The 72,089-nt window shown below is 40.4% G+C and overlaps 2 protein-coding genes across 4 annotated transcripts; one reads left to right on the plus strand and one right to left on the minus strand.

Annotated features, from left to right (window-relative positions):
* Window positions 1–1,072: 1,072 nt before the first annotated feature.
* On the plus strand, window positions 1,073–15,403 carry LOC127452540 (uncharacterized). Of its 3 annotated transcripts, none has more exons than XM_051718063.1 (9): window positions 1,073–1,211; window positions 1,773–1,797; window positions 1,885–1,990; window positions 2,848–2,935; window positions 5,306–5,535; window positions 9,026–9,158; window positions 9,304–9,448; window positions 12,620–12,856; window positions 14,253–15,403. In XM_051718063.1, the coding sequence occupies exons 3-9, from the start codon at window positions 1,916–1,918 to the stop codon at window positions 14,308–14,310; spliced, it is 966 nt and encodes a 321-aa protein (XP_051574023.1). In that variant the 5' UTR covers window positions 1,073–1,211; window positions 1,773–1,797; window positions 1,885–1,915; the 3' UTR covers window positions 14,311–15,403. The 3 variants fall into 3 exon arrangements, with proteins under 3 accessions (XP_051574023.1, XP_051574025.1, XP_051574024.1); XM_051718065.1 differs by having other exon boundaries at window positions 5,351–5,535; XM_051718064.1 differs by having other exon boundaries at window positions 1,112–1,211; window positions 1,779–1,797.
* Window positions 15,404–20,838: 5,435 nt separating this feature from the next.
* Window positions 20,839–34,295, minus strand: LOC127452531 (ribonuclease ZC3H12A-like). Its single transcript, XM_051718045.1, has 7 exons — window positions 34,142–34,295; window positions 32,717–32,837; window positions 31,089–31,534; window positions 28,199–28,338; window positions 26,112–26,346; window positions 25,891–25,997; window positions 20,839–25,433 (listed from the first exon to the last, which is right to left on the minus strand). The coding sequence occupies exons 2-7, from the start codon at window positions 32,717–32,719 to the stop codon at window positions 24,529–24,531; spliced, it is 1,836 nt and encodes a 611-aa protein (XP_051574005.1). The 5' UTR covers window positions 32,720–32,837; window positions 34,142–34,295; the 3' UTR covers window positions 20,839–24,528.
* Window positions 34,296–72,089: the final 37,794 nt, after the last annotated feature.

Raw genomic sequence — 72,089 nt, forward strand, 5'->3', positions numbered from 1 at the left:
TATCCCAACCCTTATGCTAAAACCTGACCCCTAACCTTAACCCCTACTTCTAAATCTATCCATGCCTTAACCTCATTAGTAGCAAATGTGAATCTTGTGAGGATTATGCAGAACAACATGTAGTTGCACAATAAATACATTGTATTATATGTATTTTAATGTTAGTACATAGTAGTTAAAGACACCTAATATAAAATGGGACCAAACCTTTTAAAAAATAGAAGTTTATTATGTATTAAATGACAAAACAGTAGATGAACCTGAGGAGAAATTCCAGTTGGTAAATTCTGAGAAAAGCTCTTTTATTTGTAGATGCTACTTGCTTTGATATTTTGTCATCTAATGCAAATACATTCATACAAATTTTAAGTGTGGCTTCAGTGTTCTAATACATTTTTGGACCACTTTACAGTACATCAATGCGAACATATACATTTATAAATGATATGTAATTTTAATGACATAAGAACTATTTAAACTATTGTCCATAAATTATAAATGTGAATAATAGGCTAATAAAAAGACTATTTAAAATGTTTTATGCAATAATCTTCAAATAATCAACTATTCAATTACATTGTTTGCCACTTCCATATAAATTGTACATTTTGCCATAGACATTTTTTATTCTAGGGTGTATAGCTAAAAAATAATCAGTTTGGCAACTGAATGCAGAACATGTCTGCTGAAACACTGACTGCAGGGTCAGCCTCTCGCAGATAGACATCTGTCAGTTTCACGCTGTTGTCTGTACATGGATGTGGTCTTCATTCTGGTTGATCACATTTGACCTTTATGGGGTGGGGCTGGAATGCAAACACAACCTTTAACAGTGAAAGTGCACCAGAGAGACACTTCATATTCAACACATCAAACAGAAGCATCTTGTCAGAATGTTGCCTGTTCTAAAATTTACAGTAATCTAAATGCATTTACATCCTGAAAGTAATGTTGACCACTTCTCACTACTATTCACAGATATATGGACATGGAAAAATTTGGATCGTGTTGTGTTGGGACGCAAGAGAAGCATGCAGCTCAGTCACTAATCAGATTAGACAGGATTATGTCTCCTCGCTCCAGGTTTGGTAGCAACAGGTTGGACTGGGAACATGCCACAATCGGACAATCAGCTGAACAGAAAGATATTGATCTACTGAAGATTGAAACAACAGGATTCATTCATTCAGCCACTGAGACATTTTATCAAGGTATTTACCTGTTTCAATGTGTGAAAGTGAATATCTGTTAGTAGAAGCTAGACAAATTAGGTGTATGCCAACATGGACATGTTTCGCGACATGCCCTCATCCTCAAAAAACATGAACAATACACAAAGTAAAAGAAAAGACGACACTGAATTCATTAAATATACGTTATATAATTCTAATCTTTCTTAAATTCAAGAGACGTTTAAAATCCTCAATAAATTTGCATATTGTTGGGCCAATGAAGTCGTACATTTCAATGCTTGATTAGAGGGACATTCTTACTTTTGTACCATAAAAATGCAAAAACCTCTGCAAAATGAGAACAACTGATCTTGTGCATTCAGTTAAAATATTATTGTTGATGAGTGAGAGTTGTCATTATATACTTGCAATGATGTAGCACCTTTTTAACTTGTTAGAGTTACTTCACATTTAAGCCCTTGTTATTGAGATTAAATATACTACAGGAAATTAATGAGTACTGTGCCCTGAACTAAGTGTCTGTAGTGTATGAAGGTTTACTGTAAGTCTTCTAAGAATAGCTTCTTCTTTTCCTCAAAGTCACAGCGGTTGGCTGTCCTCTCTGGTGAGTCCTAAAACTCAATAATACTTAACACTATTATTATACACTTATACACGTATATAAATGCTTTTTTTAATATATACTTCACAGGCAATAGAGCACCATGTGAAATGTCCATAAAATGGCTGCATATGTCCTGTGGTCAGCAGTAGTCTGGACTTTCAAGGGCCTGTTGTGCACATGGAGGTTTTTCTGGGTGATTATGTCCTCCTCAATTATTGCCAACATTAATACACTCTATTAATAATCATCAAGCAATATCACACAAGCAAGAGGGCTGTTGTTCCGTATCGGCCGCGAGGCCACAGGTAATTACAGCTGTCCTGGGTGGTAGTTCTTCAAAATCGGTGCCTTTTACTATTTTAAAAAGGTGATTTTTAAAGATATATATATATAAGATTTTATACATTCTATCAGACAAAGAATGTCTTTATGTGTTAAAGGAATAGTTCACCCAAAAATGAAAATTCTCTCATTATTCACTTACCCTGATGCCATCTCAGATGTGTATGACTTTCTTTCTTCAGCAGAACACAAATTAAGATTTGTAGAAAAGTGTTGAAGCTCTGTAGGTCCTTATAATGTAAGTAAATGGATGCAATCAAGCTGCTGGCTTTTTGACAGTCCAAAAGTCATATTTAGGCAGCATAAAAGTAATCCACAAGACTCCAGTCAATCAATTAATGTCTTCTGAAGCAAATTGATAGGTTAGTGTAAAAAATAAATCAATAATTAATACTTTTACTTTTACACCAACATATCGCTTTGCTTCAGAAGACATTAATTGATTGATGGCATCAGGGTAAGTGAATAATGAGAGAATTTTCATTTTTGGGTGAACTATTCCTTTAATAAATGGCAGTGTGTCATATCAAGCTAAAGTATTTGTAATATATGTTGGAATAGAGCTATGCCTTTGAAAAAGTAACATAGTTGGGAGTTTCCTCTACACGAATGCACTATTTAATTGACTGAGTCTTTAAAATATGACTAGTGGTATTTTGTCTATTATGTTCTTGTTGCACTACCTAATGTTATCTGTTTGATCTGTAGGTGAGCCCATATTACACTATAAAATCTGCACCATGGACACATCAGGCAGCTGACAGTGATCAGAAACCCCAATCAAAACTCAACACAGGTAACTCTTAAAGGTGAACTGTGTAATTTTTGCAATGTTAAAACATTTTCTTCTATCCCGGCTTAATATGCAAAGACAACTATGAGTAATATATACACTCATGCCAATCGACAAACAAGACGAGAACAGACACTTGTGTGAGAGCTCGCCACACACACACCCGACACCTTAACGAAGTGACCAAACCTCAGCATAAACAAGAAGACAGCTCGCGTCCTGGGTGCATGGCGCAAAGCGAGCACAATGCGCGTCCGTGGACGCAAGAGACTGACATGTATTATTGACGCAAGTGCATACAGCCAAGAAGACACAAGCGTGATGCACCCACGTCATAACAAACAGAAGAGCGCGTGGCAGGGAATACAACAGAAGCCGCACGCTCACACAGATACAGACATGGGCGGATAATGCTGCAACCATGTCAGACCAAAACCCAGACTGACAGAGAGACAGTGACAAATTTCACCTAAAAACTGTAAAACTTTGACAGCATTTGTGGCATAATGCAATAAAATAGCTTACTTACTTACTTAATGAGCCCTATTTTAAGAGTGCTAAGTGCAGTGCAATGCTTTAAATCATAAGCGCAAAGTCAATGTGCATGGCTATGAAGTTTTGATATTTCGTGCAAGCATGCGCTAAGTCTAGACGCAAGTGGGTTTGGCGAAATTTCGCACGCAAAGCGCTAATGGGCTGGATCAAGTGCCATTTAATTCAGAGTTTCTTCTCCAGCACCCGCGGTGGCCTATTATTTAGTCTGTTCCCTCAAGCACCAGCGATTTCCCTGCCTCTGCTTTTGATATTCCCCCTTCTGGTCATTAATTTTTTATCATAAGTTTTATGCCTGTTTCTAGTCAATCACGACCATGAGGAGGTTACCCCATGTGACTCTACCCTCCCTAGCAGCCGGGCCAATTTGGTTGCTTTGGAGACCTGGCTGGAGTCACACAGCACACCCTGGATTCGAACTCACGACTCCAGGGGTGGTAGTTAGCGTCTTTACTCGCTGAGATACCCAGGCCCCAGTAGATGGTGCTATTAAGTAAAGCCCAATTACAATTTTGAATTACAAATATTGACAATCTGTTCCCATTATGTATTTTTTTATGCCCCTCCCGAAAATGTTTTGAAACGAGAAAGTGTAGTGTCTGAACAACACTTACAAACACAACTTCTCCCCTTCACTCTGTTCAAATAACAATATTACATGCTTATGTACTGATTTCCCTAATCAAATGAAAACATGCTGGTTTGTTTCTCTTTTACATGGGTAAATAAACACATAATTGCATTAAATGCTTGTGGAAGTCCATACGCCACAGCCAGCGTTATTTTAAATATTTTTTTCTGGTATCTTCTCACATGACCAACCTGTTCAGGCACCCGAAGAACTTGAGAAACAACGATAATTAACCTTAACCTGGGATTATTTCACTGTGTGTTTTATAGAAGGTTGAAAACGCTAAATATTTATACCGCCACGGCTGCGCGGGAACACACAAGTCCAGAAAAATAACTAACAGATGGCTGATGATCAAATTTATTATTTGTTAGCTAATGTTAGCCCTGCTGCTAAATATTTGACAGCTTATTTATGTTAATTGTTTAACTAAATGTACAGTTAATAAGAAGTTAACTGTCAATACAGATCATTATTTTGATTAAATTACAATCAGTTAAACTAATTATTTTCTGTGGTTTTAGTCTACAATTTAAGAATTTGAGACAATGATTTTGATATGAATTACACCATCGTCTGAATTTCTACATTTAATTATGACATTCACGTTGACGTCCCCCAAATCAACAAATCGCACCCAGGTGTAAAGTTATAACCAGTATTAAAACTGCTAAACCCCATCATCTGGTAGCCACCGTAACGCTAATAATGTGGCTATACCTTTAAAACTGTGTGTGTTTAAGCATTTGTGGACTGGCCACATTCACTTCCATTTTAAGTGCCTGACTGCAATCATGATTTTTGCTTTTTTTTTCTAAATAAACGAGGAACGAATCTAAATCATTTTTTTGAGGTAACATTAATAGTTTTGTAACAACATTTCACCACAAATGCTGTTGATTTAGCTTAACCTGTATACAATCTGGAACATTCCTTGAAATTCCTAATGTACTATTAAGTCATGTCATTACCTGTCCAGTAGATGGCAGTATTGCTTCTTTGAAGAAGAAGTCACCATATCACATGCTATACATATCACACACACACACACACACACACACACACACACACACACACACACACACACACACACACACATACAATATATATATATATGTTTATGTGAGATTGACTGTGTCCATTTTTCTATAAAATCTGTTTTTAGTAAAAATACTAAAATAAATCTGTAGTTGCCCATGATGTCAAACATCACGATGGAACAAATGTAAATGCAGACTCTGGGAAGAAGGCCAGATCAGAGAAACGTGTCCATCATGGGCGCACCAGCGCCCTGCACAAGAGACTGCTGATGGCTGAAGGAGAGATTCAGGATCTGAAGGCTGAAATCGCTAATCAGAGAGCGTCATGGGAGATGCGCTTCATTGAGCTGCAAAGGCGACAGCATGATCTGAGAGAGCAGGTGTGTGGGGTTAAATACATTTGCTTTGAAGGCAGATCTTAGGTAGATTTTCTGTCACAACTAGATTTAAAGGAATAGTTCTTCTAATAAAAAATGTGGTCTCTTATTTGCTCAGCCTCATGTCGTTCCAAACCTTTTTTTCTTTTTCTCTTCTGTGAAACACAAAAGGAGAAAGTTTGCATAACGTACTGGTCGCTCTGTTCCATGCTATTAGAATGAACGGGGACTGAAGCTTTCAAGTTTCAAAAAGGATGCAAAAACACTAACAATTGGTACACATGCTCTATATTTCAAGCCTTCTGAAGTCATACAACAGCTTAGTCCAAGAAACAGACTGAAATTTAAATTGTTATTCACTGATAATTTTCAACGAGCTGTTTACTCGAGAACCTCTGCAACCAGATCATTGAGTCAGTCATGTCAAATCATGTACAAATCATATCACCAACATGTAGAAGTATTCATTTGTATTTTAATTTTAAGTAGTGTTAAAGGAAATATTAAGAGTGGAAATAGGAAATCGGATGGGAAAAAGAGTGCGACAAAACACGCATTCAGGGTCGCTAGGAAAACAGTACACAGCCACACACCGTCTTTACACCCCACACCACTGCAGCAACATCTATTGGTTCATTTGTCATATATTTCAATGGTTTCACCAGGCTACTGGGGTGCAAATAGTTGCACTGTGTGGCAGATGCTATTTACAGGGTTATTATTTGCAGGGTGCAAATAGAATACTCTGTATATTTAATTAGCCAGATATTGGTGAGTTGTGCGTGGATGCCGCGGAGAATAGCGTGAAGCCTCCACACGCGCTAGGTCCCCGCAGTAATGCGCTCAACAAGCTACGTGAAAAGATGCGCGGTTTGACGGTCTCAGACGCGGAGGCAACTGAGATTCGTCCTCCGCCACCCTGATTGAGGCGAGTCACTACGCCACCACGAGGACTTAGAGTGCATTGGGAATTGGGCTTTCCAAATTGGGGAGAAAAGGGGAGAAAAATATAAGGAAAAAAATTGCCAGATATTGCTCTGTGTGGAGTAAAATTTGCTCGCAAGCCATAATGTTGTCTGATCTGAGCTCAAGTCGCTCTTTTGAGTCAGTTCTTTTTAATGATTCAGTCAAATCGGTTGAAATAATTCATAAGTTGATCAATCCGAATCAAAATGCTTTTTAGAAATTCTTATCCAGTAATAACAAACCACTGGAAAGTTCATAGAATAGTCATGAAAAATTATATTATATATTTTATAAACTGTATATATTAGTATAGATATATATTATTTTATTTTATTTTATTTTGGTCACGACGTGTTGCTGCTTCTGCTTTCTACTTAAGGAAATGAAATATCCACAGATGTTTGTTCATGCAATATAGAAGTCATCGGCAGTACATCTGTAGTTTTCAGCTAGTGATATTGGTTGATAGAATAAGGTCATACTGAATAAAAGATTAAGTTCTTTGTACATTGAATGAGTTAGTTTAAGTGTGAATTTGAAAACATTAAGTAAATTCTACATTTGTACTTAATTCAAACATTTACTTGGCTCTAGCTTATAAGTAAATATTATTTATGATTGTTTATTATCTGTGCAATGTGTCATCATGTAAATCCTTAAGTAGAAAACCATGTCATATTCATTTGCTAATTTGAATAAATTGCAAATGTAAATGCAATAAGTAAATTGTACTTAAATTACTTATCTTTACTGAATGATTTGAATCATTAATGAGCTTGCATGGTTACACAGTTTTTATTAATAATTTTGTTTTCCCGTTTGGTCCCGTTGTTCCATTTTGTGAAGTTTGAAGTTTATTTTCTGCTCAAAATTACACGTTCATGATAATATATATATAAAAATATCTGTTCTTTGCTTCTGTCATTGTGTTTTGTGCACCAAGTGTTCAGGTCAGGATCTTGTTTCTGTTGCCATTAAAGCAATGTGATGTAGTTTAACAGACTACATAGCATGCATTAAGCTTCCCTGTAGAAGGCTTCCTTGTGTCATGTGGTACATGACTAAGTACATTAAAAAGCATTGAAAGGTTAGTACACATGGCTTATTTCAGGGCTACATTGCTAATGTACAAACAAATTTAATTGAAACAGAGAATTGCAAAGTAAACTTTATTTAAGAATTTCTAATTAAAGCCAATAGGATTTGTGTGTAGCATTTACTTGAAAATATGGTCTGTTAAATTTACAAGCAATTTCTGTTTGAATTTAAAACAAATGTTTCCCAGGTTTTTTTTTAAGTAAACCCCACTCCAGATGTTTTCAGCGTAGGGAATAGGGCTACAGTGTACTGTGTGTTTTAGGTTGTAGATTCAGCAGAGAGGCAGCGCTGCTGAATTACACTGCAGGTGTAATTTTCTACATCAGTGGAAAAATGCACGTTCAAGAACCGTTAACTGAACTGAAAGTCATGAAAATCGAATGGTTCAGGTAGTTAAAAAAAAATGGAACTGGTTTTAAATAAGAACTGGTTCCCGGTTCCCAAAAAATTTTCAGCCTGGTCTCCTGAAATTACGTGAGCATGACAACATTTTTGCAATTAAAAAATGACATGCTGTATAACACGTTTGGCTGCAGGTTTCCAGTGAAATGTCCAGCTGGGGGCGCCAGTAAAATGGTGTTGTATTCAGATGAGGTTTTAAGGTGAATTTTAGATTAAAAAATAAAAAATTAATTTAAAACATACCTCCCTAACCTAAAACATTTACCTGAACCTAACCATTAGTGTTTTAAAATATAAATGAGATGTTAAAAAAGACAACGCCATCAAAACCTAAACCTAACCATTAGAATTTAAAAATGCAGAAGCAAAATGAAAAATCTAATTTTTTGAAGCAACCCCATCGTTTTGTGCCGCTGCTATGACTCTGTTGTGTCATGTGTCAGCTTGAGTTCATGGCTGGACTTGATCCTCGGTCCTCTGACTATAAATCCAATGTTCTATGAGGTGAGCAACCACACAAGCTAATCATGTTGGAATAAGTGTATATTTGTAGGTGGGTCTGTAATAAAAGCATTAAAAAGTAACGTTTTTCAAAAGATGCATTAGAGTAAAAGAGTGTTTATATCATAAAATAGCATGGTCTGAGTAATGGAGAGGAAAATAAGAATTTATAAAGTCATTATCAGCCATTAAAGTCATGATTTGAGTGAAAGTCAATGAAACACACAGTTGTTGTAGCGCCTCTAGTGTTCATTTCACCAGGAAACTGCTGGGAATTGTACCTGGAGACACTTATAACAAGTTTTGCAAAAATGTATATAGAGTCACATTTTTACTATGAGACCAGGTTGACATTTTTGTGTTTGATTTTAAGGACAAGTTTGTTCAATTTTGTATGCGAACTATTTTGGGTCACCTCTTGATGTCCAGTATAAAATCTGGGCCCAGAAGCAAAACCAGTTCTGTCACTGTTTACTTGCAATACTTTGATAAAACCTTTTTATCTTGTGCTATGTGATCTTTTTAGTTGAACTCGGAGATTCTGGTAAGGTCGGGATTGCTCTACAGAGACACTGATTCCGAGGAAGTAGACGAGGTCTTCACAGAGGCTGGGTTGGAGAATGGATTTGATTGTGAGGAGAAGGAACTCAAATGTTTCAGTAAGAGCATCAGATTCCACAATAGAGCAGAATCTTCTCACTGTATCTGGTGTCTGAATGTCAAAACTTCCCTGTTGAGAGAATAAATGAAAAAAATGTATTTTCTTAAACTGACATAGGACCAAACCTTCCGACTTTCCCACAGGTGGCCTCAGACAAATACACCAGCAAAAGGGATCTGATTTGGGATTGTTTAGATATGATGTTGACCAGAGTAGCCTGTGTGGCAGTCAAACATCATGCCCATTAGCTTTCGGCTCCAGAACCACCTCTGTCATGTCTAACACCAGGTATGAAGGTTCATCTTTCATGGTGCTTCAAGCTTGGTGTTCCTGTAGCTCAACTGGTAGAAAATGGCATAAGGTGGCCTTATGACACACATACAGATAAAATGTGTACCATGTAAGCACTTAAGTTGTTTCTATCAAATGCATAAATGTCAAACTGAACATGTTCGTTCAAGCTATGCTTTGTTAAATGCACTGACTCAGCAGTGCTGTTGTTCCAGGCATTGGCTCTATTGCTTAAAGGGTTTGTTCACCCAAAAATGAAAATTCTCTCATAATTTACTCATCCTCATGCCATCCCAGATATGTATGAATTTCTTTCTTCAGCAGAACACAAACGAAGATTTTTAGAAAAATATCTCAGTTCTGTAGGTCCATACAATGCAAGTGAATGGTGACCAGCACTTTAAAGCTCCAAAAAGCACAGACAGTCATAGTAAAAGTAATCCATTCAACTCCAGTGGTTAGATTAATGTCTACTAAAGCAAAACAATCACTTTGGGAGAGAAACCAATATTTAAGTCCTTTTCACTATAATGGTTTACTTTCGGTCGATCTCCTGTGCACTCTCACAGTGAACTGATTCTCCTCAAGGACACACAATGGAGAGGGACTGGAAGTAAACATTAAATAAATCAAAACTATGTTATATTTTAGCATCTTCAAAGTGGCCCCACTTTGCCTAGATTTTGCAGAAATATACTTTTGGCATTTTCTCAACCAACTTCTTGAGGTATCACCCTGGGATGCTTTTTAAACAGTATTGAAGGAGTTCCCATCTATGTTGGGCACTTAGTGGCTGCTTTTCTTAATTATTCGGTCCAAGTCATCCATTTAAAAAACTTTTTTTTTTTAAATAACATTTTAGTTTTGTAATTAAATAAATTAATATGTTGGCACAATTATATTTTTGTCTACAAAAATAATTTCAAACGTTTAAGCATACGCCTTCAGATCAAAAGATTTTTAAGATTATGAGAAACATTTTGAACGGTAGTGTATATATATATATATATATATATATATATATATATATATATATATATATATATATATATATATATATACAGTTGTGCTCAAAAGTTTGCATACCCTTGGAGAATTGGTAATATATGTACCATTTTTAAAGAAAACAAGAGTGAGCAGGCAAAACACATTTCTTTTATTTCTTATGGGATTCATATTCAACTGTAGGTTATAACAGAATGACACAATCATAAAACAAAACATGGATACAAAGAAAAAAAATGAAATGACCCCTGTTCAAAAGTCTGCATACCCTTAGTTCTTAATACTGTGTATTGCCCCCTTTAGCATCAATGACGGTGTGCAGTCTTTTGTAATAGCTGTCTATGAGGCCCCAAATTCTTGCAGGTGGTATAGCTGCCCATTCGTCTTGGCAAAATGCCTCCAGGTCATGCAAAGTCTTTGGTCGTCTTGCATGAACCGCACGTTTGAGATCTCCCCAGAGTGGCTCAATGATATTAAGGTCAGGAGACTGTGATGGCCACTCCAGAACCTTCAACTTTTTCTGCTGTAACTACTGGAGGGTCAACTTGGCCTTGTGCTTAGGGTCATTGTCGTGCTGGAAAGTCCAAGAGCGTCCCATGCGCAGATTTCGTGCAGAAGAATGCAAATTGTCTGCCAGTATTTTCTGATAACATGCTGCATTCATCTTGCCATCAATTTTCACAAGATTCCCTGTGCCTTTAGAGTTCACACACCCCCCAAAACATCAGCGAGCCACCACCATGCTTCACAGTGGGGATGGTATTCTTTTCACTATAGGCATTGTTGACCCCTCTCCAAACACAGCGCTTATGGTTGTGACCATAAAGCTCTATTTTGGTATTGTCATATAAAAACTACACATTAGTTGTCATTATACTCAAATATTTCTCTGCAGAATGCACACAATTGATCAATCAGAAATAAGTATTCAATGAGCCATGTAATAATGAATAAAACATTTAATGATTTTTATTTCTATACAATATTAGAATGAAAATTTTTTACTGTTTTAGGTTTACATTTTGTATTTTAAATTTCAATTGGCATTGGCATTTCTATCATGAAAAAAAAAGTGACTGTGGCAACTTTTTGTAAAATTATATTATATGGTTCATTACACATTTTGTAGCAGTTCCAAGGTGAAATTTCCACTGTGTGGCACTATAAGCAAGTTAAATGTTCTCCCAAAATGATTAGTTTTTTTTTTATTTTTACTTTCTCCCCTTTTCTCCCCAATTTGGAATGCCCAATTCCAAATTGGGCATTCCAATTGGAAATGCCCAATTATAGCGACCAATTATAGCGACCACGAGGAGGTTACCCCATGTGACTCTACTCTCCCTAGCAACCGGGGCAATTTGGTTGCTTAGCAGACCTGGCTGGAGTCACTCAGCACGCCCTGGATTCGAACTCGCGACTCCAGGGGTGGTAGTCAGCGTCAATACTCACTGAGCTACCCAGGCCCCAAAAGATTAGGTTTTTAAGGTTAAGGCTCTATATTTTAAATCAACAAAATCGACCTCTCTACACTAAACCTTAAACCTCAATGCAAATGCAAGATGAAAAACACAATTGCTGAAGCAACCACGTCATTTTGTGGTGCTTCAATGACACTTTTGGACCACGTGTCGACTTGCGTGCTCTTTAGGACTCGTAACCACCCAGTCCTTTGCATCGCGAGTACAATGCTCTACCAGTTGAGCTACCACGCAATTTAATCCCTCTCGAACAACCTTGTAAATGTAGCTGTTTATGTAACACAGAAGTTAAAATTATCACCTTAAAATTCATGCGCTATAGTAAAAGTGTTTAGATGTAATAAGAGAGCATTGTGTGAGGAACAGACTGAAAAGTGTTTATGAACTGAAAATCTGACGTTTTACACATGATTTGTTTGAAAGTCAATAAAAGTCTTTAGGAACTGCGATACGCTCAACGAGCCACGTAAAAATAATTTCATGAAAAAGTAGGTACAGTAACATGTTGTTATGAAACCAGGTCGGTGCATCTAATAGACCTTTTGCAATTCCATCAAGAAACCTCTTAGGGTTTGCAAACTCCCAGTTGTGAAATCCTTTGTCAGTCCATGATACACCTCTCATCAGTTACTGTGATGTCCAACTCTATATGCCACACTTATGCTCATAACACTTCTTCCTTAAGTATAAGGTCTTGGAGGAGTGGAGGACCTCATCGAGTTTTTGTACCCCACTCCCCCCTGGACCTGAAGATTGGGCACAGGGTCCGCATCATGCTACCCTCTGGACGGACCAGCACTGGTACTTTACGCTACCTGGGCTCCATGCAGAACTCCCCTGACTTTTATCTTGGCGTGGAACTGGAGTTGGCTGATAATGGGCAATATGACGGCACCTATGAAGGACAGCGCTACTTTGACTGGTATGACAATATTTATTGCATTCAAGTGCAGTGGATGGCACCCTGCAGAAAAGGCCTGTTTAGACCAGCATGAATGTCTAGACTTAATGTCAATGGTTAGTGCTGGTTTGGTGCTGGTCTACCTAGTGGAATAGCGTAACCAACCGTAATTTTCTATTTGAACTTGAAAAATTACTTTTGTTGGTTTAACCTTATGTAGTCAGGTCTATTCAGTCATTGTAAATCATATTTTTGACTGGAGTAAAACCTGTTAAATTTTACCACATGAAGCAAATTTTTTTTTGTATTACCTGACAAAACACTATACATTAATGTTGCGTTTGTTAATGGTTTATAAAGGGGTTTACAAATGCATTATATATCATTGATATGCGGTTATAATAACATAAATGAAAGGGTGACTTTCATGCAAAACTTGCCAAATAGGATTTTAACTTACATGTTATAAATGTTTAATAATTACTTATTCATACTTATAAACCATGAATTAGCATATTTTTTATTAATATGTCACAATGCAGCAAAAAACAGACTATTATAGTGAGATTAAAAGGAGGAATTATTTCATTTTGTGTTTCTGTTCATGACTGTAATGTCTTGACTCACTTTCCTTGTCAAGTTGATGTGAAAAGAATGGTGCTACTCCGAGTGCTGTCCCAACTTACCTAGTCCTAGTTACCTAAAGTCCTCTACAAAAACACTTTTCAGCTCTTCATGCTCATTCACAGCATATATCATATAATAAAGCCTGATGACCATTAAACCATACTGAACTTTATGTACATAGGTTACTAATGTTGGCAACTCCTTAATAAATAAATAAATGCTCTACATGTGTCCACTTTACATTAAGATAGATTTTCATAAGTAACTAATATTGAATAAGTGTTATTAAGCATTTTATAACATGTCAGGTAAAATGACTCACTATTTGGAAAGTATTGCATGAAAGTTTCCCTTTTTATTCATGTTGTAATAACCTCGTACCAATTAATAATAATGCATTTGTAAATGAGTTATTGGTTATTAATGAACCCATTTATAAACTGTTAACATAGGTCACATTATTGTAGTGTTACCAAATAAAGTAATACAGTGCATGCTGTTTAACAGCAAAACTTAGTTGATGTTAGTTGAGCAAGAAAGTCTTGCTGGTTAGCTATAGTTAGGAAGTTTTGTGGTAACAATCCAGCATGCCAGTAAACAAAACACAACATATGCTGTCTTTTCAGTGGGGTGTTGCTACTGGATATTTCAAAGTTCATTTTCCATAAGGATATTGATGTTATTTATCAATTGTACCATTTTGAAAGTTTATGGTGAATTTTTAAAGGTACAGCATCTACAACACTTGTTTATCTGATATTTATTTTCTCTTTTCCCGCTTTCTCCTCAGTCAACCTGGACATGGAGCATTTATAGCATTCAGTAAATTGCTAATGGCTTGGGAATAGACACTTTAACACAGTCCGGCGCACTAGTGAAGACTTTGTAGGGCACTTAAGGGCATTCTCACAACAATTTGCTGCATGGATTCACTTGTGGATCCTTTAACTCTACTAGTAGAACTATAACTACTTACTGGCAAATTGGTTACCTTGCATGTTATCTTACATGGTTGGCTACTTTGTATGCAGTGATAACAAACCAAAAATGGTTGGGAAAGAATGAGATTTTAGATGTTGAATCTCTATTCACATGCTTTGTATGTTATGGTGACCTACTGTTACCTGTTAGTAAGCCTATATGGAATCTGCTTTATCTCTTTTTTTTTTTTTTTTTTTTTTTTAACTGACAATAAAGAAAGTTTATTTGGAAGTTCTTTGGAAGTTTCGAAAAAATGTTAAATGGTGCTGAACATATTATCAAATTAGCTGAAATATTTACAAACGAGAAGCAGATAAGGACTGGTTTTGAAATTCTTTGGAAATCTGTGAAGCTTTCTGCATTAGTGTTCACAAATTCCACATATTCATCTGTCTGTTACCCAAACCTGCTAATGCATATGAAAGAAACTTCCTTTTAAATTGCTATTAAGTTGATAAAACTGACTGAAACAGCAATATATGTCAATTATCAGTCATGTTCACCACTGATGCTTTGACCATTTGAATGATTCCTGGATTAAACTCAAATACCACATATTTATCACATGAGACCGCTCAAGTGTGCTATATAATGAACTGTGCACTCCAGGACACAGTTTTCAAGAGACTGTATCTGTATATCGAAGAATGTGTTCTGATGTTCCAGGAAAGAGTCTGGACTGCTACATGACACCTTCTCTCGGAAATCATCAAGATCATGTTAAAACATGTTATCTAACAAACAGATTGCTCAAAGCTAAAATATGATGTTAACAAATGTTTGTTAACATGTTAACAAAGTTGAGTGACTTGTTTATATAAATTCACAAGAAAACCCTTGTGATCACATCACCCACAAGTTGTTTTTTTGGCCTGTTTAATTTATTTTTGTTGCCAACTTCCTTTTAGGGAAAAAGGAAATCACATTCCTATGGATTAAGTCAAGGAAATAAATAATGATCACCTGATTTACATTTGAGATGCTTTGCATTTTCATAAGTCGCTGTTTTGCCACATGCCAACTTCCTTCTTCTGTGTAGAGACAAATAGACAGAGAAGCAAGTTTTTTTATATATAAAAATAATTTATCAACAAATTATGACATTTTGCAATTACAGATTTTAACTATAAAAAATAAAAAGTTGAGTGAACTTAAAAAAAGTAAAGCACGTGATGCTCTGAGAGTGGTGAGACGTGTTCTGCGGAGCTCCTAGTTATTTAGCTCAAATTATTTTAAAACAGTAATCTAGCCCTTTTTAAAATTGTGCAGAGCTGTGAAGTGAGTGGTCAGGATGTCCCTTGACACATTTTGGACACAACTATTGGATCCATCAAGCAAATAAGCCCAAAGAGCGACACGGCAAAACAAGAACGCGATTAATGAGCAAGATGGCGGCAAGATGGCGATAGCTCGTCAGGCTCAACTGTTCCTAATGAAGCAACGCTGCCGGGGGACGTAGTTAACTGCATAGTTGAAAAATTTCAACCATGCTTGACAAGAAGTTGCAGGTGATTCATGACCCTATCTCAGAAATATCTGGCAAGTTGGACAATATGATTCAAAGAGTTGTAGAGGCTGAAAAGAGAAACTCTGACCTCGAGGAGAACCAAGCAAACAGCTCAACGCGCCTCACTGCTATCGAATCATCTCTGCAAAGACCCTAGATTGCATGGAGGACTTTAAAAATAGAAGTCGTGTCAGGACATCAGAATTGTTGGCCTCAGCGAGGGCACTGAGGGGAGCGATACTGTATCTTTCTTTGATACTTGGATACCGACTACTTTAAATATGAATGTTAAGGGCAGACGGATTAAGCTAGAACATGCACATCACACTGGACCTCGGAGGAGAAGTGAGGGGGAACATCCGAGACCTGTGCTTGTATGACTGCACACATACAGAGATAAAAGACAAATACTAGACGCATGATTGACATTTTTATTGAGGGGAAGAAAGTATCATTTTTTCAAGACTTCTCGGTTGGTGTACAGAAGAATAGAGCGGAGACGGTGGAAGCTCGGAGATGACTACGAGAGGCAGGAGTGAAATACGGCTTTGTTTACCCTGCTACCATAAAAGTGCTCAACGCAGCTGGGAAAGACACCTACCTGTCTATGTCTGAGGAGGTGTTCGCCTTTGTGGAGTCAATTCAGCAACACTAATAATTCCCCGCAGGTACTCTTGGATAGATGTGTACTGTGCAAGGTACTATTTAATATAATGTGCAACTAATGCTAAAGACGACTATAATACATTTCCATTTCTTTTTGATTGTTGAGGAGTAACGCTGGCACAGCATGTTTAATACATGACTTATAAGAAAATTGTTTTCGCACCACAAAGCTGTGAGTATGTGACTCCCACTGTTTTACCTCTCTACCCCTTGTTTCTCTGGCTGCTCTTCAGTTGGTGAATGTGAGAGGTTCACAGATTCAGTGTTTTTTGTGTTTTCTTTTTATTATATTTCTCATTTGTAATTGGGATTTTATCTGCAAGTCGGTTCCACTCCTGCACAGTTCATTTTATATGCAGGATGTTTTTTTTGTGTGTTTCACATGGAAAAGAATTGGTCTGGTATTTCTCATTTCAGAAGGAGTCAGCGTTTTGAGGTTTATTATTCAATATTTTATATTGTTTTTTGTTTAGTTTTTTCTTATAAGTGGTGTGTGCATTCATGTTCAAACAATACAACTAGCGCTTGTATATCTTATATACATACCTGATACCAATGAGTAGTATTTTTAATATCAGTATAAGGGTAAGTACATGGAATGTAAATGGGGTCAATAACATTGTCAAGCGGAAGATCCTAAATATTTTAAGAAGAGACAAAATTCATATTGCATTTCTACAAGAGACCCATTTGAATGATTTAGAACACCAGAAATTTGGCAGAGATTGGGTAGGCCAACTTTATTATTCATTCTTTTCTACTAAGAAATGTGCCGTAATAATCCTTTTACACAAAAATTTACCATTTCAGTTACAGACAAGTTACTCTGATGAAGAAGGCAGTGCGGTTATAATAAAGGGTTTGGTGTACGGTGAAGAGGTTGTGATAGCAAACATATATGCTCCAAATTAATATGATGGTGATTACTTTGCGCAAAGTAAAGTGTGTTACTTTGCATAACACACTTAGATTGTTATAATGTGATACTGGGAGGTGACTTTAATTGCTACTTTAATCCAGTTATGGATAAATTACCAGCAGTTGATATAGCTCCAAAAATTGCTAACATTATCAACGCCTCCTGTCAGGAACTTGGCCTGGTTGATACCTGGAGATTTTTAAACCCAACAGCTAAAACCTTCACATTTTATTCTCATGCTCATCAAACAGCCTCAAGAATTGATTACACATTTTTCTCAAATCACATGATTAGTCTGGCTGATAAATCTGAAATAGGCCCTATAACTTTATCAGATCATGCACCTGCCACTGTATCTATGTCGCCACCCCGGCCCAGTTACTGGTCTCTAATAAGGAAGCTTAATCCCATCCATTTCTTAGATGAGAAGTTTATTAATTACTTAAATGAACAGTCAAATAAATACTTCCAATGCAATGACATAAGCGGTACTGATCCTAGAATGGAATGGGAAGTTTATAAGGCCTATGTTGGAGGAGTGATAATAGCATACACTAGTAAAAAGAAAAAGGATTTATTATCTGAACAATTGAAATTAGAAAAGAAGCTAGAAAAACAATTTTAGTCTTTAAAATCAGACCAACTTCTTGTTGAAATTAAATCTCTAAGGGCTCAGTTAAACAATCTATTAACCAGAAAGGCAGACAATGATATATTATTCGCAAGGCAAAGATTTTTTGAGATGTGTAACATACCTAACCGCCTTCTCACAAGATTAGTTAAAAATGCACCTGCTAAAGGTTATATTTCAGCAATTAAGGACACTAATGGTTCCAGAATCTTAGAAAATCAAAGAATAAATGAGAGATTTAGACAGTTTTATGAAGAACTATATAGCTCAAATGTTGACGCACAAAGTATTCTGGAAAATACATTCTTTATCAAATCAATCAAATCAAATCACTTTATTGTCACACAGCCATATACACAAGTGCAATGGTGTGTGAAATTCTTGGGTGCAGTTCCGATCAACATAGCAGTCGTGACAGTGATGAGACATATACCAATTTACAATAACATCAAATTAACACAACACAATTTAAACATCTGATATACACATAATTACACTCAACAATATACAAATAATAACATACACTGTACAGTATACAATACACACTATATAGATAAACATTATTCAATAAAAATGAAAAATAAAAATATATAAAAAAGTATATATAGTAGTAAATATATAATGTACAGTATTGTACTGTATTGACATTCAGGCTGTCAGTTGATAGTCAGTTGTTAAGAGCGAATATAATATAATAATAATATAATTTATGACAGTCCGGTGTGAGATATAAGAGTAAGGGTAATAACTCTTTAGAGATCTCCCCATTCCTAGAATAAGTACTAAACAACAGAAAACTCTGGAGGCTCCCATTTCTCTGTTGGAGTTGAAAGGCTCTATAAGCTCTCTTCAGTCAGGAAAATCTCCTGGGCCTGACGGATACCCAGTAGAATTTTTTTTTTTTTAATTATGGAAGACAAAATAGAAACTTATCTTCTGAAAGCCCTTAACAAATCATTTCAAGTGTCTATACTTCCTAATCAAATGAATGTATCTAACATCACTGCAATACACAAGAAGGGAAAAGATCCGGAGGAATGCAGCTTGTACAGACCAATTAACGTGTTAAATGTTGATCTAAAGGTCCTGGCTAAAATCCTAGCTAGACGTCTTGAGAATGTGATCCCAGATATTATTTACCCGGACCAAACAGGATTTATAAAAGGGCGGCACTCCTATGGGAACACTAGATGAATGCTTAATATTATTTGCCACCTTGAACATAGTTCCACACCCAGTCTATTGCTGGTGATGGATACTGAAAAAGCATTCGATAGGGTGGAGTGGGGCTACATGTTTGATGTTATGACCAGGTTTAGGATTGGTGAAAACTTCATAAAATGGGTCAGATTACTTTATACTTCACCTACTGCCACCATATTAACTAATGGCATTGTTTCTGAGTCTTTTAGGCTGTGTCAGGGGTGTCCACTGTCGCCTTTACTATTCGCCATGGCTATAGAAACCTTAGCAATTTATATTAGACATAACCCAAAAATTTGCGGTGTTTGTATCGGTAGTAGACAGCAAAAAAATAATACTTTATGCTGACGATATTCTATTAACTATAACAGATCCGGAAGCTTCATTACCTGTGTTAACTGATTGAATAAACAATTTGGAGCTATGTCTGGATATAAAGTTAATTTCCATAAATCAGAAATGATGCCATTGGGAACACATAAAAGGTCTGAGCCTAATTTTATAAAACCATTTAAGTGGTTACCTAAAAGTGTAACATACCTGGGCATTCATATTACACCTAAACTGTCATAGCTTTATGACGCTAATATCGAACCATCAATCTCTCGCTTTAAAGAGGATCTTATAAGATGGTCCAAACTTCCAGTTTTTATTTCAGGTAGAATAAACCTTATAAAAATGATAATACTTCCAAAGATTTAATACCCGTTGTCTATGACCTTTCTAAACATGACAAATACTGATATTAAGGATCTTAACGGTGTCATGTCTAAATTTATCTGGGATAATAAGTGACCAAGAGTTATATTGCAGACCTTACAACTACCCACGGATGGAGGCGGGTGGGCACTTCCAAATATTAAATATTATCTATGGGCTCCTTTTAAACTGGATTGATAAACCAAAAGACACGCTATGGATAGGTATAGACCAACAAATTTGCAAACCGATTTCCCTGATAAATATACTACATCAGAAAACCCAAAACCCCAACAATGTGAAAGAAAACCCACTTATTTTTAGAGTTATTCAAATGTGGTCACAGATTAAAAGGTTTCTCGGATACAATCATAGTTTACATATCCTATCCACACTAACTGATAACTTAAATTTCCGTGACACCAGTATGGGCTCACAATTTAAAATTTGGTCTCATGCTGAAGTATACAGGATATATGATCTATTTCACAAAGATTTCTTGATATCATTCGAAGAGCTACAGGCAAAGTATCATATTCCTAGAAAAGACTTCTTTAAATACTTGCAGATAAGACACTATGTTCAGGCAAGGCATGGTAGTCTCAGTTTAAAGAGTTCTGACTTTTTTTAGACACATTTTTTCTTAAGAACCCTGAAATTAAAAATTTCATATCCACATTTTACTCCATGATATATCAACATAAAGCAAATGATCTGAATTTACTGTGCAAGGTATGGAGAACCTGAAATATGACATTGACGAAAATGTTTGAGAGAATATTGTTAGATTGCCATTAAACATTTCAGTCAGAAACAGACTTAAAGAAATGCAATTTAATGTTGTACACAGAGTTTACATATCTCCAAACAAATATGGAAAGATAAACAGCTCTGTATCCCCCCAGTGTCCCAAATGTCATAAAAGTATTGGCACATTCTTTCACTGCCTTTGGGAATGTTCACTTATTGCACAATTCTGGAATAATGTTTGTGAGAAATTATTTATAATATGCAAGCAGAAGGTCACAGCCTTTCCGTTAATGTGTCTACTGGGAATATTACCCCCTCTTACTCTTGCTTTTGGATACTTCAGATGTTATTTAAACCTTACTGATGTTGGGTAGAAAAGCAATTATGGTTAAATGGGTTGGTGCTGAACCCCCCTTTATAAAGGATTGGTTGATTCTGATTAAAGAAGTTATACCTCCGGGAAAATTGGGATATGTATTGAAGGGTGAATCTGATTTATTCTATAAAATGCGGGCAAATCCCTTAAAAACTCTTGGCATAGACTGCAAGCTTATTGGGTACCCCTGACTGATATTATATTCACTGTGTAACATTGTAACCCCGATTCTGACCACTGGATAAGTCTGGATATTAATACTGAACTTATCTCTAGATAGAGAACCTAGAAGACAAGGTAGAAACTAACATAACATTATCAAGTGTTTTTTATCCCAAATATTTATACAGGTGGGCCACTGAGTAAATAGACGTTTGTATAAAATTTGTTTTCAAACAATTATATAAAATCAATAGTAATAATAATACAACTAACACACTTTAAGTATAGTGTAAAACTTAATGTTGATATTAAGTGACAAAAAATATGGACTAAAACTGTACATACAGTTTTATAGAAACATTTATGTAAAACATCAGTTAGCGTTGTTTCCCAGCAACAGTCCGCTGAAAATATTTCATTTACAGTAGCCTAGGTGTAAAAATTGCAGCTTTATCTCATGGAAATTTTGTGACTGCGGCAACATTTGTGCCAAATAACATTACGTGGCTCATTATGTGTATCGCAGCAGTTCCAAAATGCAATGTCCACTGTGTGGAGTTAAAAGGGTGTTGTTTTTTTCCCAAACATATGAGGTTTTTAAGGTTAACGGTCTACTGAGTTTTAAATCAACAAAACCTACCTCCCTACCCTAAACCTAATCGATAGTGTCATAAAAAGCAAATGTAACATGAAAAACACAATTGCTGAAGCAACCATGTTATTTTGTGGCGCTTCTATGACAGTAAAAATATTTTTGAAAACATTTCTTTTTTATTTTTTACCCAGATGTTCTGAGGGTGGAACGGCAGTTGGTGTACTATTTAGAAGAAAAAAATGCACAATTATCATTTTATTTACTTGAATTACCGTTTAAATGGGTAGTGAAGTACATATTTCCATTGCATTTGCCATTGCATTGCTGAGAACGTATCTCCTGTTCACATTAATGATAAGAAACTGGCTGAAAACATTTCAAACATGCTGTACTGTTGCTACCTGGATACCTTGAACTACATACAACAAGCTTAATAATACAACAAAGCTGGCTGCAGTTGATTTTTTTAAGTTTAGTTTAGGACTAAACAAAAACAAACAAACAAAAAACAAATTCTTGTCAATGGAACGTCTTTGCAAACAGATGCTATAACAAAACAAAAATATTGTGTCTCCTCTGAAAAGAAAACTTGATAACTTGAGATGAAGCTTGATAAAATCATACTCACCATTTCTTTAAATTTGTTCACAATAATACAGATATTATCTAGTCAATGTATGTACAGTACATAAATACTCTGTCATCATAATATTGAATTGACACGGAAGCCGAGTGTCATGTTTTATAGTTACTATATACTGTATATTTTCTGTCTGTCTGTCTGTCTGTCTTATATTAATATTATATATTTTATATTTCAGGACTTTGTCATTTTTTACACTCATATATAGTAAACTGTAATTAGTTACTGTAAAGAAAGAGAGTGACATTTTAAATATCATGATGATGAAAGTGTAGTTTGCATAGCTGGGAACATTTGAGATGCCCTGTTCATTTAAATACATTCAAATTTAGCATGTGGATTCTTTTAGTGGGGTTTTGACACTGTTACATAACAGAGCCAGCATGATAAGAAACACAATTTCAAACCACGAATATTGAGTAATTTGGCAAGTACTTCAATAAAATAAAGATTCAGAAAATGTAATGTCTCACAGGGTCGATACTCTGCAAGTGCAATACTGGGTGTAATCTGATTACAAAGTATCTAATCACTTTTAAAAGTAATTCTAATTGCTTAAGACAGAAAGTAGCATTTCTAAATTCTTGTAATCAGATTACAGTTAATATATTTTAAGAACATTACTTGGGTTACACATAAAAAAAAAAATATGTAGAATGTATTCATAACATGTTCATCTGTTTGCACTTTTGAAGAGTCACCAATGAGTCATTGTAAGGGAGAAATGAGTGAATGACTTGTGTGCAACAATGAACGAGGAGGAAATATATTATTTTTAATTCATTGAACACAAACTTCTGTGAAAAATGTTTTAGAAAGTAAAGTAATTAGTAATGTGATTACTTTTTCAATTAAGTAATAAGCAAAGTAATCTGATTTCAATTTTTAGAGAAGTAATCTGAAGTGGATTACCTTTTTGAGTAATTTATCCAACACTGATGCTTTGTTTCTCAACACAAGATGACCCAAGTGATAAAAATGCATCAGGGAATTCCCACACCTCATAACTGATACAAGGAAGTAAGCTGAAAAGACTACACGTGAGAACACTTTTTACTATGTTAAGTGTTTCTTATTTTAATAAACAAGGATTAGTATCCAATTTACTAATTACAAAATGACTCTGAACATTGAAAACATGACTGGTCCCTAATCACTGTAATGAACATAAAACTATATCAGAAATGATTTAACAGAGATGGGCCACTTCTATTTAAATCAATGGGAGAAACTGGAACACTCAATCAAGGAGCTCTGAGCGCCCAACAGTCAACGGATGTAGAAAGGAAGCCCCGCCTTACAGTTAAAAGAGCCAATCACCTTTTAGATACAGACATTGTCTGTCAATCAACTAGAGAACGCGCATGCAAGCCGGGAAAATTACGTTTTTTAACGTAATATGAGGTAAAGAATCACAATTTATGATACCAGTATTGTCAGATTATATTGCTGATTTGAAATGTGTTCTTTGATCGTAATCTTGACCAACCGTTTCTGAGATTTTGGTCTTTCTCCATTCAAGTAGATAGGAGCAGCACTGGCATGACTGGAAATAGCCTCCCTAGAGCGTTCCAAAGATGGCCGACAGTGGACTGACTTGCTAGAAAGACTTTGGCTATATATAGAATGCCCAAATGAAATTACAGCTTCTGTCCAAACCAAATCTTTCGCCTTTAAGATAAGGTACTGTTTGCTACAAGTTAGGAGCAACAATTGATGCAATATGCACCTTTAGAAAGTCTAAACACACGTCTGACTTTCTAGTCATACATAATTACCACATGTACTATGTGATAAGTCATTTAGGTTTAAGATAATTCACTTTCAAAACCTCCAAACCACCAGAGTCAGAGACTCTATATATTTTTTTTTTTTTTTTTTGTTTTAAGTGTCTTGTCACGTATTGTCCAAAGAATTGGGGAAAATTTAAAGAATCAGAAGAACTCTCCCTTGGACTTCAGTTTGAGAACTTCTGCGGCCAGCTGCTGTGGATCTTTGAGCTGCGGGAACATTTCCATAACTTTGTCTACGTGATGCGGGTTGAAAATCGCATGAAGCTTTTTCCTGAGCTCCTGTCGTTCCTCCTGGAAAGCGCTGTACTGTGGCATGGCTGAGAGCTGTTGGCTTCCGTAACTGTCAGCAGACCTATGGAAGCTTGGACAGGGGATAGGTTCTGGTAAACTGGTTGTCTGCATTGGTTTTACATAGCAAGGGTAAGACCAGCTGCTCGGCTGGATGTAAGCGGGAAGACTGTAATTCTGCACAGGGTTGGACAGAGGTAGAGAGCTATAGGCACTAAAGTTTGGCCCATTGTTGGCGAAGGAACTCATGTTGTCACAGTAGTGCTGGCCACCTGCGGGTAAGGCTGGGTTTGAGGAACCTCCACATCTACTTGATATCGATGGATGACTGGGTCTTATCCTATGTAACTCTTCAAGGCTCTGAGATGGCTCTGAAAAGGAGCCAAGTCCAGAGTCGGAACTGAAAATGGATGAATGGTTTGTTGGGAATGGAGGTTGCAGACTGGTTGCTTGATGCAAAGGCTTTTTTGTGGAGAAAATCTCGTCCCAGTAATGGAGCATAACATCCCTGCTGTCGTTTCTCTCGGGATCCAGATTGAGCTTCTGCTCCAGTTCTTGATCCAAAGATGGAGAGCAGGACCCAAAACCAGTGTCACATCTTTGGTACATGCCTTTAAGTAAACCAGTTCCTCGGCAGTCCTCTTTAAATCCAGACAGTTTGGCATTTTCTCTGAGCTCATCGGCTAGAGAGCGCTGCAACTGGTTAGTGCGCTCTGGGTGGTAGAATTTACACTTGATACCATATGTGCACTTTTTCCCTGAAGAGCAAAAAGTAGAGAGAAAGAAGTTTGTCACAAGGTCTACTTCCTTCTATTCACAAACCACCTTCTTTTTTTTTTTTTTTTTTATATATCAGAGGGTTTATAGGAGTTAAATTTAAATTAGTGGTCAACTGATTTGGGATTCTCAATGTCAGATACTGATACTGATATCTGTCTGATCGGTGATGCATGGTTATATACTGTAGATACTGTACATTATAAGGGTGTTTCTTCAACTTTGGGCAATTTCATGTCCAACAAAGAAGTTGTTTGTGTTTGTAATGTAAATGTAACATTAAAACTGACTTAGAAACTTTATACCAGGCCTTTTTTTCTGCTTTCTGTGCAATCGAAAAACATCAAATGTGCCAAATATTGTCTGATTAAATCAGCTTGGCTAATATCACTTATTTAAATGTTCAATGGCTTGAACAACCTGTTCCCAACTACTTACCATATGGACAGAGTTGGCGTTTGTGGTCTTGTAACATAATTTTTTTCCGAAGGAAATTATCTAAGTTGGGTCCATGACGGCCGAGAGGGTCATCAGGTGGCATAAACCTGGGGAAGATGGGATGCCTATAGTTTAGACAAGTTTAAAGGAAGTTGAACAGAGCAATTCAAACCTAGCAATTCTTATGGAATAGCAAATATTGTCAGGTTGTAATGACATACTTGTCATTGACGAAGGAATACATGAGCAATCTTTCCTCGATGCAACGCTTCCACTCAGGCCGTTCACTCTGCAGGTCCCGATATGTGTCGTTGGACACGATAACACCGTCCAGGTCATGAGCTAGCTTGACAATGAACCGGTCGTCGTAGCACACCACACGCTTTCCGCCAACCCGTCGTGAAGGCGTGAACACAAGGATCTTCTTCCTCTCAAGCTCTCCTAAAACATGTTGATCTGGAAACGAAGACAAAAACGTATTTAATTCCAAGGGAAAACCCCTTCTGTTTTAAAGGGCATTAATTCATGGCATTTTAGCAATGATACAGGATTGGTAAACACAAAATCTCTTTTTTCATTGGCAGGAATGGAGTTATTTTGGTACCGATTCTACTAACACTTAACGATTCCAGTTCCTTAACAATTCTATTAATGATTCAATTAGAACTTTTGAGGAAGTGGTCAGTAATTCCATGCAATAATACATGTCCCATGAGCCTGGAGTACACATAAAACTACACTAGTCTTGCAGCATGTTTGTTGTTGCTTGAAAATCTTTTGGTTCCAGTATTTTGTTTTGAATGGAACTGGTTCTTGATTACCAACCTTTCATAAGACAATAACAACAAGTCATTAACAGAATACCTTAAAAAGTATTCAAGTAAGCAGAGAAGATTTAGCTTGTGTACTCCCATCCAGAGACAGCTAATTTCACTTCACATATGGGTATTTGTTTCATTCACATCAATAGCTCATCTTTGATTTGATACCTTGTTTGACCGGTCCTCTACATCACAGAGATACAAAACAACAACACTGGTTATTCCCTCACATGAACGTTCAATATCCTCCTAAAATAACCACATCAAATGCTATTTTGGGGAGCTGTGAAACCATAATATCCCCCAGAATCCAGTGTCAGTGTCAAATGCCAAAGTCGATAGAACTGTTCAGTCTGCAGTCCTAAAACCCAGAAAATAATTTGCATTTTTGAGCCATGTATTCCCTCTGGGATTTTTCAGTGGGTTTTTAGAATGGTGGTTTACGATTTGAGCAAAATAAGGTCTGTGGTTCATATTAGCTGCCTGAGTAGATTTGCACTAGCTGTGCGTAAGGTCTCACTTAAAGGAATAGGCCACCCAAAAATGAAAATTCTCTCATTATTCACTTACCCTGATGCCATCCCAAATGTGTATGACTGTCTTTCTTTAGCAGAACACAAATTAAGATTTTTTGAAAAATGTTGAAGCTCTGTAGGTCCTTATAATGTAAGTAAACAGGTGCCATCAGGCTGCTGGCTATTTGACAGTCCAAAAGTCATATTTAGGCAGCATAAAAGTAATCCACAAGTCTCCAGTCAATCAATTAATGACTTCTGAAGCAAATCGATAGGTTAGTGTAAGAAATAAATTGATAATTAAAACTTTATTAACTTTAAAAAAATCGCTTCCTGCTAAGTTCAACTGCTGTTACGCAACTGAAAAACATGGTAATGTTAGTAGCTCCCTACTCCGGACAATCGTTGCAAAAAAACAAAAATTCTTAATCAGCATGTCTAAATATCTAATATCTAAATATCCTTAAAATGTAAAACATCCTGAAAAGGTATATTTACTTCACAACATTTTTATTTTTTTTTACTGAAAGCAAAATATAGAGAATAAACCCGGTTTCATGTCAAGTCGTAATAATAGTCCATGAAAGAAAAATTGTTTTTTCCTCAGCGTAACCCCTAACCCCAAACTTAACCATGATTCTAGTAGGAGAATAACTTTTGTGTACTGCATTACAAAAGAAAGAAAACATTGGGATTTGGAACGAGACAAGGGAAGCGTACTACAGGTCAATATGTCATTTGTATTGCAGAAATAAATATGGAATGAGTAACCGAAAGTCTTCACAGATGTTTCCTTTCCTAAATAAAGTGTTTGATAGGAGGCTTGCTAAAATCTGATAAAAAAAATTATTATTTTGTTGCAGTGTAAATTATAGGCAATTTATTTTTGCATCCAATGGAGGTTTTCGCCTTTTAGACAAACTGGTCTCTGATGACTCATTTTTCCGACAAGGGCCGAGGGAGTGTCTTTACCTGAAATGGGCACATCAGGCCTGGGCTGCTCTTTTCTCCAGGAGGGCACAAACACAGTGATATGCCTGTGTCCTCGCTCAAGGAAGTAGTTGACTGCCAGCTCAATCCCTCGGCATGAAAACACTTCCTTGTTCCCATGACTGAAAGAGAAAAATAAAAAAATTATAAAGACGGAAAGATAGGGAGAAAAACAGAGACTGACAGAGTATTTTCTAGTCGATAAGGAAAATAAATAATTGGAGGACAGCAAGAGAGAAAAAAAACAGTGACAATGTGCATAACATATTTGCATAAAGCATTTTTTAAAGAAATAGTTCCTCCCATTTGTTTGTAGCAATGATGCAACTAAAAGACAAGCTAAAACACGACATGATTTGCATAGCCACAAAATGTAATACTACACGACAACTACAACTATTGTAGGATGCCTGCCACAAATTTTTATTGTACCACTGATAAAGAAAAACTGAGAAATGATGTCCCATACAAACGATCACAGGATTGTTAAGTATGATGCAATGTTTGTTTTGACTGGGGAACTAAATCCAATAATACAGTACACACAAAATACAAACAGCAATTTCCATTACATTATGACAGATATTGATGCATCAATACAGATCAGTAATAATACTTGTTATCTTAACAGCTAAAATATGATTATGGAAAGAGAAATTACACACATATACATATACATTATATATATATATATATATATATATTTTTTTTTTTTTTTTTTTTTTTTTTTTTACTTATTAGCCTTTCTTTAAATAGAAAGCCTGTCACTGCATCTTTTTTTCCATAGAAAAAAAGTGAATGGTGACTGAGATTATCAGTGTCTCAAATTCTGCTTTACATCTCCTATTGTGTTTCACTGATGAAAGACAGTCATACGGGTTTGGAATAGCATGAGGGTGAGCAACTTCTGAGGCACCCTGCTACTAAACTCTCTGTGACTTTACTTTATTAACAAACTTCAAGGAAATACTTTCAAGACCATTGCAGAATGCATGACCAAAAATGTGACTGGGTGTGTTGTGCGCAAGACTATGGGCCTGGCCTACAGGAAGTGAAATGGTTAAATATGTGTTCCGGGTGTGATTTGCATGGAGAGCAGAGAAGCATGGACAAGGGGAAGTAGAAACCTGTTCAGAGGAATTGAAGTTTTAAGCTCAAAGCCCAAGGCAACACGTGAGCTGGCCAGTATACACTGAACTGGGCTGGGTGTTGCTAGAGAATGAGTATTCCTGAACAACAATCAACACATTCACGTTTCAATGCCATAATTCCAATGTAATATTCACAATTGTAAAAAAAAAAAAAAAAAAAAAAAATCAGCTTCTAATACACTTTAACCAGCTTTTACAGTGCAAGTATTGTTACAAAAATCAGAGACTAACCAAAATGTAAATGTATATTATGCAAATGATTAACCACAACTGTTTCTTTGCAATAGTTTGCATTCCTCTTAGTCTTCGTATAGTTACCTCATAAAACAAACTACAGCAAGGGAATGCAAACTATTGCAAATAAACACAAAACTTATAAAGGGACCACAACTTGTATTATTGTGAGGGAACACAAAGCTTACTTCGAGGGAATGCAAACTATAGCGAGGGACTGCAAACTGTTGTGAGGAAGCCCAAACTATAGCGAGGGAAAAACAAACTATTGCAAAGGTGAGCAAAACGTATTGCGATGGAATACAAACTATTACGAGGGAACGCAAACTTTTGCAAGGGAAAGCAAACTATTGCAAAGGGGAGAAAAACTTATTCAGAGGGAACGCAAACTATAGAGACGGAATGCAAACCACTGCAAAGGGTAGAAAAGCTTACTGCGAAGGGCATGCGACTTTTGAGAGGGAACGCAAACTATTGCGAGGGAAGTAACTCAAACTATCGCAAAGGGGAGCAAAACTTATTGAGAGGGAATGCAAACAATAGCGAGATAATGCAAACTATTGCATATGAAAGCAAAACTTCTTGTGAGAGAATGCAAACTATTGCAAGGTAATTAAAAAACGTATAAAGGGAACACAATTCCCCCCCCCCCCCCCGAAGGAACACAACTTATTATTTGCAGGGAAAACACAAAACTTTTTTCTCTATGGTAACAATCAATCTGGAAACCTGACAACAATCTGGAAAAGTTCACAATCGGAATGCACTTTTCCAATATTCTCAAGGAACTGCATTTGTAAGGGCAACTTGTTGATACTTGTTAAATTTGGAGACTTTTAGAGACTCAGAACTCTAAATGATTGAGAGTTCCCAATTCATCTACTGTTTTGAAAGTCTAAGGAAATTCTACATGTTAATTTTACACTACACAACAACTTATTCTCCAGAACAGATCTACTGTAGAACCAAGAGCTCTTCTTGGTTGACTGCACTATGATCTGTTACATTTTCTGTATCTTTTTTTATTTTTTTATGTATTTGGCAGAAGCTTTATCCAAAGCAACTTCAGACCAAATGCAGTCTACAGGTCTGTTTAGACCAAATGCAGTCTTGCATTAAAAGAAGCCTTGAATGTCTCTAGGCATTTTTATTAAAAGACTGAGTTCTTTTAACATGACATAACATCTTAAATATGGTCAAAGGTGTCTGTCTAGCACGTTTACTTAGAAAAACATTTAAAAAACAGCACACATGGATTCAAAAACATGTCCGAATGCCCCCATACAGTGCATTTAAGGTATACATTTTTTATCAGCGCATGTTCTCTGGGATTCAAACCCACGACATGTATACTGTACATTGTATTTCAAATTGTATTGTAATGCATATAGTGAATATAGTATTGTATAGTATAGACTACAAAAATCTACATAAGTGAAAAAAGCATTGAATAAAGTGCAAGAAAAGCGATTTATTTTTATATGCACCTCATGGCCACATTGCTGCCATCGATAACTATAGGTTTCAAGTTGTTGTCGGGTTCAGTGGAGTCCTCCAGTGCGTCTCTTGAGCCTTTTCCCCTTGAAGAGCTTCCTCCACGATACAGCAAACTGAAGCCACTATCATCACTGTCTGAGCTAGAGGAGCGCATGGCCTTCGCCCCCGAACGAACCAGCTCGCCCAATACTGCATTGGTGTCTGTGCCCAGACCGAGCTTCTGCAGGGCAGCCTTCACCTCCTGTTGAGAGTAACCCAGCTTACGGAAGAAATCCACCTTCATCTGCAGGTCAGAGAGGTCAGGGCCATCTGTAGGTGAACAGTAACACCTCGACTGCATCCTGATGTTTGCTGTATGCGTGATACTCTCAGTGGAACAGCTCCAGTGTTGTCCATATATGCTACTCAGACATGTTCCTCTGGCATCTGAATGAGGCTGAAATACAAACATATTAACATAAAGCATATTAAAGTTAATTAATTTAAAGGTATTAGAACAAACACATTAACTGTAAGCAAGCTAGAGTTTGGAATGAAATGAATGGGTTATATCCATCCATCCATCCATCTCAAAAGAAATATAAGCAGGATAAGACAGTTATAAGGCAATATTGCATTTCATAACTGATGTGATTTAATCCAAACACAATCATAATTCTTTTGAGTCTTCAATAAAATGAATTTTAAAGGTGTATTTGAAACAGTACAGACTGATTGGAGATCTTAATTTGAAGCCAATTCTGAAGCATCCTAATGGTAGTTTTCTTTTGGATTCCAACATAACACAAAACTAAAACTAGATTGTTTCCACCATACTTCCCTACATTACTATAATGCATTACAATAGGAAAGAATTCCCATGGAGGATATAAAAAGTTAAATAAACAAATTGTACGTGAATACAGTATATTCAGAATACATGCTATATTACATACCATACCATGGTATATATACAGAAATGACCATAGTAGCACCATCTGAAACCACAGTACTTTTTTGTAAGGGGAAGATAAATAATATCCATTAGGACTATTGATTAGCTTGCATACAACTAAAGGCTCTTGTATGACTCTAATTTGATTCCATTAGGATTCTTTTGGATTGCTTAAAAATAATGATGGCGATTCCAATAGGAATCCTGCACTCATTCCTTAGCTTTTGTGGACTAGGCAAGGCGTTTTAAATAATTAAACTGCTGCTTGGAAAACTTGTGGCAATGTGATTGGGAATGCTGTCATAGATTAACTACTTTTAAATCACATCACAAATGAGACAATGTACGGTTTCTCTACAGTTCTTAAAGAATTATGCTGGCACAGATACAGTATAATAAAAGTACAAAACAAGATGTACATCTACACAGCGACAAACTAGACGGCTTGGCATTATAACCGACGCTATTTAATACATTCGCGTCGCGTCGCGTCGCGTCGCGTCGCTCGCGTGCAGTGTAGACTCGGTGTTGTGTCGTGTTTTGAACTATTCGAGGAAGTTTTGATTTTAAACGGTTTGTACTTTTGAACTGAGAATAATACAGCGTCGCTATGAATTGGATCTAAATGAGTTTCTCTACTTATCTAAGATGTATTAGACGTAAAACAGAATAAATAAGACCTACCATATTCTTCAGCTGAGAGTCATCATTAGTGATCTATAACGCGTTTGACAGGTCTTGAGCTTTATGACGTGTTTTATTGGAACACCTTTATTCATGTACTTCCTGCTTCAGGTAACTCCACCTGTTCCACCCCCAGAGAGAGAGAGAGAGAGAGAGAGATCGATCATCATGGTTCTAAAAATAGACCCATTTTCTTTCAGCAAAATACAAATCCATTTTTTTTTTTTTTTTTTTTTTTTTTTTTTGGTGAGGTTTGAAGATTTACAAACTTACAATACAACAGAGGTAGACGAAGTACACAACTCCATTACAAGTGAAAGTTAGTAAGACAGATTTTTACTTAAGCAAAAGTACAGAAGTACTTGGTTTTAAAAGTACTTAAGTATCAAAAGTACATTTCCTTTTTTATGTCAACGCATTGTTTTATTATTGTTGCATTGTTGTATGCAATACTTACAATACCTTACGCCTCTGAAGCAACCTACTGAATACAATGACTAGATTCTGGATAAACTGAGAATCACGATGTTTTTGTTTCAAATAAAGATCATGATTCTCCCACGATTCTGAATGCCAACTAAAGAAAATAACATGTCATTTACTAGAGGTTCTGACAAAATATTATTTGCTCCAGTCTATTTAAAAATGTTTGAATGATTCAATGACTCACTCAAATACTTCACTTGTTTCATTACTGGATGAATCAGCATTTTTGAAAGAATCTCTTGAATGAATGATTCAATGACAATGTAATTGGTACAATCATAATTTCAAGTGTCAAGTTACTTTCAAAAGGTGTTTGCCCTATTTTGATTGTAGACATCAGTATATGCAAACTGTAAACTTTTATCCCAGTACTTCTGTGATAATCTGAACATTTGTAACGCAGAAATAAATAATGATACTGTGTGTTAGAAAAGACTGTTTATGAAGCTGTTTCATACCTATACATGATAACTGCTCTCTCTGGCTCAGCGGCAGCACCAGCGCAGATTTGAATGTTCCGGTGTGATGTTTGTCAAAGGTTTAATAGACAGGCGAATAGTTATCATTTAGGAAAGAGATCGTGTGGGTGTTTGAATCAAGATCACGATCTTTTTATGATTTAATTGTGCAGCTCTACACATAACTATAGTAATTATGCAAGGTAACAACAACAACAACAACAACAACAAAACTATAAAAGTTACAAGATATTAACTTATTTAACTCTTAAGCTCATTTACATTTGAATTCGCGCTTTTGCATGCTAACTAACGTAATTGTCGAACCTTACCTATGCGTTAGCAATGTATCCACAAGGCTATGGCAACTTGGCGGACAAAACCATAAAAAATAATTTGACCGACCATACTTCATACTGAAACTTTAGCTCTAAAGCACAGATAATTTAAAGCTTTCACAAGAAATTAAAAGTTTACATACCTCAATATGCTTCCGCAGGTTGGACGGCGAGTTTTTGAAGGCTGTGATATGATTTGTTTTAGGCAAACAAAGAAAACATTTAAAATGAAACGAATCTTTAACATTTTCAGAAAACTGCAACATATTTTCTAAGTATGGCCATGGACGCCGAGGATCCGCCGTCTTCCATTTTGCCAACTGATCAGTGTTCAAAAAATGCTGGGAAATCATTGAACTTCACGTGACCCTACAAGAGTGATTATTGATAGGCTGTCTGTCACCTGCAAAAAAACAATCACGTTTCAGAGAAGAAAAAAGGCAGCACCTGCTATCTCTCCTGAACGCCGCCAGAGGTCGCCATCTCCAGAGTACTAACCCTTCCTACGTGAACTACATTTCCCATAACCCTCTACTCAGACTGATTACTCACCCACCTGTTTCATATTATCTCTGTCTATTTAAGTTCCCTGTTTACACGCATTCAGTGCAAAGTCTCGTTCTGCCAAGTCTGCAGTTCTGGGTGTTATTTACCATTACTGTGTTCCCTGTATTTTGACTCCTGCCTGTTCATCATATTTCCCAGCCTGCTTTCCCATGATGCATGAAATTACATTAAAACTGGTCTTTTCACGAACAACTGTGAAACATATTCAGACAGTGCACATCATTACCCACACATGACACAATATTTCACTTTAAAAGTACAAGCATTCTCTTGTTGAATATTGTTGAAACTAATATCATGTTGAATATTTAATTGAAATCATGTTTGTCTTTTTTTTAGACAATAACCTGTACCACCTTTCATCAGGGGGGAGTAAGCAAAACTCCAGCTGTATAGGCAACGTGCAGCTGTACAGACAACAATTTATTGCCTTCTAAAGTAGGGTTGCCACCCATCCTGTAAAATATGGGATCATCCCAAATTTAAAGATGAAATTCTGCGTCCCGTATTAAATCAATATTGGACACGATTTGTCCCATATTTAAAGCTGGTCAGATGGCATCACGGCGAATTTCGTTACAGATTGAAAATTTTGCCTACTGTGGGTAAGGGACCATCTGAAAAGTCCACATATTGTTTTAAAATGTGCTAAGACTGTGGAGGATGTGGTAAGGGACCATCTAAATATGTCATCCCACCAGCCCCAATATATATACATACTGTATATATATATATACTGTGTGTGTGTATATATATATATATAGGTGTTTATAATTATGTAATCATTATACTGTATATTGAATTATTGTTTTTTGAGGGCCTTTCTTGGCAAATATTTATGTAATTAATTTGATTAATTAATTGGCATATCATGTAATTAATTTGAACAACAATTTTAATTGACAGCCCTAATTTTTTCACAAAATTTTGTAAATTATGTATTTTTCGTTAAATCCAGTCTAATATAAATTGTGCCTGTATATGGTCAAACGATTAACAGTTTTACAGTAGGATTTATTTCCATTAAAATTACAAAAAAATGTTTATACATTGCAATGTCTTTTGTGTGTGTGTTGAGGTTATTATGAGTGAAGCTACTAACACGTGGTGCTCTGTGAGCTGTAGGTTAATGGTGTGTACTGAGTGGAGTTCCAGATGCTGAAGAAAGCAATCATGGAGGGTTGCCAGTCTTGCTCTCTCTCAGGTCCTGTGTCAGTGGGCCCAGGTGTCTCCTTCACTGATATTACAGCGGGGCAATGAGCTACAGCAAACAGAGATGAGTTTCACCACTGACCCCCGCCAGCACTCAAATACCATGACAACCAAAGTGTAGCCCCCCCTCCCCCGACAAATCAGACCCGTATCATTTGCCTTTTATGACATCATGATTTTAGTGGATGTATGAAGGCAGTTCCCCTCAAGTTCACACTCGTATAGCAAAGTAACCACAGGTGGAGTTCAGCACATTAACTATGGACATGCTCAACTAATGTTTGATAGCCAGAAAGTACCACAATACCTTTTGTCTTCATTTTGATGAATATATCTATTGTTTTATCATAATTTCAAACCAAACTTCTGTTCTTAAAAAGTTTTGCTTCATCATTTGGGGTTCCTCTGAAGCTCTAAAAAGCATATAAAGGCATCTTAAAAGTAATCCTCACTACTCTAGTGGTTTAATCCATATCTTCTGAAGTAATCCGATCAATATTTAGATCAACTATATAATTACAGTTTTTTTGTTTTGTTTTTTTACAATGTGAATATCCAACATAAACAAGAACAGAAGACTAACTTGGAAAAAAACTTCACTTGACAAACACAGACTACCAACTTACAAAATCAACATTACGCAATTAATAATCACAACACTCAACAAAATACAAAGGCAAACATGAGGGCTTAAATACAGAGACGGGGGCAACTAAGATATCAAAACAACCAATGACAAGACTAAACTGATAACAAGACAACCAATGACAGGACAGAACTACTAAACAAGATGACAAGACTAATAAATCAAGAACTAATGACAAACTAGAGCTGATAACAAGACAAATAAACATGAACCAATGAAAAGTCAAGACACATAAAACATGAGGGAAGCAAGAAACCACATGACTAAGACACATGACCAGACCATGAAGTAAACTAATTTCAAAATAAAAGATATGAAAACAAAACATGAACAAAACACGCAGAGATGACAGCAGAGCACTAGATGGCGCTACTGGAAGTGTAATCGAGATTGAAATCATAATCACCAAAAAAAACTGCTGTCAAGATTTATTATGAAAAAAGTTCTGGTCACCATTCACTTGCATTGTATGGACCTACAGAGCTTAAATACTCTTCCAAAAATCTTCATTTGAGTTCTGCAGAAGTAAAAAAGTCATACACATCTGGAATGGCATGAGGGTGAGTAAATGATGAGATAATTTTCATTTTTGGGTGAACTAACCCTTTCAGTAACCCCATGATAAGTGAAAGGCTTCAAGAAATATATCTTGAAGTTCCTTGAGAACATAAACAGGATATTTGAGACACCTTTAAAGGGCCAGTGTGGCAGCTGAGGAACCTCAAATGTTACCTCGAGTATATGTTCATTTTTACAGTGAGTGTATCATACATACTATTATGATACTACTATTTATGTTTATGACATAAATATGCTTGAGTCCTTTTATTATGGTTCTCCACTGCATGGAATTATATTATAATGAACACAAGAGGGCAGCAATAGAATATGATACTGAAGTGGCTATGAATTCACTCGCATCTCAAACAGCTTGAACTGCAATTTACACTAAATCGCACACCAGGGCTATGTTCAGAGTACCATACTACCATCCTACTCATACTGTTACTGCAGTATGCAGTATGTATAATGTGCATAGTTTGCATTTCCTGCATGGAATACCTGGATGACTTAATAAATGTGCAGTATACAACCAGAACACACTGCGCTTGGTCCTCTATCCAATGCAATGCATGGCTCTACTCTTGACTCAGTCTCTGATCAAACTACCAAAGCTTTTTAAACAAAATACACTGAATTAAATTTAAAATGTAAGGTCATATAGCATACTACTGTTAATTGTTGCATATTGCATGCTGTTTCGCTGTGAAAAAGGAAAGTTGCCTAATCGAATATATATATTTAGTATTCCAAACTTTTGGCTGCCAATGTATAAAATTGGAACTTTTATTCACCAAAGTGGCATTCAACTGATCACAATGTATAGTCGGGACATTAATAACGTGTAAAATTACAATTACAAAAAAAAAATAATAAAATAAAAAAAATACTTCAAAGAGTTCTCATCAAAAAATCCTCCACGTGCAGCAATGACAGCTTTGCAGATCCTTGGCATTCTAGCTGTCAGTTTGTCCAGATACTCAGGTGACATTTCACCCCACACTTCCTGTAGCACTTGCCATAGATGTGGCTGTCTTGTCGGGCACTTCTCACGCACCTTACAGTCTAGCTGATCCCACAAAAGCTCAATGGGGTTAAGATCCATAACACTCTTTTCCAATTATCTGTTGTCCAATGTCTGTGTTTCTTTGCCCACTCTAACCTTTTCTTTTTGTTTTTCTGTTTCAAAAGTGGCTTTTTCTTTACAATTCTTCCCATAAGGCCTGCACCCCTGAGTCTTCTCTTTACTGTTGTACATGAAACTGGTGTTGAGCAGGTAGAATTCAATGAAGCTGTCAGCTGAGGACATGTGAGGCGTCTATTTCTCAAACTAGAGACTCTGATGTACTTATCCTCTTGTTTAGTTGTACATCTGGTCTTCCTCATCTCTTTCTGTCCTTGTTAGAGCCAGTTGTCCTTTGTCTTTGAAGACTGTAGTGTACACCTTTGTATGAAATCTTCAGTTTTTCGGCAATTTCAAGCATTGTATAGCCTTCATTTCTCCAAACAATGACTGACTGATGAGTTTCTAGAGAAATCTATTTATATTTTGCCACTTTTGACCTAATATTGACCTTAAGACATGCCAGTCTATTGCATACTCTGGCAACACAAAAACAAACACAAAGACAATGTTAAGCTTCATTTAACGAATCAAATAGCTTTCAGCTGTGTTTGATATAATGGCAAGTGATTTTTAGCATGATTACTCAAGGATAAGGAGTTGGAGTGATGGCTGCTAGAAATGGGGTCTGTCTAGATTTGATCAAAAATGACTTTTTTCAAATAGTGATGGTTCTGTTTTTTTACATCAGTAATGTCCTGACTATACTTTGTGATCTGCTGAATACCACTTTGGTGAATTAAAGTAATGTTTAGTAAAAGTTAAAGATTGTCGCTCCTTTATTAAAATGTATTAAGTAAAATTAAAATGTAATCATTAATGCAAACATCAATAGTGATTATTTTAATGGATCTACTACAGTAAGCATCATGTAAGCATCATAAAATATGTAATTACATGAATCATTGTTATTATAAGCCACACTTGCAACAATGCACCACTCAATTGTCCTGTCCTCTCTGGGGGAAAGTTTGTAATTAAACCTCAGCTTTAGCAACTAATGTTTATAACTCTTAATAGGCCTATAATTTTTCGCAGAGCTGTATTCTTTTTCAGACATTACAAGAGATAATTGATGTGAAAACTCTGTTGAGTGTACCCTTTATGTTAGTTTAAACTTTTATTAAACTGATCACAGCAACAAAGAATACAGTACAAATCATATAGGTACAGTGGGTATAAAGGTCTGAGTCCACAATGAACATTCAAAATCAGGAAATAGTTTCAGGATTTTGAAAAATTTAAATATAACCGTATAAGATATAAAATAAATTAGAAAGTTCCAGAACCAGTGCAGTTGCCTTTGTCACATACTTAAATGTAGTTAGTCAATATGGGCAATATTTGCATACTTCAATAGCTTAAACGTGGAAATGAAAGCACCAGGGCTGAATGCTGCTGAATGGGGACACAGATGAGATTTTATGCGCTGGAGAAGTGTTTAGTACAGATAATGTGTGATGTCAAAGTGCAGGGGTGAACAGGTGCAGGGCAGGTATGTCAGCGCTGATGCTCGTTGGTTGTCATGGAAACAGGCATTGCAGATGTTGTCATCATGGGTGTGTGCTGTGCTAATGTACACAAACCAACATTGGGATGTTGGGGTGGCTTTTGTAGCTCTTCATGGTCAGTTGCTATTGGGATCATATGACATGTACTGTACCTGTAGGCTATACTGTTATGTTTAGTCTCAATTGGACAAATAGAACTTTAAACAAGCATAAACATTGTTCCCATTGGCTCCCATGCTGTCTGTTGATTTAAAAAAAAATTCTCATGATATCGAAAAAGAACTCAAAGAGAAAATAATTAATGCACTGTAACTTCGGCAATCCATCTTTGGGCTTCCAGTGTCACAGTGATTTATCATTTCCAATGTAAGTGTTTGATTTCACAGGAAATCAGTCAGGACGGTTCTTTGTACTACTGCACGACTCAAACAATGACAATGAGTTTTCAAATGTTGTTGGAGGCTGGCACGGTGACCTCAACATTGAAGCCCCCATCTGACAGAGCAACCTAAAGCCTAACCCTAACCCAAACCTAACCCTAACCCTAGTTCGCCTAGAATCGGCCCTGCATAAGATAGCTTTGTGTGAGGAACAAAACTGTAAAATCTGAAATTAATCTTACACTCCTTGTCTAGCCAGCATGTTGCTTTGGTTACTACACATGTGATAACCTTTTTTCCATCAATGATGTCAACATGCCTTTTTGAATCTGGACTGAAATGCAGGCGGTGGGAGTATTATCGGTGATTCCACACTAAATTTAAGTCTGTTCCTTACACAAAGCTATCATATACCTTCAGAAGACTAGGAATACAACAAACAAAATTTGTGCAGACTACTTTAATGATGCTTCTTATATCCTATTTGGAGCTTGTCAGCCTTGGTCACTGTGAAGTGTTGTTGTAAGTTCTTCAGAACAAAATAACAGCACAGGTGTAGAAGAATGACAACTGTTATTTTAGGTTTAAACTATTCCTTTGCTTTGCTATTCTTTGTAGGGAACAATCTAATATTGCACAAAAGGGAAGGCCAGAGGAGCAGCATGAGGAATCCAAAGTTCCTATACATGAGTGATGTACGGTCATTACCATATACCACAGCATGCATTTGGACTAGAGAGAACAACAGGACCGGTTTACAATTAAATTGCCAAACCCACACTGACTCTGTTGAGATGAATGAATATTGTGTGTAGTCTTTGTAGGAGAGAAAGATGATATTTGTTGAAACTCATTAGAAGTGACAACTCTTCATTCCAGATGGCTAAAGAACACATGAAATAAAGGGCTGGTGAGTCTCAAGGCGTATCTAATTTAATCTGGACTGTGTCAGGCAACATCGCATTATTGGGTTCAACAAAAATAATTTATTAATGCTGAAGACCCCTCAGTTCAGAAGACAGTCTTAGCCACCAAAAGAGAGAGCACTATCTCTTTGCTGTAATTCTTTCAATTTAGGCTGCAGAATTCAAAACATAGTGTACTTCCCTCTCTTTTGATGTAAATAGCATGTAGAAACAGTACAGCATTTACAAGTCTCTCTGTAAGTATCAGCATTCACCCACCACCTTCCATCTATATGTCTCATTTGTCATCGTCATTTATTGCCTGTGGATGGCAGGCGTTTCAACCTGATCAAAGAGCAGTCTAAACACTCACACTACATGTGGAGACATTTTCCTCTGCGTGGAAAAGAACATTATTTCTCATCGTTCTTTTCAACAGGGGCTTTGAGCAAAAATGCTTCATTAGAAATTCAAGAATGAGATGGATGCTCATTTTGATCACCAGAACAAAAGCTTTACGAGTTTAGCTTTACAACACATTTCTCTCAATTAAATCTAATAGGCTTAATTCTCAAATTTTAAAATCAACACAGTGAAACATTTTTGTCAGTAAGCCACAAGAGGCCATGTGTTACAGTAATTTCACCATGGGTGCATTTTTAAACCCTCACAGGTCTGTTCTGATGGGGTCAAGAAAAGCAGGGTGTGGCGGGATGAACGAGGCACAGACAATTATTCTCAAGTGCACAGTCCCACAAAGGGGGTGTTTTATTGTGACATATAATATGTCACACTTATGTAATAATAAGTAAAAGGAGAACTTAATGGTGCGTGGTGTCTTCGGTGCAAGGGTGGGGTGAGCGTGTTGGGTGTCTGTGTTCGTGAATCCGGTGTTTCGTGAAGTTTCCGCAGAATGCGTGCGGTGATCGGCGCTCACTCGTTGCTGGAGTCTGGAATTGAAAGAGATAGAGAAGAGGATTAGTGTCATGCCTTGGAGATGGTGCTCCCTGTCTTCCTCTTCCTCCGGCGTTTAAATCCCCTCCAGTTGATCGTTCGCAGGTGATGCCGATCAGCGTCTGCAATCCACGGTTGATTGGCAAATGAGCTCCAATTCCAAGGCGACGCAGAAACGCATGGGATACTCGCCACAAGGGATAAAACAATGCTAAATGCAAATAATGCAATGTAACTAACCAAACTAACCATATAATTGTGTGTAGTTAGGATAGCAAAATAAATATGCTTATTGTAGTGTAGACTACATCAATTACATTGACTTTTTACTTTATTTACTTTATTATTGTTTTTGCATCCAATGATGAACATGACACATGGCCTATTTAAGATGGCCTACCTCCTGTTCCCATCACTTCCTTTGTAAACAGACAGACCACTAGTGGCTGGAAGATAATATTACAACAAATTACCCTGCTACTCACTTATTAACTTCTAAAAGCATCTTGGTCTCGAGGCGCTACATAGACCAAACAATGTTTTTTTCTTTATTCACAAATCACGAGTAAACCACCAGATTATCAGTTCTTAAACATTTACTTTTCATCCTATTCCTTAAACAATTCTTATGACATCTAAACATCTTTACTATAGCACATTGTAAGAAGATACATTTTAACGTTTGCATTACATTACTAACTACATTTACCAGCTTCTCAAGTGTAATCAAACTGCATGGTAGCTCAACTGATAGAGTGTTGCACTTGTGATGTAAAGGATGTAAAGGGGTCAGAGTCCTGAAGAGCATGTGAGTCAACATGTGAGCCAAAAGTGTCACTGAAGCACCACGAAATGACATTGTTGCTTCAGCATTTGTGTTTTTCATCTCACATTTGCTTTTTCTGACGCTATCGGTTAGGTTTAGGTTTAAGGTTTAGGGTAGGGAGGTCAGTTTTGTTGATTTCAAACTCTATAAAGCAATAACCTTCAATACCTCATCTGTTTGGGAGAAAATTTTACTCACTTTTAGCACCATACAGTGGACATTTCACCTTTGAACTGCCACGATATGTGTACATGCTGTATGTCACATACTGTAATTTCTATGAGATCAGGCAGTTAAAAGTCTTTTAAGGCTGTGCTTCCAAACTCTACAGTATTTTGGTGCAAATTCATCTTTAACTCATTAAATTAGGTAGATGCCAACATGGGAAGCCATAATATTTCAGATGTTTGACTGAGGTTGTTTTTTACATTAGTTTTATACGATAAACAATTTTGGTAGCTACCATGTTGGGTCATCACTTTGTTGGGCCTCATGTATTCAGATAGAAGACAAAGGCAGGCCTAACACTGTCGTAAAACCTAACTTAGGCCCACATACCAAGTCATAAATCTTACTGATAAAAACCGTGCCAAAATCAAACAAAGGGAGTCCAAAACAGACTACAAATCCCATGAAGCCTTGCTCACTAAAGGATCGAACTCTCAACTCTTATTGGATGAGGCACGCAACAGAATGTCCCTCAACCATGACATCATCAGGAGTAGAAATACCTCTGAAATGCTTCCGGGATTTGCTTCCAGCAACTTTGCTCGCTATGTGTAGATGCAGCTCATTGCTGCTCTCAGGTGTAGCCTCGTGGCACAAGGAAGTAACGTCCAACTTGAAACTGTGGCCATACAATCTCCATCTTGCTGGACGAGTTGAGATTACTCTGTGTTCCACTGAACACTCTAACGGATCCGAAGGAGACTGCCGAGCAATCCGCATCTTCATCCGTTTGTCTGCAGAGGTGAAGAGAAAAGATTTCTCTTCCATCTTCAATCAAGTCGACGTCGCTGATTTCTCCGCCAGCCCGCCAAGTATCAGCAGCCGTGCCGCCCGCCGACAGAGCGAGGAAACAGCCTCCCATCATCACCCGAGCCTCGAGGATCCGAGTCAGAGTTAAAGGACGGATGAACACACATTCGTCTGTGTCCTCATGCGATTCAAGTAAGAGGTTTACGTCTGGGCAGAGATAGAATATTATAGAGTGTTCCCTATCTGTCACTCACTCAACGTTGGTGTCAATGTAGTGACACTAGGGGTCACTCCTGGGAGCCCGAGACACCTCTGGTCTTTGATAAAAGGCCAATGAAAATTGGCGAGTGGTATTTGCATGCCACTCCTCCGGACATACGGGTATAAAAGGAGCTGGTATGCAACCACTCATTCAGATTTTCTCTTCGGAGCTGAACGGTCATGCTCATTGAGCTGAATAGCACTGTTCATTCACCTCTGCTGGATCTGACGGCGCATTTCAGCGGCTTCTCCCTCCTCTGCACTGGTGCACTGCAGAGAACGCCCCTGGGCGCTTCAGCAGAAAAACAAGAGAGTATACATTCTGAAAGAGCGTTTTTCCCCTCTTAAAGAGTATATTTCTCAAAAAGAGCGCACACTCGGAACGTCTTTTTAAAGACACGTCTTTCTAAAGATGCCTTTCCAATCGTGTGTTATTCCTGCTTGCGGTCATTTTCTCTCAACTTCGGATGGTCATGATCGCTGTCTTTCGTGTCTGGGCACGACCCATACGGAGGCAGCGTTTATGAATGGTTCATGTTCTCACTGCGAGAACATGACCATGGCAACGCAGCGGCTCCCCACCTCAGTCCTCCTACCTATGGGTATGAGGTCAGTGTGGCTAGCACTGGGGGCGATTTGGGGACCTCAATGGGATCGCCTCCACTGGGTATCCCCCCGCGGACCTCCCATAACCCCAGCACGCTCATCTGCCCAAATCGGGCTTCCGGATGAGTTCGCCGGCTCATCGCACGGCGAGTCTGGCTTCTTGTTCGGGGCCCACGAAGATGATGAGCTCTCGAGCGCAGCATCAGAGAGCGGGCTTATCCAGTCGGACGCAGAAGCCTCAGCTGGGCTTCCCCCTTCGGGGACGGTCGCCCAGTTACAGGCCGATGCCGAAATGATGGACATGCTTTCCCAGGCGGCCGCGAGCGTCGGGCTAAATGGAACCCTCCGCTCTCCCCTGAACCCTCGCGGCTTGATGATTGGTTTCTGGGCTCGCGGCCAGACAGCCATGCCCCGCTCCAGTGCCATTCTTCCCGGAGGTGCATGAGGAACTGACAAAGTTGTGGGAGGCACCTTTTACTGCCCGACCCCGACTCCGCAGTTCCCCCGCTCTCACTACCCTCGATGGCGGGGCGGCCAGGGGCTATACGGTGATTCCCCCGGTGGATAAGGCGCTCGCGGTGCACTTATGCCCGAAGAGCGCCGCCACCTGGCGTGGACGCTCTAAGCTCCTGTCCAAGCCCTGTAGGCTCACGTCATCCCTGACGGCTAAGGCCTACAGCGCTGCTGGACAAGCCGCCTCTGCCCTGCACGCCATGGCTCTCCTGCAGGTCCACCAAGCCAAGGCGCTGAAAGAACTGCACGAGGGTAGTTCCGCCCCGGATTTGATGCAGGAACTGCGCTCGGTGACCGACCTCGCCCTCCGGGCGACGAAGGTCACGGCACGGTCTCTCGGGCGGACGATGGCCACACTAGTGGTCCAGGAGTGCCACCTGTGGCTCAACCTGGTCGTGATGGGCGAGGCCGACAAGACACGGTTCCTTGCTGCCCCCATTTCCCAGGCAGGCCTATTCGGCGACACCGTTGAGGACTTTTCCCAGCAGTTCTCGACGGTAAAGCAGCAGACGGAAGCAATCCAGCACATCCTACCCCGGCGCGGCTCAAGACCCCGCACCCCGTCTGCTCGTCGCCAAGGATGTCCCCCTGCGGTGAATGCACCGGCTCCGGCGTGGAGCCCACCGTAGGAAGCCGACGCCACCCGTCTCACAGCCGGTGCCGAAGAACCCACGGAAGTCCTCGAAGCGCCCCTGAGACGGGCAACCCAGACGAGGGAACCCACTCACGTGGAGCTGGTAGAAAGACCACTCCATCCCCCGGTGGAGGGCCGGGTGGAAAATCTTTTGTTGCCTTTTTGTTTGATTTTGCCGCACGCCCAAGTGGCTGCGGTACCCAACAGTTCAGCAAAAGAGCGGCTTCCTTCCTCCCAGGGTCACATACCCGGTGTGTACGGTCGTCAACACGACTACCGTCCATGGGCTTTTTCTTGCAGGATTGGCACTCCAGCGGTGCCCTTTCCGCCCCTGAGCGCCCAGCTGTGGCACAAATCCACCCTCGATGTGACGGGTCGCGAGGACAGGCCTCTTCCCCCCCCGTCCCAGGCTGTTCCGGGGGTGGTCACAAGGAGCCAGGTAAGTGCTTCGATGTCCCTAGACTCAGCACGGCCATGACGTGCTGTGGCACCTCGCACTCCGCCTCGCCGCAAGGCCCCACCTGCTGGTACATCCGACGACGTTGTCCCCTTGGTCCCCCCACAAGGAATTTGGACGCATGAAGAGGCCTGTCCTCGTGACCCGTGGAGGCTGTTACATCTTGTGCTTCCCAATCCATCGCGGTGGTTGGTACGGACCGTCCGACTCGGCTACGCGATTCAGTTTGCCAGGCGCCCGCCCAGGTTCAGCGGTATTCACTTCACCTTGGTCAAGGGCGAAAACGCTGTTACCCTGCACGCGGAGATCGCTACCCTCCTACGGAAGGGCGCGATAGAACCTGTCCCTCCAGCCGAGATGAAGAAAGGGTTTTACAGCCCCTACTTCATCATACCAAAAAAAGGCGGTGGGTTGCGGCCAATCTTGGACCTGTGAGTACTGAACCGGGCTTTACACAGACTCCCGTTCAAGATGCTGATGCAAAGACGCATTCTGGCGAGCATCCGGCATCAAGATTGGTTTGCGGCGGTAGACCTGAAGGATGCGTACTTTCACGTCTCGATCCTTCCTCGACACAGACCCTTCCTGCGGTTCGCGTTCGAGGGTCAGGCATATCAGTACAAAGTCCTCCCTTTTGGCCTGTCCCTGTCTCCTCGCATCTTTACGAAGATCGCAGAGGCTGCCCTTGCCCCGTTAAGGGAGGTGGGCATTCGCATTCTCAACTATCTCAACGACTGGCTAATCTTAGCTCACTCTCGAGACGTGTTATGCGCACACAGGGACCTGGTGCACTCACACCTCAGCCGACTAGGGCTTTGGGTCAACTGGGAAAAGAGCAAGCTCCTCCTGGTTCAGAGCATCTCTTTTCTTGGTTTGCAGTTGGACTCAGTCTCCCTGACGGCACGCCTTACGAACGAGCACGCCCAGTCGGTGCTGGCCTGTTTGAAGGCATTCAAACAGAAAACAGCAGTTCCACTGAAACTTTTTCAGAGGCTCCTGGGGCATATGGCATCCTCGGCGGTGGCCACCCTGCTCGGGTTGATGCATATGAGGCCGCTTCAGCACTGGCTCAAGACTCGAGTCCCGAGACGGCCATGGCACCACGGGACACACCGCGTGGCCATTATGTCGGTCTGTCACTGTCTTTTCAGCCCTTGGACCGACCTCTCGTTTCTACGAGCAGAACTGGTCTCCAGGTGCGTCGTGGTCACGACAGACGCCTCCAAAATGGGCTGGTGTGCTGTTTGCAACGGGCACGCAGCCGCCGGCCTCTGGACGGGTCTGCGGCTGCGTTGGCACATCAACTGCCTCGAGTTACTGCCAATTCTGCTCGCCCTGCGGAGGTTCCGGCCGTTGATCCAGGGCAAGCACGTGCTAGTTCGGACAGACAGCATGGCAGTGGTAGCATATGTCAACCGCCAAGGCAGTCTGCGATCCCGCTGTATGTCACAACTCGCCCGCCGTCTCCTCCTCCGGAGTCAGCAGCACCTCAAGTCGCTGCGAGCCACTCACATCCCGGGCAACCTCAACACTACAGCGGACGCGCTGTCATGGCAGGTTTCCCTCAGGGGAGAGTGGAGACTCCACCCTCAGGTGGTCCAGCTGATTTGGAGTCGATTCGGTCGGGCACAGGTGGACCTGTTCGCCACCCAAGAATCCTCCCACTGCCCGCTCTGGTACGCCCTCACCGAGGCTCCCCTCGGCATAGACGCGCTGGCACACAGCTGGCCCCCTGGCATTCGCAAATATGTATTTCCCCCAGTGAGCCTACTTGCACAGACGCTGTGCAAGGTCAGGGAGGACGAGGAGCATGTCGTCCTGGTAGCACCCTACTGGCCCACCCAGATGTGGTTCTCGGACCTCACGCTCCTTGTGACAGCCCCCCCGGCAAATTACCCCGAGGAAGGACCTTCTTTCTCAGTGACGGGGCACCCTCTGGCACCCGCGCCCAGACCTCTGGAATCTCCATGTCTGGTCCCTGGACGGGAGGCAGAAGACCTAAGTGGCCTACCACCCGCAGTGGTAGACACGATCACTCAGGCTAGGGCCCCCTCTACGAGGCACCTGTATGCCTTTTAGTGGCATCTATTCACGAAGTGGTGTTCTTCTCGACACGAAGACCCCCAGAGATGCGCAGTAGGATCAGTGCTTTCCTTCCTGCAGGAGAGGTTGTAAGGGAGGCTGTACCCTTCCACCTTGAAGGTGTACGTTGCTGCCATAGCAGCACACCACGATGCAGTTGACGGTAAGTCCTTAGGGAAGCACGACCTGATCATCAGGTTCCTAAGAGGCACCAGGAGGCTGAATCCCTCCAGACCGCCCCTCGTTCCCTCATGGGATCTCTCCGTAGTTCTTCAGGGTCTACAGAGAGCCCCCTTTGAGCCTTTGCAGTCAGCCGAGCTTAAGGCACTCTCCCTGAAGACTGCCCTCCTGACTGCGCTCACTTCCATCAAGAGGGTAGGTGACCTGCAAGCGCTCTCTATCAGCGAAACGTGCCTGGAGTTTGGTCCAGGCTATTCTCACGTGATCCTAAGACCCCGACCGGGCTATGTGCCCAAGGTTCCCACCACTCCTTTTAGGGACCAGGTGGTGAACCTGCAAGCGCTGCCCCAGGAGGAGGCAGACCCAGCCCTGTCGTTACTGTGTCCAGTGCGCGCTTTACGCATCTATTTGGATCGTACACAGAGCTTTAGAGTCTCTGAGCAGCTCTTTGTCTGCTTTGGTGCACAGTGGAAAGGAAGCGCTGTCTCCAAGCAGAGGATCGCCCACTGGCTTGTTGATGCCATAACTATGGCATATCTCACCCAAAACATGCCGCCCCCGGTAGGGCTACGAGCCCATTCTACCCGTGGTGTTGCGGCTTCTTGAGCCCTGGCCAGGGGTGCCTCTCTAACAGACATTTGCAGAGCAGCGGGCTGGGCAACACCCAACACCTTTGCAAGGTTCTACAACCTCCGGGTGGAACCGGTTTCGTCCCAGGTAGTGGCACGCACCCCCCGACTAGACCTGGTGGCCCAGTCGGATAATCCCCCTTCTTTTTTAGGGAGTGGAAAAAGAGAAGGGGAAAAGAGGCCACGACTGGGTTAAGCCTGTCTCTATCTTTGGGTAGTCGACTTGTCCCCAAAAAGGGCCGTTCGACACTCATAACTGTGTTGAGGAAGGTTACGTGGCGACCTGGTGTGCTGGCTATGAGGCACACAGCAATTCTGCCCACCACACACCGCCAGTTCACGTAACACCGTTCAGCCTTGTGGCGTTTTGTATAGGGACCCCTAGTGTCACTACATCGACACCAACGTCGAGTGAGTGACAGATAGGGAACGTCATGGTTACTGATGTAACCTCCGTTCCCTGATGGAGGGAACGAGACGTTGGTCCCTCCTGCCACAACGCTGAACTACCCACTGAAATGGCCAGACCTTATATCGGCTCCTCAGCGTAAAACCTGAATGAGTGGTTGCATACAAGCTCCTTTTATACCCGTATGTCCAGGGGAGTGGCATGCAAATACCACTCGCCAATTTTCATTGGCCTTTTATCAAAGACCAGAGGTGTCTCGAGCTCCCAAGAGTGACCCCTAGTGTCACTACATCGACACCAACGTCTCGTTCCCTCCATCAGGAAACGGAGGTTACACCAGTAACCATGACGTTATTCTTGTGTATCAAGGTTATTGCTTGTACAGTTTACGGACCACCGAGTCTGCTCTTTGCGGCTAATACTCAAGGTATTAATTATTACGAATGAGATCTGCTGTATTGTAGTCCAACCACATTGGACTGTTGTGCATTTCCATCATCGCGGTTGAGACCGGCACACTGAGTTTATCCATTAAAGAACCAAAGACCGCGGGACGGTTTACGAGCCGTCCACCGCGTCTCTGAGTGATAAACTAACAGCTGCTTTCTCTCCCACGATCACAAAATCGGCTTTGGGTCCGTCACTTTATTCTCTCTCTCTCTCTCTCTCTCTCTCTCTCTCGTACTAACCACACACACACACGTGCGACCCCTCACAAACATTCTCGCACACATTTTTGGCTAGTGTATAGCTTCATGATAAAGCTCAGCTTTGTCCCTAAGCTATCGTACAAGCAGATACACGTGGTAAACTGGTAGACGCCATTGACTGGTTTCTCTCCGCCCACATTCGCGGCCATATTCTCTGGCCGGAAGTCTCGCGTGACATACTCTCCACGAGAGTCACGTCCGCCATTTTGTGCGCGTCCCTCCTTACTTTTAATCAATGTTTCATCGATGTTAACAATTGATGATTATCTTTGATAGTTGTTGATTTAAAGGATTAAAAAAAAGCCAACACTGATTCAAATCAATGTTCTATTGATTTTAATAATTAATAATTATCTTTGATAATTATTAATTATTGCTAATAACCAAACCCGCTCCTAAACGTAGCTCACTACATTTACTGGAGCCCCATATTATGTTTTAATGAGTTAGATTCTGTTATTTAATTTAAATATTAATTAATAACTAAATAAATAATTACCAATTATTTCTGATAGTAACACTGATCTAAACAACCAGTAAAGCCCTACAACTTGTTCTCCGAATTAAAATGTGGGTCTTATGGCAAAACCATTTGAGAACAGACTGCTCTTATGGAAAATCAGTGACTGGAGGTCAAATGTTTTATCTGCTAAAATCAGTGAATGCTTTCTGAATGTCTGAACTGCCCCTCCCAGTGGCCAAAGCAGGAACTACAGTTGCAACTCACTGCACAAATGCAATAACTTTGAATGGATGTGACATGAAAGGCAGAGCACATCAGATTTTCAGAGACATTTGAGTTTTAATTACAATAAAATACTTCTAGCCCTAAACACAACTATAACAGTACTGAGACCAAACCATTGTTCTTGTTCTTGTTGCAGTGTTTCCTACAGAATTCAGCTCCCCCCCCCCCCAACCCTTTATATAGTTTATTATTTATTATATTTATATTATATATTAGTAACATTTGAAAGTTTAAATTAAATTAATAGCAAAAAAAAATTATTGCAAAAGTTTATCTGTAGCTAGCTACACATCGTCATATGAACACTGAACAACACTGATTCAGGGAGTTCATTCAGTGAAGGATTCATCAGACTGTGCACTTTATAATGGGGCCCATTTACCGCATTACTTTTTGGAACCCAGTCAACTTGAATATTATATAATTGTGATATAATACTGAATAATAATAATCAGGGGCTAAAATTCATTTCTGAAAATGAGTCTTGTTCTTGGCAGATTCCTTTAACAAATACTTTAACAGGAAGTTAAAGGGCAGTTCACCCAAAAATGAAATTTCTGCCATTATACATCCTCAGGGCTCTGTGAATTTGCCTCTTCCGTAGAACACCAAAGGAGATGTTAGACAGTATGTCTCAGTCACCATTCACTGTCACTGCATCTTTCTTTGCATACAATGAAAGTAAATGATGACTGAAACTATCATTCTCCCTTAATAATTATCTTAATAATTCTCCTTTTAAGTTCCATGGTAGAAAGAAACAACACAAAGGTAAGTGATGACAGAATTTTCTTTTTTGAGTGAACAGTCACTTTAAGAATTCAAGTCAATACTCACCATTTACATAAAAATGGCCGTTTAATGTTCACAAAATGCATTAAAAAAATTAACAAATGATATCCTGAGACAACCTTACTTATATAGCCTAATAATGTATGTATATTACTGATAGATTTATCATTTTATTTTCACATTATGTATATTTCTAATATATAGTATTCATTTTACTATATTATTTTTGTTTATGTATATTACATATTTATTAAAACTGCTCTAGAGAGATGAGAGATGTAGCCTAATAGTTAAAGTGTTTCTCCTCACCTTGCAGCTGTGCAGGTCTGGTTGTACACAAGGCCTTTTTTCATATCTTGATTTTATTTCTATGGATCATTCAGCCCTACACAATGCAAAGACGTGTTGTTTTTGCGTTATTTTGCAGCATGCGCTAATTTTATCTCATCACATTCAATTCAGATTGCAAGCCCACAACTTGGGTATCCTCTTTGCTATGGTGCTGGAGATTCAGTAGTGGCGGAGCGCCGCTACTGAAGAGCGGTGCAGGAAACACTGTCTTATAGTTTCTGAGATCTGACGTACAAGCTTATCGTGATTAAACAAGCTTTGCAATTTGCATCTTTCACCTGGCTGTCCGTGTGGCAATGCAATGTTTCCATTACAGATTACATAAAAAAAGGCATTTCTGCTGCAAGACAAACATGCCACTCCAACATTGTCCAATTAAAAAGGAGAATTACTCTATTATTGTTTTGATAGATCATCTGCACCCGAAAACAGCAAGCTTTTAGCTGGCTAAAGGTGCTGGTCTTTGAAGTGTGAAATCAATACAAGGCACATTTCATAATTCATGTTTCCATGTTGTCTGAATAATAATTGTTTTTGCCATCACATAGCAAATATTTTCTTTTCCTCTTGTTGGCACTCATGTGCTCAGACAGGAGACAAAGGCAGGCCTAAACACCATCATAAAGCCTGACTGAGGCCTGTAGGAACACTCAAAGCCTGATAACACAGAATCAGCCACCAAAATCAAACAAAGGGAGTCTAAACAGACTACAGATCCCATCAAGCCTTGCTCAGTTTACACCTAGGTGTGAAATTCTGAAGGATCGAACTCTCAACTCCTATTGGATGAAACACATGATAGAACGCATCCCTCAACCATGATGTCATCGAGATTTTAAAACCCCAGAGATTCCTCCTAAGCTTGCTTCCAGTGACAGTATGCGCCGCATCTAGTTGCAGCCCTGCTGCTCCCAGGTGTAGCCTCGTTGCCCATGGAAATAACGTACGTACCTGAACTTTGGCCATACGATCTCCATCTTGCTGGACAAGCCAAGATTAACCGTGTTCCACCGAGCATGCCAATGGATCTGAAGGAGACCGCTGAGCAATCCGCATCTCACCCTTTTGCCTGCAGAAGTGAAGAAAGAAGATTTCTCTTCCTTCTTCAACTGAGTCGACTTCGCTGATATCTCTGTCAACCCACTGAGAATCAGCTGCCATACCGCCCTCCAACAGAACGAGGAAACGGCCTCCTGTCATCACCCGAGCTTCGAGGAACCAAGTCAGAGTCAAACGATGGACAAACACACATTCTACCTGCGTCCTCACGTGACTCAATTAACAGGTTTACGTCTGGGCAGAGATAGATTATTATAGTGTGTTATTCTTGTGTATCAAGGTTATTGCTTGTACAGTTTACGGACCACCGAATCCGCTCATTGCTGCTAATTATACTCAAGGTATTACTGTAACTCACTGTTACCACAAATTAGATTTGCTGTGTTGTCGTCCAACCACACTGGGCTGTTTGTGCATTTCCGCCATCGCGGGGGAGACCGGTACACTGAGCATCCATTAAAGAAACAACAGCCGTGGTGAATGGCTCGGAGTCTGTCTCTGAGTGATAAAACTAATGGTTGCCGTCTCTCCCACGATCGCTAAACCGGCTTCGGTACCGTTACCCTGTTCTTTCTCTCTCGTACTAACAGCACATGCACATGACCCCTCACAAACATACCCGCACACACATTTGGTGAACAGATAACTTGGTGATAGAGCCCAGCTTTGTCCCCAAGTTATCGTACCAGTGAAGACACGTGTTAAATGGGCAGACGTCATTAACCAGTCTCTCCGCCCACATTCGCGGTCACATTCTCTGGCCAGAAACCTTGCATGACGTACACTCCACGAGAGCCACGCCCACCATTTTGTGCACTCCTTCTCTCCTTACACACACACACACACACACACACACCTACCCTCCTCTCATGTATTATAGACTTATCTGTTACCATATCTAATCATGTTACAGTTTAGTTTGTAGTTGGAAGTCGGAAGTTTATCGACTGCATTGTACTGATTATTGATTTTACTGCATCAACAAACTTTGTTATACTTTAAAAGAGAAGTGTTTTGGTATTGTTCTGCATGCACCTGTGCCAAGGGCTGGCGGGGGATGTCAGTGCTCAGATTCAAGCCTTCATAGTTTACCTCTTGAATCTCGATGTTCTTCAGACGTAGACTTTCCTAAGAGAACAAGCCTATATTGAGACTGTTATACTGTCTGGTTATTAGTCCCTGATTCCAGGGTGGTGCCCTGGCAATATTAATGCTTATTAATATTCTATTGATTTTGACAACTGATAGTTATCTTTTGATGATTTTTGATTTTAAGGATTAATAAGCTAATGTTGATTCTAATCAATTTTCTATTGTTTTAATAATTAATTATTATCTTTGATAATTATTCAAAGATAATAATTAATAACCAAACCTGCTCCTGAACGAAGCCCCAGGTGAAAGGTGAAAAGGCAGTATGCGCCACATAATATATATATATATATACTGCCAATCTCTAATATATAACAGACGCACACTATGACACTAGGTTTTTCCATTCCACAAAATTATATACATTTAAAAAAAGGGATGGCCTTTTGTTTGAATGGTTATATGAGTGTCGGGTGAGTGCTACTCCACATGCTTTCTACAAGCTGGTGTGAACTTGAACTTTGATACCAGTGGTGCTTTGAAACACAGTCTAAATGAAGAGTTATATGAAACATGGCCTTGGGGTGGATGTTGGGGTCTGGCTATGACCCAGTTAAATTCTCGTGATTAGTGGGCAACCTACACACTGTTGCAGTGCTCGAATACATTAATGCATTAATGCCAATGCAGTAGCCTACTCTCTGACCGAACTCACAAATCAATGGAAATTAAAATGTGTGGAGACAAATATGAACAGGGCAAAGCTTCATTTAACCTATTCTATGACTGCCGTTAAGGGCACAGTTAACAGTAAACATGCATAATGATGGAATAGCCACCCACCTGCTTTTCCTGGTAGCAAATACTGTGTGTAATTATTTCGAAAATCGTCAAGAGTACTAAAGCCTTGGCAAATGCAAGGATTTAAGTGGTGTGTCTGTGTGTGTATGTGTCAGATATGTGTTCAAATAACTTGTTTTAGAAATTAGTGTCAATCAAGTTAATTTATGTTAAGTTAAGCCCAAATATTGTCATCATTTCCTTACCCGTATGTAAGGTTGCCACTAAAATACAGGACTCTCTCAGGGGAGGGGGGTTTAAAACATGTAAACAAACCTGTTTACATGTTTTTTGCTATCTTAATTCTACTACTGCTAGAGAGCAGTACTCGATATAAGACAGGTGTTGGTAGTAGAAGAACTCAGTTTATAATGGACTGTTTTCATGTGTTTATTGTATGTTTCTGGTTCATTTATTTTCTAAATGTGATTTATCTGATTTTACTTGTAGAAGGACTTCACAGGCCTGAGTTTAATGTTTATTCACCGTCTGTACCATAGTGAGGACTATGAGCAGCATTTGGGGTGTGTGATTCATGAACTCTGGAGGCTTTCAAACTTTATGTAGCACCTTTTGCAGATTCTTAAGTGGATCAAGCCGCAATAAGGAATATAAGAACTTTTTGATTGGATTTACCACGCCACTAAGGAATATATTTGGAAAACCATTTGGATTACAACCAACAAGCAAACATCATGGTTACTTGTGTAACCTCCGTTCCCTGATGGAGGGAACGAGACATTTTGTCAATGTAGTGACACTAGGGGTCACTCTTGGGAGCCCGAGACACCTCTGGTCTTTGATAAAAGGCCGATAAAAATTGGCGAGTGGTATTTGCATGCCACTCCCCCGGACATACGGGTATAAAAGGAGCTGGTATGCAACCACTCATTCAGGTTTTATGCTGAGGAGCCGATATAAGGTCTGGCCATTTCAGCGGGTAGTTCATCGTTGTGGCAGGAGGGACACAACGTCGGGGGGAGCGGAGGGAACGGAGGTTACACAAGTAACCATGACGTTCCCTATCTGTCACTCACTCGACGCTGTGTCAATGTAGTGACACTAGGGGTCCCTATACAAAACACCACAATTGGCTGAACTGTGTTACGTGAACTGGTGGTGTGTGGTGGGCAGACTACTGTGTGCCTCATAGCCAGCATACCAGGTCGACACGTAACCTCCCCCAACATATTTATGAGTGTCGAACGGCCCTTTCTGGGGACAAGTCGACTACCCAAAAGATAGAAACAGGCTTAACCCAGTCGTGGCATCTTTTCCCCTTCTTTTTTGCACTCCCTAAAAAAAGAAGTGGGATTATCCGACTGGGCCGCCAGGTCTAGTCGGGGGGTGTCCCTCCCAAGGGGAAGACACCGTGGAGACCACACCTCGCCCAAAGAGAGGGGGGGATATTTAAGTGGAAGAATACGTCACATGTCTTTCCAACCATGTGGAGAGCCTTCAAGGTAGATCCTGCCCAATGGGGGAGGAGTTACTACAAACATGGAGACAGGGGCAGAGGGGTTCTGCCCAAGGAAGACACAGTTTGCCAGCAGGGAAACGAACTAGCAGAAGATATATATCGCATGGGGTTAGCCTTACAGGGAACCGCCACATGCGGAGCACCTACCCCAGAACAGGGCTCTTAATTAGCACGTGTACTGGGCTGGCAGCGAGTCTCTCTGAAAACTCGACTGCCACAGGGCTCGGAGGAAGTCAACCAGGGAACAAAGTTTGTGAACACTACTGGGAATTAATGGCGCATATCTTCAGCTCCAAGGGAGGTGGAAGGCGCTATGTGCAAGTGATACACCTGGCCAGCTATCCCGGGCTTATCCGCTTGTGTTGCGTGCCACTACCTGGGACGAAACCGGTTCCACCCGGAGGTTGTAGAACCTTGCACAGGTGTTGGGTGTTGCCCAGCCCACTGCTCTGCAAATGTCTGTTAGAGAGGCACCCCTGGCCAGGGCCCAGGGAGCTGCTACACCCCTGGTAGAATGGACTTGTAGCCCTACCAGAGGCGGCATGTCCTAAGCGACATATGCCATAGTTATGGCGTCAATGAGCCAGTGGGCGATCCTCTGCTTGGAGACAGTGCTTCCTTTCCGCTGTGCACCAAAGCAGACAAAGAGCTGCTCAGAGATTCTAAAGCTCTGCGTGCGATCCAAATAGATGCGTAAAGTGTGCACCGGACACAGCGACGACAGGGCTGGGTCTGCCTCCTCCTGGGGCAGCGCTTGCAGGTTCACCACCTGGTCCCTAAAGGGGTGGTGGGAACTTTGGGCACAGGATCATGTGAGAGTAACCTGGACCGAAATCCAGGCACGTTTCGCTGACAGAGAAGGCTTGCAGGTCACCTACCCTCTTGATGGAAGTGAGCGCAGTCAGGAGGGCAGTCTTCAAGGAGAGTGCCTTAAGCTCAGCTGACTGCAAAGGCTCAAAGGGGGCACTCTGTAGACCCTGTAGAACTACAGAGAGGTCCGATGAGGGAACGAGGCACGGTCTGGAGGGATTCAGCCTCCTGGCACCTCTTAGGAACCTGATGATCAGGTCGTGCTTCCCTAAGGACTTACCGTCAACTGTGTCATGGTGTGCTGCTATGGCGGCAATGTACACCTTCAAGGTGGAAGGGGACAGCCTCCCTTCCAACCTCTCCTGCAGGAAGGAAAGCACTGATCCGACTGCGCATCTCTGGGGATCTTCCCGACGGGAAGAACACCACTTAGCGAACAGACGCCACTTAAAGGCATACAGGTGACTCATAGAGGGGGCCCTAGCCTGAGTGATTGTGTCTACCATCGCAGGTGGTAGACCGCTTAGGTCTTCCATGTCCCATCCAGGGGCCAGACATGGAGATTCCAGAGGTCTGGGCGTGGGTGCCAGATGGTGCCCCATCCCTGAGAAAGAAGGTCCTTCCTCAGGGGAATTCGCCAGGGGGGAGCTGTCGCGAGGAGCGTGAGGTCCGAGCACCACGTCTGGGTGGGCCAGTAGGGTGCTACCAGGACGACCTGCTCCTCATCCTCCCTGACCTTGCACAGGGTCTGTGCAAACAGGCTTACTGGGGGAAACCCATATTTGTGCATGCCAGGGGGCCAGCTGTGTGCCAGCGCGAGGGGGGCCTCGGTCAGGGCTTACCAGAGTGGGCAGTGGGGAGGATTCTTGGGAGGCGAACAGGTGCACCTGTGCCTGTCGAATCGACTCCAAATCAGCTGGACCACCTGAGGGTGGAGTCTCCACTCTCCCCTGAGGGTAACCTGTTGTGACAGCACGTCCGCTGTAGTGTTGAGGTTGCCCGGGATGTGAGTGGCTTGCAGCGACTTGAAGTGCTGCTGACTCCAGAGGAGGAGACGGCGGGCGAGTTGTGACATACAACGAGAGCGCAAACCACCTTGGCGGTTGACATATGCTACCGTTGTCATGTTGTCTGTCTGAACTAACACGTGCTTGCCCTGGATCAACGGCTGAAACCTCTGCAGGGTGAGCAGAATTGCCAACAGCTCGAGGCAGTTGATGTGCCAAAGCAGTCGCGGACCCATCCAGAGGCCGGCGGCTGTGTGCCCATTGCAAACAGTGCCCCAGCCCGTTTTGGAGGTGTCTGTCGTCACCATGACTCGCCTGGAGACCAGTTCTAGAGGAACACCTGCCCGTAGAAATGAGAGGTTGGTCCATGAGCTGAAAAGACAGTGACAGACCTGCGTGATGACCACGCGACGTGTCCCGTGGCGCCATGCCCAAATCGGGACTCAAGTCTGGAGCCAGTGCTGAAGCGGCCTCATATGCATCAACCCGAGCAGGGTGGCCACCGCCGAGGATGCCATATGCCCCAGGAGCCTCTGAAAAAGTTTCAATGGAACTGCTGTTTTCTGTTTGAACGCCTTCAAACAGGCCAGCACCGACTGTGCACGCTCGTTCGTAAGGCGCGCCGTCAAGGAGACTGAGTCCAACTCCAAACCGAGAAAAGAGATGCTCTGAACCGGGAGGAGCTTGCTCTTTTCCTAGCTGACCCGAAGCCCTAGTCGGCTGAGGTGTGAGAGCACCAGGTCCCTGTGTGCGCACAGCATGTCTGGAGAATGAGCTAGGATTAGCCAGTCGTCAAGATAGTTGAGATCGCGAATGCCCACCTCCCTTAATGGGGCAAGGGCAGCCTCTTTGACCTTCATAAAGATGCGAGGAGACAGGGATAGGCCAAAAGGGAGGACTTTGTACTGATACACCTGACTCTCGAACGCAAACCGCAGGAAGGGTCTGTGTCGAGGAAAGATCGAGACGTGGAAGTACGCATCCTTCAGGTCTACCGCCGTGAATCGATCTTGATGCCGGACACTTGCCAGAATGCGTTTTTGCGTTCAGAACTCACAGGTCCAAGATTGGCCGCAACCCACCGCCTTTTTTCGGTACGATGAAGTAGGGGTTGAAAAACCCCTTCTTCATCTCGGCTGGAGGGACAGGTTCTATCGTGCCCTTCCGTAGGAGGGTAGCGATCTCCGCATAAGGTAACAGCGTTTTCATCCTTCACCAAGGTGAAGCGGACACCGCTGAACCTGGGCGGATGCCCGGCGAAGTGAATCGTGCAGCCGAGTCGGATGGTCCAGACCAGCCCTCGCGACAGATTGGAAAGCGCAAGCCATGCGTCCAAGTTCCGCGCAAGGGGGACCAAAGGGACAACGTCATTGGACGTACCGGCAGGTGGGGCCTCGCGCGGTGTGGAGCTCGAGGTGCCACACCACGTCGTGGCAGTACTGAGTCTAAGGACATCGAAGCACTTACCTGGCTCCTTGTGACCACCCCCGGAACAGCCTGGGACGGGGGAGGAAGAGACCTGTCCTTGTGACCCGTGGAGACTGTCACATCGGGGGTGGATTTGTGCCACAGCTGGGCGCTCAGGGGCGGGAGACTGCCGCTGGAGCGCCAAACCGCCAAATAGAATCGTGGTCGGTGGTCGTGATGCCGGCCGTGCACCCCGGATACGTGACCCAGGGAACAAGGAAACTGCTCTTGCTGAGCTCTTGAGTTCTGCAGCCACTTGGGCATGCAGCACAATTAAATGCAAAAGGTAACAAAAAGATGGAGATCTGCTTACCAGCTCCAGAGCAGCACATTTCGTTGTCCCTGGGTCGCCCGTCTCAAGGGCGCTTTGAAGCCTTTCACGGGTTCTGGGCGGCCGCGAGACGGGTGGCGTCTGCTTCCTGGCTCCACGCTGGGGCCGGGCCGCAGCTGGTGCAGTCACCACAGGGGGACGCCCTTGGCGATGAGTAGACGGGGTGTGGGATCTTGAGCCGCGCCGGGGCAGGATATGCCAGCTAGCATCCGTCTACTGCTCTACCATTGAAAACTGCTGGGCAAAGTCCTCGACGGTGTCGCCGAATAGGCCCGCCTGGGAAATGGGGGCAGCAAGGAATCGTGTCTTGTCGGCCTCACCCATCTCGACCAGGTTGAGCCAAAGGTGGTGCTCCTGGACCACTAGTGTGGCCATCGTCTGCCCGAGAGACCGCGCCGTGACCTCCGTCGCTCGGAGAGCGAGGTCGGTCGCCGAGCACAGTTCCTGCATCAATCCTGGGGCAGAACTACCCTCGTGCAGTTCCTTTATTACCTTGGTGGACTTGCAGGAGAGCCATGGCATGCAGGGCGGAGGCGGCTTGTCCAGCGGCACTGTAGGCCTTGGCCGTCAGAGACGACATAAACCTACAGGCCTTGGACGGGAGCTTTGGGCACCCGCGCCAGGTGGCGGCACTCTGCAGGCATAGGTGCACCGCGAGCGCCTTTATCCACCGGGGGATTGCCGAACAGCCCTTGGCCGCCCCACCATCGAGGGTAGTGAGGGCGGGGAAGCTGAAAAGATCGGGACCGGGCAGTAAAAAGTGCCTCCTGCAACCTTGTCAGCTCTTCATGCACTTCCGGTAAGAAAGGAACGGGGGCGGGGCGTGGCTTTGAGGGGCTGCCCGGGAAAGCATGTCGTCATCTCCGCGTCAGCCTGTGACTGGGCAATCGACCCCGAAGGGAGGAGCCCAGCTGAGGCTTCCGACTGGATGAGCCCGCTCTCCGATGCTGCGCTCGAGAGCTCATCACTTTCGCGGGCTCCAAATAAGAGGTCGAACTCGCTGTGAGATGAGCCGGCGGACTCATCCGGAAGCCCGATCGGGGCAGATGAGCATGCTGGGAAATGGGAGGTCCGCGGGGGGATACCCGGCGGAGGCGGTCCCATAGGGGTCCCCAAATCGCCCCCAGTGCTAGCTGCACTGGCCTCATACCCATGGGTAAAAGGACCGAGGCGGGGAGCCTCTGGGGTGGCTTGCTTTCTTACGAAAGCGAGCCATGACCGCAACGTTGCCATGGACATATCCTCGCAATGAGAACATGACCATCCACGAACACTGTCTCCGTGTAGCAGTGCCCAGACATGAAAAACACTGATCGTGACCATCAGAAGGCGAGAGATAACGAGCGCAACCAGGAATAACACACAATCGGAAAAGCATCTTTAAAAAGATGCGTCTTTAAAAAGACGTTCCGTGTGTGCCACTCTTTTAGAGAAATATACTCTTTTATTTCTGCCGAAGTGCCCAGGGGCATTCTTTGCTGTGCACCAGTGCAGAGGGGGGAGAAGCCGCTGAAATGCGCCGTCAGATCCAGCAGAGGTGAATGAACAGTAGTATTCAGCTCAGTGAGCATGACCGTTCGGCTCCGAAGAGAAAATCTGAATGAGTGGTTGCATACCAGCTCCTTTTATACCCGTATGTCCGGGGGAGTGGCATGCAAATACCACTCGCCAATTTTCATTGGCCTTTTATCAAAGACCAGAGGTGTCTCGGGCTCCCAAGAGTGACCCCTAGTGTCACTACATCGACACAACCTCGAGTGAGTGACAGATAGGGAACTTTACTTACATTTGGTGCTTTGGTTTTATGTCATCTTTCAGAGTATGTGGTGTACTTTTGCCTTATTGTTTTATGCACAGACGGATAAAATAGTTAGTGGGTCCCTCCCCTATAAAACATATTTATAGTCGATGCTTATGCGAGGTCGAAGCAGCGGTTACACCCATACAAAATTAGAGAGTTTATGGGAAATTTGCTGCAAACTTTCCGCAAATTGTCCATTGTGGCCAAAAGTTTTCTGGAGGTTCACTACTAGCAGTGAAGAGATGCAAACTTCTGACAAACATTTGCGGCAAATCTCAAGCTCATTTGCATGTGAAAATAATGAGCGGCAAACTTGTAGCAAATTTGCAGCAAGTTTAGGTTTTTTGTAAGGGTTGGGAATCCATGCGATGGATTTCCGGTGGTCTTGAATAAGTTCTCCTTATGGATAACACGTGGAGTTCAAGTTTGGTGAACCTTGACAGGCGGATTCGCCACATTAACCAATATGGAGTCACTTGGTTTGGCAGTGACCTCTGTGTGGGTGTTGATTCGTAGACAGCTACACTGAATATTCACAATGGACAAGAAATTCGTTTTAGCGGTGAGTTTCTTTTCAACTTCACTCAAACAGAGTTAGAGTATAATGTGCAGCAATAAAAAGAGACTGCTTAGCAGTTAGCTTTCGCATGCACTCAACAAACGTGGTGTCGCCTGTGGAATTTCACCGTGTAAAAGTACATATGACCATGCTAGAAGACTGCAGACTTTAAAGCTGAAGTGTCTAATTTAATCTAGGGGGTGAGGTCCAGTGCCATCGCCCAGCGTTGCGGAGGACAGCTGCACAGCTGGCTGAGGACCAGTCGACAGTGTGTTAGGGACCGGCGAGCCAGTTTTTTCTCTCTCTCTCTCTCTCAGTCTCTCCCGCTCACTCTTTCCCTCTCCCTCCCCTCGGCCTACTCAAGATTCCCAGGAAGCGGGGAAGACCGGGTAGAAGTATGGCCGAAAGGGCAACACCTCCTCTCCAGGAAGGGAGGGGGGGAGTAAGTCAGACCGGAGGCTTCCCCGGCCTGAATCGGGTGTTGGGGGTATGTTACGAGGAGGAGGGCATGGCCGGGCCGTAACGATGGACGTCTGGCACTGAATCAGCCCAAACAACAAGGAGAGGGATAAAGATGAGCCAGGGATGCCAGTTCGAGAGAGAGAGAGATGCATGCAGCAGTCTTGTGTGTGTGTGTGTGTGTGTGTGGTGTGTGTTATGCTGGAAAGCAGTTTTATGTTGTGTTTTGTTCATTTGTTTATTAAAAGTTTACATTGACGCAAAACTCACTTTACCATGATTTAACCCTGCACCGAATCTATGCATAAGTGCTTAGAACTCTCACACAAGGTTCAACCTTATGAAAACCCTGAAACTTCTGGTATAATGACACATAATCAAGCCTTACCCATGTTGAAAAACCAATGAATTAACCATTATGATTTTTAAATAAGGGATTTTCATGTTTTGTAACTAGCACGTTGAATATTCATGAAAGTATGTCATATTTAGTATCGTTGAGTTACATCAGTCTCGAATGCTAATGAAGGTTACTTCTAGTATTCCTTAGCATAATTATGACATTTAAAGTTCATGACTAAAACATTGCCCTTTTTTGAGTGGGAAACAGAATCTTCACACACACAAAGAACTCATAAATCACCTTTAAGAAGGTGGAGAGAATGGACCACATGCCATTTCTGATTGGTTTAGAGCCTTTTCAGGGTTGGACTTTCTCTCTCTCTTCTGCGTTCTCTTGCTCATCTCCAAAATGTAACCTCTCACTCTTCGGAACTCAGAGTTCTAAGGGTTATCATCATCTTTACATCATCAATCCTGCGTGCATAATCGATTTCTACCGAAATCGTCCCTCCAACTTCATCAGAACTTCCAGACCATTGAACTAAACAAAGGCCTCCTTGAACTGAACCAAGCCAAATGACTTCAGAGAACTTAATACGCCAAGCAACGCAACTTACACAAGTACAAACTTCCTGACTTTCGCTGAATTCTGGTGCTCTGGTGGAAAGAATGGTGAAAACTCATTCACTGACCTGTTCATGTTTGTCCGATGTGTGTTAGTTTAGTTTTATATTGTAGGTTAGTCAATAAACTTGGTTTGTACTCAAAGAGAAGTTGACTGTGGTATATTTTGATAAATAAATTAGTCACTTGAATTTAATATATAGGCTACACGCTCAAACAATATTTAAACATATTTGTGATATTATTTTCAATGGCCATGAGAATAGTATTACTCTAAAGGGTTAACACATATGTCACAACTCAGTGCTGGCCACAGGTCGTTCAGACGTAAACATTTTTTCTTTCAGTATTCCCTGAATTAAGCATAATTCACTTCTTGAGCTAAATTCCTTGCATATAAATTATTAGCAGATACAACGAGCCTGTTGTATTACATAGTTAATGGTGGAGAATTTTAATCAGATTTCCAATCTGCTCATTTGTCATTTATCTTGCATTTATTTCCCTAAATTATTTTGGTTGTCACATGTGGCCAAGATTCTTAAACTAATTATTTACATAAAAACTCCTACATATTATTGGTGAAGATATGCAGGCGGTTTAATTTAAATTATAAGCATATTGCAAATCACTTAATCTTTGTTTTATTTTATATTTTACTTACACACGACAGTTGAAACTCAGTTTGCAAAAATGTAATTATAGTAACGTTCATTCTACTGTACATGATAAATAATGTTATCAGGTGAACCTTTAAATTATTAGTGGATTAAAAAATTAGCTTTGCTATGTGTCTGTTTTTTGTTTTTTTAAGATAATAAATTAGCTAAATAAATAAATGTGTCTGTGAATTTTGTTCAACTGGTTTTGCCGGCTGTAAATCTATTTTTCTGTTTCTACATTCATGTGACAGTTCAGAACAAACTGCAACAAATAACTGCTAACTTTATCCTCATTAATAACATTGCTTTGTATTTCCTTGCTCAAGTGGTCAGCCAGAGGCCTTTCTAATCAAATCCATCAAATCCAATTCAACATCACGCCTTTTTTTCTACCCTTGTTGCAGTGCATTAAACAAATCATATGCCGTTGATAAATATTTTAGTGTGTAGATAATGTGTAAATCATTTCATAATATACATTTTTACTGCAGAATCTCACTGGTGTCTTTGTGTTTAACATGAAGCTGAGGCAAGACATAGTCATAGTTATTCCTGCCAACTATTCAATTTATGCCAGCTTGTACAATCTGGGCTCCAAAAATATTTTTCCAACATTTCCTACATTGTTAGTCACAGCAATCTGTTCCTTCATTCTGAAGCCTGAAGTCTGTGATTCTAGCACTGATATAATCATCTAACACATTTAAAATTTGTTGATTGATTTGCATTTATTTGTTTGGTCGAGTCAAATCTGATCATTTTTATCTGCTTTGACTTAGAACAGAGTTTGATTTATATGAATCTGATCCAAACCACATGTTTAGGTGGATTTCATGACATGTGAACGGTCAGATTGGAAGACAAGTGTTTTCCATAATTCAGAAAACCAGATGCAGATATTCAATTTTTTTGTCACCTCTCTTCACACTGCCAGCTTTCTGTACTGATTTGGAGTAGAAGAAAGTGACTTTTCCCAACAACAATTGGGTCAGCGTGCTGGCGCCTCCGTCATTACTATAGCAACCAATGTAGATACACTAGAGAATATACTTTCTGAAGTCACAGATATGTTTTGATCACTTACCAATATCAATATGGAGAGTATGGATGCGTTCCATTCAGAAGTGATCATCCCTATGCCCTATTCCCTTCGCAGTCTTTACCATCCACTGTGAAAGCATGGGAGGGCTGAAAGTTGTGGGGCTTTAAAATAACTCACTTTTTGGAACATTTGTGAGTCAATTTCTAAGTCATTTTTATTGGAAATTCAGTTTGAAGTGATCTCACAGCATGACTATCATAATTGTTTTCCCTTCCAAGTGACCTGCGGAGGCTGATTTATCCCGTTTGGAATGCAGGGTAAGTCCATAAGATCAGCACCGGTTGCAACAATTTCAATATATAAATAAATGTCTGCAATGTGAACACAACCTTAGGGTTGTCTGCATTTAAGACATGCCTTTCTACAATGAAAAGTGGTTTGAGATTTCAAGTTACATACAGTATAAACAGCTCGCTGCCTTTTGGACATTAAATGTATGAAAGATCAGCATGAGAAATGGTGAAAACAGGATACTAAATCAATGATGTTTGGCATTTAAATATCTGTGTACACTTCGATTGGACTGTATAGTGGGTTGACGGTTCTTTACATTACATCTGTAGCTTTTTCTGTGAACAAAGGTACACTTACAATGGCCCCAAAAATGTTTGGACACTTAAGCCACACTTACAGATGCTTGAATGTAATTGCATTATATGCATTATATAACAAAATATCGAATCATGTGGCATTTAAAGATAGCAAAAGCACACTTTTCAAGCAAAACATGTCACAACAATTTGTTAGGTTTCAAATGACAAAACAGTATGCTATTCATGAAATGAAAACATTGAACATGTGGTTACTCTTCTAGGATACCTGTGTTAACTTTCAGGGAGAAACTTGTACATACAAACATCCAGTGAAATCACCTTGACCTCAGCTGATTAAAAGTCATTGTAGTAAATGACTCAGAAAAGTGAAGTTAGCTCTGACAAAAGCTCTAGCATCATTTGTTTGCAAATGCCACGTGCTTTGAAAGTTTGTTATCTAATGCCATTCAGACATTTTAAAGCGTGGCTTAAGTGTCTAAATACATTTTTGGGTCACTCTGTGTCTCAGACCATCATTGTCAGATTGTCTTTCATCATTGTCTTTCTTTGTTTGATTGATGTCGCATAATCACTAATGCACAAGTTTGTCAATGACCCCATTTCCACCTGGTATTAAGATGAGTCTCGGGTGATCCGATCACATGTGGTCAGGTGAGACACATCACTGTTTACACCTGGTTGTTTAAACGCATCTTCTGTGACCACTTGTGATGGGATTTGGAAGGGAGGGACTCTGTTTCATGATGACAATCACTACTTCAGTGTGTTCCTGCAAAAAATTATAAAAACGGTGTGCTTTTTTTTATATATTGAATATTTTAGTGGATTAGTTGTATCAACCTGAGCTGCAAATTTTTGTGCTTCTCATAAGTCTCCGCATGTTGATATCAGACACACTGAAGAAAATCTGTGAAGTTCTCGTGTTTGTGTTTGTATCCACATTTTTAATTTGTCTTATCGGATGGTTATTTCCTTTTAAAGCCCCTTGTAACCGGCAAAGTTTAAACTCTTGATTTAGTGCAGCAGTTGATTGACAGGAGAGAGGTGGTGCTTCGCTGCTGCCAGGACGCATACAGGACGGATTAGCGTTTACACCTCAAATGTGATCTGATCACAAAACATTTTAGACTCTGTTTAGACCTGTATTTAGTGCTGACCACGTGATCGGATCACCAAAAACGCATCTTAATACCAGTTGGAAATGGGGTCAATTCAATCTTGGCTACAATAGATTTCATAATATTAACTAATCTTAACATATTCTTGTCTTATTCAGAACTTGAGTGTTTTGTCAATTGTCCTAGAGCCTTCATCAATGTCTTTGAGAGCTCTGTAAAGCTTAGCACAGACTACAGGACTCAAGCTCGTCACCTTTGATGTTTCCAGTTGGCAAATAGTCAATAAGCCTCAATACACATTTTCACTGCATCCGACAAACAACATTTTTGTCGTTCATTACCAATGGAGAGTCGAATGGGGGCTGTGTGGAGTTCTGGCCATCTGCAGATACAGAATTTTTGAATCTGATTTGAGCTTTGGATGTAATAAATTATTTAAACTTGTGCAACCACTGTACACTGTATGTGCCCACCTAACCAGATGTGATGTTTTCCATTCAACGCCCTGCTGTAAAAAACATAAAAAATAAAATAAACAATATAGAAATTCTAATGGCTTCCACACCAAATTATAAATGTAGTATCTTTTGGGCCATATTCCATTAGGAATTAATGATTTGTATTTGTTTCCATTACAAATACAGTACAGTATTATTCCCTTATGGTATCACATAACATGCCACCAATAAAAGCTAACACATTACTAGTAGAAATCCAACGAGAATATTGAAGAAATATTCCAGGTTCAATACAAGTTTAACTCAACATTGTGACAAAGTTGATAACCACAAAACATTATTTCAACTTCAGCAGCAAAATCAAGGTTATAGTGTGGCACTTACAATGGAAGTTACCCACGATTTATGGAGTGTATAGAAGCAGAAATGTGAAACGTATAAAAAAATAAAGAATTCATGTAAGTACTTTTTTTTTTTTTAAGTCGTCGTTTTCTGGTCATTCTAGGTTTTACAGCATTAAGTCATCATGGCAAAAATGTTGAAAAAATTATATAACTTTACACAAAAAAGGTTCATAAGCACAGAAATCATGTTTACATGCATATTAAGTCTTGTGGCTATTGTCAGTGGCTTTTGAAACAGTGAGTATTTTAACAGTTATGGATTGGCCACTTTCACTTCCATTGTCTCACTGTAACCCAGATGTACCAGATTTATTTTTGTAAATAAAAGTAGGGACGAGTCTAAATTAATTTTTGTGGTAATCAACATTATGCCACAAATGCTGTCTTTTGAGCTTAATTTCTTTAATAGATTTACAATTATAACCATTAAAACATCTGTAAGGTTTTCTTAACAGTAATATTAATAAAAATGACAACAAAAATACTGAGTGAAAATTAACCATGAATTTATCCATTTAAAAAAAAAAAAAAACAGTAAATGTTATTCAGAGGATTTGTAGCAAACCTCAGACACTGTCCCAATGTATTTGAAAACAGCAATAAGCCAAAGCTAATGAATGAATGAGAGAGCGCAAGAGGGGAGCTGAATAATGATTTGAGATCCATGAGCAGCTTTTAATAACATAAACGTAAAAACACCAGCAACAGTATTATCCAAGCCAATCCAGAGAGTAGTCGATAAACAGACAAGAGGTCAGGGCAGGTGGCAGACAATTACAGGTTATATCCATGTAAACAAAGCAGTAACAGTAGGCAGGCAGTAACGGGTCAAAACAGGTTAAAAAGTCCAGGATCATACATAGGCAAGGTAGTAACACAGGTAATGCTCAGAAATGTCAGCCAGAGCAAATAAGACTTCACAATGAGAGAGGGTGAGAGTGAGTCTTAAATAGCTGAGATAATGAGAAACAGGTAAGCAGGTAATCAGCTGAGCGGGAGGAACTACAGAGGCGTGATTCGTAACAGGAGCAATGCAAAGAATTAAAATTAAACATCAAACTGTGGCCCACTATTTATTTGTTTATTTTTATTTATTTATTTTTTTTCATTTTGTGCAAATCAGTGCAAAAACAACCACAAGCTCATTATTCATGTTGTTTGTTGATATGTTATCATGGATAAACTTTCCCGTTGATTTGTGTGTGAGTTTGTGTGAGAACGAATTTTGGAATTGTTGCTTCAGTCAGAGAGAAATAATAGTGTAATGGACAAACCCAGTCTGGAAACTAGACTGTGAGTCTTTTACTGTAAGTGTGTGCAGGTCTTGTATTGTGTCCTTGGTCTAAATGAGCACATGCTTTGTCATTATATTCTTTAAAGCAGATGTGAAATATGTAGCTCTGAAGGGCATGTCCAACCATGTCCAGAGCCTTGAGCTGTGCTCTGATGTCCCTCAGGTTTAGGGCTCAGTGTGTGGATATGAAACCCAGTTGTCCAGATCTCATCCCTTAGAGGCTACAGATGGCGCTCAGGAAGAAGATCGTTGGCTGAGGTTGCCAGAACTGGTGCCAGAGTGATTTCATGCTTGGTTTCTCTCACAGCAGTGAACCATGCTACCTGCTGCAACGCTACACACCAGCTGGGGACACTCTAGGCCCAGAATTACAATTGTGGCTAGGCTAAATGGCAAAAACAGGCAAAGGGGGGTTGTTGATGTGTGTGTAGATATAGGAATTACAGAGAGAACAAAACAAAGAGACAGAAAGAAATGAAGAGGAGAAACAGAAATGGGTATAAAACAAAGCAGTTTTAGAGAAAGAGTGAAGTAGAAAGCTTCAAACTCTGGTGCCCCTGACGAGTGCTTTACATGCACAACCCTCCAGAGAGCGAGCTATTTTCGCAGGACAGCATGCTGTGATGAGGAGTTGTGGAGGATATCTGATCTGCTGAAGAAGCTTGAATGGATTAGTCCAATTTTTCAGACTGCTAACCCAACCATCATCCTCCTTCCATCCTCATCAATCTTTCAAAATTCCCCCATATTCAGCAACGGCTCACTCGAGCGCTGCTCAGCCCAGCGAATCTGTCTGTGCTCTCTCTCTCTCTGTTCACACTGTCAGCTCCAGCCCAGACATTAAAGATAAATGGGCTCTCGGCCACCAATGACATCAACTTTTCAGAGCAGTTTTGAACTGCTGTCCACTTTCACTGTTTCATTGTTGATTTTTTCTGATAGTTTGACACTCTATGCTGTTGCCACACTGACCTTCAGTTACTTAAAGGTGAAGTGTGTTATTTTTTAACTGTTAAAATACTTTCTCCTATCCCAGCTTAACATTCAGAAAAATTTAAATTACATTTACATTGAATCATTTAGCAGATGTTTTTATCAAACACAACTTACAAATGAGAATAATACATTTAATACAACAACCCACAATATCTGCAGTATTGCAATGCAAAGTTTAAGAGTAAGCTAGAGTAGGACAGAACAGCTACAGCTACTCATAAGAAGTTAAAGGTGATGTAAGTGATTTTTAATGGAAAAGTATGCAAAAAATTGTCCTACTCCCTTAAAGATATTCATGAAATAAGTGTCCTGAGATATCTCACCAGTCTTTTGTGACAGCTGTAGACTTTGTAAACAGCAAACAAAAATGTGTCCATGGACCGCGGTCATTGACGCTTTTCACCTGTCAGTCATTTTGCTCATTCTTATAGTGTTGTATTTGAAGCGGATCATTGAGGCTATGATTATGTTTGTAAGTTGAGGGCGCTATACCTACTATGATTACTACAGTCACGTTTACTACAATATTAGTATAGGAAAACCATGTTTAATTTGCATAAGGGTTCAACAAATAGGGTGACAATATTAAATAAAGCACACTTTTATACTTAATATTCACCAATAAACCAGAAAACAGCCTATTTTACATAACTGAGTTAAAATATAGTGATAAACAGAAGCTATACACTAAGGCCTTGTCCCAAATGGCACCCTAAACCCTTGCGGTCCTCCTCTGAGTCCAGACTTTGTTGACACAAGCGAGTGAAAACAATTGGAGGCACTAATCAGCAAGTTCATGAGGGAGCATTAGTGATAAAAGTGTGCATTTGGAACAGACTTTAATCATATGATGCATTTTTATACATTACGTTTTTCATATACATGCAATTTTACAAATGATTGTTTGAAAATCTATGATAGATAGAGTATAGGAACACACTTTAAACTGACTCTTTGATATTTATTTTTATTAAATAATTCCAAGCAATACACTGACAAAAAAGCATTAGACATTTTAATCAAGAACCTCTGAAAAACAAAGCACACATATAACAGTGACAAAACCCCATCATTTTAAACATTTAGAGAACAAATACACATGATTCTGACACATGGATGATTACTGGCAGGTGCTTAGAACACAGAAAGAACATTCATCTCATACACTGCCATAGATCACAAAAATCATTCTAATTACAATATGTACACAGCCACACTTCTGCAGGTATAAATATCACTGTTAGACCGTACATTGCTTTTTAAATAAATATAATGAATCTTACAAGGTACAGCTATGTGCAGAAATGTACACCCTCATATCTTAATCTTTTAGAGACAATAATTCTAAAATCCTCTTTGAAACAACAAAATCAAAGGTTTAGTGTTGGGTTACTTACTTTTATGACCGTAAATCTTCCCCAAGAAAAACTGTTTAATAGAGTGAATCGGTAAATCATTTTTTGTGAACTAGTTCATTTATGAAGACACAAACGCATACAGGACACATGACGCAAATTTCGTCATCAGCAGAGTGCTCGAGCACTGAACACGTGCAGCCCGATTTTTCTAACCACACACATGCAGTATGTGCACGCGC

Source organism: Myxocyprinus asiaticus, chromosome 15 (genome assembly GCF_019703515.2).
Source record: "Myxocyprinus asiaticus isolate MX2 ecotype Aquarium Trade chromosome 15, UBuf_Myxa_2, whole genome shotgun sequence".
NCBI lineage: Eukaryota > Metazoa > Chordata > Actinopteri > Cypriniformes > Catostomidae > Myxocyprinus > Myxocyprinus asiaticus.

Excerpts from the sequence above, each read along its gene's own strand:
- LOC127452531 (XM_051718045.1), bottom strand. Across the intron at positions 28,339-31,088 it reads GGCAGCAATGTGGCCATGAG|TCATGGGAACAAGGAAGTGT; the intron begins GTGCATATAAAA and ends TTTCTCTTTCAG. Across the intron at positions 25,998-26,111 it reads TATTCCTTCGTCAATGACAA|GTTTATGCCACCTGATGACC; the intron begins GTATGTCATTAC and ends CATCTTCCCCAG.
- LOC127452540 (XM_051718063.1), top strand. The coding sequence starts at position 1,916 with ATGGCTGCATATGTCCTGTGGTCAGCAGTAGTCTGGACTTTCAAGGGC. Across the intron at positions 2,936-5,305 it reads CCAATCAAAACTCAACACAG|TTGCCCATGATGTCAAACAT; the intron begins GTAACTCTTAAA and ends ATAAATCTGTAG. Across the intron at positions 9,159-9,303 it reads GAAGGAACTCAAATGTTTCA|GTGGCCTCAGACAAATACAC; the intron begins GTAAGAGCATCA and ends ACTTTCCCACAG.